General features: G+C 37.8%; 1 protein-coding gene across 4 annotated transcripts; it reads left to right on the top strand.

Annotated features, from left to right (window-relative positions):
- The first annotated feature begins 30038 nt into the window (after positions 1 to 30038).
- Positions 30039 to 60272, top strand: TSC22D2 (TSC22 domain family member 2). Of its 4 annotated transcripts, XR_011920278.1 has the most exons (5): positions 30039 to 32264; positions 38668 to 38736; positions 40015 to 40170; positions 55299 to 55350; positions 57070 to 57155. XR_011920278.1 is itself a non-coding variant. In XM_072407940.1 (4 exons), the coding sequence occupies exons 1-4, from the start codon at positions 30565 to 30567 to the stop codon at positions 57325 to 57327; spliced, it is 2079 nt and encodes a 692-aa protein (XP_072264041.1). In that variant the 5' UTR covers positions 30045 to 30564; the 3' UTR covers positions 57328 to 60272. The 4 variants fall into 4 exon arrangements, 2 of the variants coding, with proteins under 2 accessions (XP_072264041.1, XP_072264042.1); XR_011920279.1 differs by lacking the exon at positions 38668 to 38736; XM_072407940.1 differs by lacking the exon at positions 40015 to 40170 and having other exon boundaries at positions 30045 to 32264; positions 57070 to 60272.
- Positions 60273 to 71538: the final 11266 nt, after the last annotated feature.

Below are 71538 nucleotides of genomic sequence, written 5' to 3' on the forward strand. Positions count from 1 at the left end.
CCTAATGATATAACAGGTATTATGTCTAAGGGCACATATTACTTTTTCCAGTCTTCAGTGCCAACCTGTACACTTCCATTACAGTACACAACCCTGCATTTTTTAACTTAAGCACAGTTTTTAGAAAGGTGAAATTTGAACTTCCTGGAGCAGGGTGTTAGCCAAGGACTATCTTTTAGCCAAGACACAAGGGATCCTAGGCATGCCACATGCCACCTTCCAACTCCTACCTCTCTTCTCTTTCATTCACTAGTGGTGCCATCATAATGTAGTTCCCAACGTACTGATGACCATGATGGAGTATGCATTATAACTCCATGCATGATACAGTACCATTTGTCTCTATAGATACCTCCGACTACCATTGTATATAACACCAGATGGTTAATATGTTGTTTTTTTCGTGATCATTGTGAAGCAGAAATCGGGTCATTTCCTTTGTGTTATAGTATTGGCGCTGTGATCCATAGGGCCTGATTTATGAAATCTCTCCAAGGCTGGAGAGAATATACTTTCAGAAGTGAACTGGGTGATCAATAAAACATGGAATGGATTTTTAAAAATGATTTGCTATTTGCTAGCAAACATTTTGAATCCTGGACCAGATCCATTTTAAGTTTGCTGGATCACCCAGCTTCACAGATGAAAGTGTATTCTCTCCAGCCTTGGAGAGCTTTTATAAATCAGGATCATAATCTGTGTTGTTTTTTGAAAACTTTATTCAGAACATATCCAAACAAAATATTAGTTACAAATAAAAACAAAGTTTTATAAAACATAACAAACACTGATTAACCTTTTTTTACAAGTTTTATCATTTTCTTCTACATATCTAAAAAAATGCACATTTTATACTATGAACAACAACCAGGAAAGTAAAATTCAAAGGAACATTTTATACACTGTGTATTTACAGACACATTTTAATGATAGAGAATTCTTGATGCATGCCAAACTGATTTATATCTCACAGAAAGGAAGATGAAAACATAGATGTGTTACAAATCTTATGAACTAGTAGAGAGCTGCCAAGATAAAAAAAAAAAAAATCTTTATCTGGCGTATTCAGTAGTCACATGAATATAAAAGCATGAAGCATTCAGCTGAAAACAATAACATGTGAACATCAAAGAGACATGACATCACTGGACTTGGCTTTGGGTGCACAGAAAAGCATTGGCTTCTGAAGAATATGTTTTAGGAAGGACTTAGAGCTAAAGTGAAGGCTTAAGTCTAAAACCTTTAAGTCATTACCTTACAAATTTTTATGATTTGCCAGTATAGTCCACTCATGTTAAGTGGCCCCTTCCTGTCTCTAAACCTCCTTCTATATGTGTGTGAAAAATGTACCTGTAGTGAACAATGTTACAGTCATACTTACTGTACCTTAACCTTTCTTCCAGTCACAGAGCCTAGACAAGGATAAACCTTTCCATGTAAAGTCCAATGGAAAGAAAAGTATGAGAAATCTTGCAAGAATATGCTTTTGCCATGAACTGTTTTCTTATTATAAGAATTTGCCTGCTTTGCATTCCAAAATACTCAACTCAAACAAATGGTAATGGCTAGCCCAGCAGTGAAGAAAATAGGGGTGAGTTAAGTATAATCCTTTTTCTTTTACAGGTATGTTTTTTTACCTACTAGGTAATTTATCAGGGCCCAGCCAGTGCTAGTGGACATACTACTGTAATGTAAAATATGATTTAATTGCATTTTGGTAATTAACAGCACATAATCAATGTGTGGCTAATGAAGATGTGCTTGCATGCTATCTGCTGCAGGGAGTTACACAGAAGAGAGCATTCCCGCCCCTAAGGGCTAACATCCAAATGAAGCATTTCCCCCTATATACACCAGTAACCAATGAACACCAGCAACCAATGTGCTAATGTGCACAGGGGGAAGCATTTTTATGACTGATAGTTGCTAGTGGTGGGGATGCGCCCTGCTGTGAGACATGCTGTACATTACAGGCAGATAGAAAAAAATATGCCAGGACTTAAGCTGCATGGCAGCCAAGTGAAAGTAGGTATATTTTAGAAGATTTTGAAACGTGAGAGTATGATCTATTTATTTAACTGTTTTAAATTTTTTTATATTACAGGTAGTCCTCCAGTTACATATGAGATAGGCACTGTAGGTTTGTTCTTAAGTTGAATTTGTATGTAAGTTGGAACAGGTACATTTTTTTAATAAATGCAATTAGGACAGATGTTTGTCGCAACATATTATTAGGTGTGGTGTCAGTTACCGTATAAAACCCTCACTGTGAGCTAATCACAAACAAAGCAAAAAAAACTTTATGGAGCCTAGACATTCATTAACTTCTTGAGCAAGCTGTGCTTTGATTTGCAAAAATAAAACAACTGCAGAGTTTGTCTTGGTCATTAAAGAGTTCCAAGATGTTGAAGATTAGCTCAGGATCAGCGGCAACCTCAGCTGTGTTTAGCAAAAGATTTCTTTTGCAAGTCATGCAAACCGCCTTCACCCATCAAGCCTCCCTGCAAGCAGGGAAGCCCCGTTCGTATCTAGGAGTTGTCCGTATGTCGGTTGTCAAAAACATGGGGATTACCTGTAAGCATAATTCTGCTTTAAATTTAGAAAAAAAACATTTTACTTCTGTCTGTTGTCATCACAAGACAAAAAATAGAGATGTACTTTTTTGCACATGTAAAGCCTGCGGTAATGTGGTTGTTAACCCAAGGTGTAAAGAAGTCCAAAATGCGCAAAAGCATCACCCCAAAAATAACATTTGGTTTGCCATAAATTCACACAGGTGTAGACAATAGTAAAACATTAGTATATGATTTTCTTGATTCATTTATAATGCCAATTCTTTATTGTGTAGGGCAGGCCTATCATTACAGTTACTAACTAAATTTGGGTCCTAGTTTTAATAGCGCTGTATTTATAAAACAGAGAATCTGACATTCCTTCAAACATTCTTTTGTGGGGATGAGTTACTGCCATTCAAACACATGGACCTGAAAGATTCCGACAAGGAAATGTTTAAGGGAATCTCTTATTTCCTGTTTTGGGCACATGGCTATGTTGTGTTGTCACACACTGGATAAAAGGTCATTCCTACGTTATGATATTGGCATTTGAACTGATCATAGGAGTTAAGCAGTTTTTGTCTCAAAGCTGCAAATTAAACACTTAAGTCCTAACTCTGGGTACAATAATATTTGAAGTATTTAGGCAGGAAAATATTGTTATAATATAATAATATAATAGAACCTGCAGCTCTGCGAGTTTTGTCTGTCTCTCTCTTCTTCTGGCCATTCACAAAATGAGGCCTGGCACTCTGTGTTTTTGTGAATGGCCTAGAGGAGAGGGGGCATAGACAAGACCAAAGTACAGGGTTCTATGGGACCTGCAGCTCTTACATCTAAGTGGCTTGAAAATACAGTGGTAGTCCTACTATTTCCAACATGTGAACAAGCAAATTTGCAGGATGCAGTAACAAGCTTATATTACATAGGGTTGCTTCTGCATTAAAAATTGTTAGTAAAGTAAACTGCTTAAACTCTGATATGGTTATAGTATCCTGGGTTGAGTTTTACATTACCAAAACATCTAAGGTTTTTAGGTTATTTGGCTAATTTGGTTTAGTAGGTGACTTTTATGGATTCAACTATTGATTTATTGATTGATTCAACATGGATTACATCCATGTGGCCTCAAAAAGCTGAGCTTAGTTATTTCAAAGCCAATATTTCTATTTTTAGAAACTCTTTAGTCATTGGCAAGGTACCCATGGATTCGCGTAAGGCCAATGTGGTTCCTATCTTCAAAAAGTTGAAAAGGTCTTAGAGAGTTTGATAAATAACCATATATAGGAGTTTCTGCTAGAAAATGATATTATAAGTGATAGTCAGCATGGCTTCAAGAAAGACAGAAGTTGTCAAACAAATTTACTCTCTTTTTATGAGGAAGTAAGTAAACAGGTAGATAGTGGAATAGCAGTTGATATAGTGTACTTTGCTAAAGCATTTGACACTGTACCCCACAGACGGTTAATATGCAAGTTAGGGTCGATAGGTTTAGAAAAGTCAATCTGTAAATGGATAGAGAACCGGCTTAAAGATCTCATCCAGAGAGTTGTAATTAATGATTCATACTCTGAATGTTCTAAGGTTTTAAGTTGTGTACCCCAGGGTTCAGTGTTGGGACCTTTACTGTAGAGTTTGGGATTAAACGTACCATCTCTGTGTTTGCAGATGACACCAAACTATGTAATGGAATTAAGTCCATACTTATGTCTATAATCTACAAGCAGACCTGGATGTACTGTTTGATTGGGCAACCAAGTGGCAAATGACATTTAATATAGATAAATGTAAAGGTATGAGCTAACAACATGCATGCTTCATACTGTCTAGGGGAATAGATTTGGGGGAGTCAGAAATCAAAAAGGATCCGGGGGGTTCTGGTAGATCATAGACTTAATAAGATTGCTTTAAGAAAAAGCTGGATGTTTTTCTAGAAGCACAGAATATAACTGGGTATTAAGGCGTTAAAATAAAAATAACAGTAACTGTTGATCCAGGGAACATCTGATTGCCTCATGGAATCTGGAAGGAATTTCTTTCCCCTGTTGAAGCAAATTGTACCAGGGTTTTTTTGCCTTCCTCTGGACCAACTATGTCTTATAAGGTTTTATATCTGAGATATGTTTATGGGATATGTGGTTGAACTGTAAATGTAACTATGTAACTAATCAAAAAACCTGTACAATTCAGTATTTATAGTTGTGTCTTGGCAGCAGAAGTGGAAGTTATCAGGCATTTCTCCTAAATGTTCATGTCCCTGTTGGTTATCATTGTGGTAGGTGACCTTTATTACTATAGGGTCTTGATATGGTATCTTACAATGACTTGTAATATGGTTCACTTCTTAAACAGGGTAATGGAGGGGTGTAAAGGTATTCCAGGCTGTACTTTTATAGCACTGACAATTTTTTGTAAACACACATTTTAGTGGTTTTAGCCTAGACTTTATGTATACCTTCTTCTTTGATATATATTTTTTACTTCTTTATTTATTGTACATGGAAAAACTTGAATAAAAAACTATTGAATTAAACACACATTTTATATTACAGTATGTGCACTGAAGTGTTAAATCACTGCTTCCATCAACTTTAATTTGATTTGTACATTTTTTTAATGTACACACATTCTTTCTGTGGCTTACAATGAGAAAGTCAAACAGGAAATATGTAACACAGTGTTTTTATGGTGTCTATAAGTTTTATTGAATGAATAAATATTGCTAGACATGTTAAGTAATAGATGAGAAATCTTGTGTACTAAGTTAACACACAACACACTATTTACCTTGTTAGTAAAATACCATATAAATATTAGAGGCTACATGTATTTTGCTAAAAGCCTGAAAATAGTTTGGAGGTTGGTAGCAGTATCAGCACTGTGGATGGGAATATCTGACATATCTGACATTATGACAAGCAAGGATGATGCTGCAGGTGATGATGGCCATCCTAAAGAACTTAAGACTTAAGTGCACCCTGGCTATTGGCAATAAGGTTGTTTTGCAAATTGTTAACAGGTAAAGTTCAGTCTTCCACAACACAACTTTCTGCTCATTTAAAAGAGCACTCAAAACCCATTTTTTCGAAATTTGTCTACCCATCGTCTTCTGTCTTTTGAAACCATCCCTACTTCCCACCACTACATATCCCCCTTTTATTGTGTGTAAATTCCCCCACCTACTAGATTGTAAGCTCTTCGGGGCAGGGTCCTCTCCTCCTGTATCAATGTCTGTATTAGTCTGTCATTTGCAACCCCTATTTAATGTACAGCGCTGCATAATATGTTGGCGCTATATAAATCCTGTTTATTATTATTAATAATAATAATAACACAACACATCTTTAGAATGTTTAGTTGGGCACATATTATTTTAGGTTTAGTATCAGACATTTTTTTATGTCCACCACCCCTTTATTAGTCTTACCGGGTACTTACTTATGTCCACCACCCCTGTAATAGTCTTACTGGGTACTTACTGATAAAATAATGAGAATAGCATAGATGAAATCAGTAGATAAAATTAAGTTATGTTGATAAGGGGAGACAAACAGATTTACAGAAAGGCATGTTAGGGTAAAGGAAAGAGAAGAAGTGGGAAGAAAATGTGAAGAATGTAATAAAATATCAACATAAATCAGAGGTATTGAAGAAACAGATGCAGTACATATTAAATAGGATTATAGTACATTTGCAATATACAACTGGGATTACACTGAAGCACAGAAACATATTGTATACAGATATATAATATTTGCAACTGTTGTTTTTCCTAAGTCAGCCATTAGCACTCTTAAGCACATGTTTAAAGAATTATTTTTATAGTTTAACAATTTATATAAAACACATAACAATAGCCTGCAGGTCTAACTTAAATAGAACCTCTTTAAAGCATTATTTCAACTAATAGAGGTCCTTAGGATTCTAATAGTATAAATCTGAAAGAAGAGAACAAAGGATTGTTTCCAATACCCAGGCCAGACCAGTGGAGAAATGAAACAATTTGATAGCGTGTTTCCAAGGAGCTACTAATAGGAAAGCACACACAATCTGATTTTCAATAAAAGACATTTAGTGAGTCTCTATACATACCCTTGTTTATTTATTGTGCTCAAGAATACACACATTATTTCTTACCTCCTGTTGTTGTGGTTCACAGAGCTCAAGGACTAATATATTGTAGCCCTGTTATAGGGGGGGGTCATGTAAATGACTCCCACAAAACAGGCTATGGCGCTAACCTGTAGATAACAGGGAGGATCCTGAGCCTTCGCTATGTGGAAGAGTGAGGATAATAATAAAGTTGGCAGTGCCTCCACCCAGGACAGGGTCTCTGTTAGCAGAGGGGCTCCCTTCCTGGGACATTAACCAGAAATATTAACAGTAATATAAAACAGCATCCGAGGAACCACTACACCCATCATGCAACATTACCTATTGCAGGTAAATGAACACACAGGTTGGAGTATTTGTAAACTTTATATCTCAAAACAGTAATAACAATATATACAATCAATAAACATCAATGAATACATATATCAAGCACATAGAAGAGTCCTGAGGGGAATCGTGCACAGATATACCCGGGTATATATACAGTCTCTAACCACAAATACCTCCAGTAATGATCAGTGTCAGGATGAGTTGCAGAGGCCTCTGGAGTTGATTGTAGTAAAGATGTTCTGATGAGATGATCTTGAAAACAGCAGCAAGAAGATCCCCCAGCCGGCAATTGGGCTGTGTATGCTGTGATCCCGGATTGCAGGGATGCAGGCAAAGTCTCTGGAGTTCAGGAACAATCTATCTGCACTACCACTTAGACCCTAACAATCACTCTTATCTGCCAATGCAACCGGACCTCTGCTACCTATGGGCCATCGGATGCCTAACATATGCTAGATGTAACTAGACAGAGGGTGCAGATCAGCAAAGATAACTGAAAGGGCAGAGCACATATATATTTGTGTATATAGCAGAAACACTGACTGTAGGGATATCCCAAAGTTATCTCTGATAAGATATCACATATACCCCCATTAATACAGAGGGAATTATTATAATAATGCACTACACACAGACAAGGCAGTCAGTGTGTTCTGGGAGGGATGCAGGCACCTACCCCTGGCTGAGCACATGTTCTCATCTCTATCCCTGTACCTCCTGCATTTCTCTATATCCTGATGGGGGTTTCTCAGGCCAATATCAGGGGCAGGAAAAACTTCAACAACTTTATTTGCAATTTAAAAAGTTACAACTCAGCAAGCAGATAGAAAAAGGCAGTCCCCTACAATATTATTTTATATTATCTATTGTATATAATTTATTAAGTATTTATAGTTTAGTTTATTTTGAAATTCTATGTCATCTCTTGAAATTCTATGTCACCTGACTAAAGCTGCGTACACACTTGCAATTTTTGTCGTTGGAAAGGATCCTTTCCAACGACAAGGGAGTGCACGATGCATGAACGGTGCTGTACATACAGCACCGTTCATGCTCTATGGAGAGGGGAGGGGGGAGAGCGACGGAGCGGCACCCTGCTGAGCGCTCTCCCCTTCCCTTTCATTACGATCGGCTGTCGTCCATCGTCCGTGGATCCGGCAGGTCGGTCGTCCGGACGATGGACGACACCGACTGTACACACGGAAGATTTTCGCCCGATAATTGGCCGATGCCGATTATCGGGCGATAAAAATCTGCCGTGTGTACGTAGCTTTAGGCTACGTAAACCTGACAAAAGACTGAAAGATGCATGAACGAGCGCTGTACATACAGCACTGTTCTGTTCTATGGAGAGAGGAGGGAGAGAACGAACATGAGGTACCCTGCTGCGCTTTCTCCCCTTCACTTCCATTTTGGTCATTTGTCATTCGTGGATTCGCCAAGAAAGATCCATCAACGCTGTTCACATCTCAGATTCTGTTCCCATACTAGACCTGAGGCGATAATTGGACAAAAATCATATGACGTGTGTATGTAGCCTTAGACCTTTGCAAATCTTTCATAGTTGACTACTCAGTATAAGACAAAGTGGTTGCAAAGATGCAATACAACTGCTGCACAGATGTAATAAAATGAGAGATAGCCTTATTTGCATCCTAACCATGTCAATAATAATATTCAGTAAGAATATTGTACGGTACTTTAACTATATTTGTTTGTATCAGGATATATTCCCTTGCAATATTCACTAAGTCAGCTGTGTTCTCTGTATTCATATATCGGCTATCTTGTTACAAATGAACACAAGAAGTGTGGAAGATGTACAAGCAAATAGGAAGTGGCTTTCCTCCAAACTGCTGAGTGATTGCCTATTTTCCAGGTTCTGGAATGTAAAATATTACACAATGTAATAGTTTTGGCATGCAGTGATGGTTTATTTTTGTTTTATTTTCAGGTTACAAGAAGCAATAAAGTTACCTAATGCAACATTTATACAGGTTAGTGTCTCTGCTACAGTACTCACACAAAATTCTGAAAAAAGCATTTGTGCCACTAAATTTACATTGAAGCTGCTTTTACAGCTGATAGTAACACTATATCTACTGTGTAAATTTACCTAAACCACCTATTTATTCTAAGGTACAGTGTTAGAAAAAAATCATTTTGCAATACCGACTTGCAACTCTTGTTTTTCCACCAACACAAAATATGTGTTTTCTTTGCAATATGTGCTTTTCTTGCAATTTCTTAGGAAAGTTAATTCATACTTACAAAACACAAACCTATCTTTGGTCTTCGGTACTGTGGCATTGGATGTTTTAAAGTTACAAAAATCACCCACTCACTAAAAGTTCCACAGTACCTTTTTTGCTGATGTGTGTATAATAACATCATGACCAGTGAAGAGTTTCTGTTACTCAAAACCAATAGAAACAAGAAAGCCACACTACTCTGTGTGAATTGGTGAGGAGGTATTTACATGTGTAGCAACACGAAAGTTACACTACTCTGCTCTCATAGAGGCCTAATTAGATGGAAAACAACAAGAAAGACAAACTTCTCTGCTTTACCTGGTGGTGGATTATATACACAAATAACAACATGGAAGCCACACTGGTCTGCCTGAATTGCCATGATTCCTTTCTTTATTTAGCAGGGACTAATTACATGGATAACATCATGAAAGCCATTTGACTCTTATAGTACTGGTGGGGAGTATTTACCTGTATGAAAAATACAGGTTAGAAAAATGAAAAATGTTAGAACTGTGTGCTGTTTTTCAGGAAATTAGTTTAGTTAGTTAATGTTGTAAAGAAATTGTTTTTTTTTTTCCAGGCATCTCTAGCTTCATTTGCTTTTTAAATGTGAGACACCTGTGAAGTGTCTCTACTAAAAAAATTCCTTTGAACTGGCCCAGGTAAGAATTTTTGTTTTCACTGTCCCTCAAAACCTTCATCCATGCTGTCCCCACTACATCAAACCATTCTGCCATGTCCTCCTTCAACAATAGTGGAGTCACAATTGTTGGCCCTATCAGCTCTAACTTCTTTGTGCTTCTTTATTCCTCTATATTTATGTTTATTACCCCTAACAACTCTAAAAACCCAATACTTTGACCCCAAAACAGGTTTACCTGAACTTCTCCTAGTAATTACCTTTAAAAACCAAGCACCCTAGGAATGTAGATTAAACACTTATAAAACATAACCTAAGAATTTGCTTTGTATTGATCCTTGTAAGAATTTTGGCTTTAATTTTCCCTTACAACCTCCAGTCATGGTGTTCAACATCAAGCCCATGCAACCATTGCCGTTTTTTGGCTCTTCAACAGTTGTGGCCCAGTTTTGGCCACTTGAGTTTCAACAAAATGGGCCTGATTTATTAAAGCTCTCTAAGACTGGAGACAATTTACTATCATGGATGAACCTGTATGATCAAGAAAACCTAGAATAGATCCGCTTCAGAACTAAAAGCATTTGTCAATTTAACGTAAATTAATTTTAAAAAATCATTTCCATGTTTGCTGGATCATCCAGGTTTATCCATAATAGTCTGCCTTTTCATGTCTTGGAGAGCTTTTTTTTTTGAATCAGGTCCAATGCCTCTTTAACAATTCTTCAATGCTTAAATGTATTACCCCTAACAACTCTACCATCTCAAAAGTTTGACCCTCAAAACAGCTTAATATCCAATCTTCCTCCAGTAATTTATTTCAAACCCAGGCACTTAAGAACACAGGGTAAACATTTACAAAAAGAAAACAAAAAACTTCCATCTTATATTTGTTTACTCCTAACAACGCCACAAACCTAATACACTGACCACCAAAACAGGTTAACATCCAAAATTCCTCCAGTAATTTACCACTCTGAGAATGTAAACATATCCTGCAATATATAGCACTTAAACATTTAAATGTCTAATAAATATTAACATGTTCAGGGGGGGGGGGGTGTAAATAAAGCCGCAGGTTATGTGATAATAAGTAAAAGATGTAGTATGATTATTGTAAATTTGATTTCACAAAAAGACATTTCTTAGAATATATGAAAGTAAGTAAATTACCTTGTAATGTATATTACAAATGCTTTGCTTTTTCTGTTCTTCTTTGTTGTGTTAAAGATTTATAGTACAAAAGAGATTTACAAACACTCAATTACAAAAAATGTGTAGAAGTGATGGACAACAAAAGGTTTCTTGTGTGACTAATACATTTTATAAAAACTAACTGGCTACAAAAACTGGAAACAGTATATTGCAAGGTCCCTTGTTTATAGTTCATGTTGTAGTTTTAGTAATGCAATAAAAATCAGAATACCATGGTTAAAACAAATTCTTCAGAATACTTTTTTTAATGTATTTTTAATTTTTTTAATGTGCTTTTAATCCCTATTTAATGTACAGCACTGCGTAATATGTTGGCGCTGTAAAAATACTGTATAATAATAATAATTGCTTTTAATGTCACAGAGTGATGTGATACTAGTGTTCCTTTATTTTTAAGCTGAATGTGAAAAAAGTAGCAAAGCGATCTTTGTGAGAGGTCCATGAAGGGACAGATCCATATAGAGAGAGATCCATGTAGGGATTATAGGAGGACATAGATATTTTCTTACACAGTTGGGACAATATTGTGTATACATGAAAGTCTCTGAGAAAGTGAAACTCCATCACATCCTAAATCATACTACTTTCTTTAGCTCACCAACCATATAGCTTGTAATTCTTTGTTTAGAGGATGTTCTATTTTGAATGTTTTCAGAAGTCACATCGTAAAAAGAAGAATTTAGTGATAATTTTTCATACTTGCATCTTTCAGTTCCTCAGAGGTTATATAACGGAAGTTACTAGTATTAAGCCAATTTTAAAAACTTAAAGAGGGTAAGGTTAGATTCTCTGTCAGATTTTTGTTGTTATCCCTATTTAATGTACAGTGCTGCGTAATATGTTGGCGCTATATAAATCCTGTTTATTTAATCATAATAATAATAGTAATAATCTGTGGCTTCTCTCTGTACTTTTACCATAAGGAAAATGTATCATTTCCAATACAGCTGAAATCAAATGAAATCTTCCAAAGGAGACACTTGTTAAGAAGACAAGTATCATGTAGGGTTTTTTCCTGACTTTGGAGAAATGTTCTTTCATGCACTGTTGTGTCTGCAGAACAGGAAATCAAAAGAAAACTCACCAAAGGGTAAGGACAAATGTTAAATAAAAACCCAACAGTAGTTTAACCTTTACCTGTTCCTCAAAGAAATTTGGATTTTTTAAAAATCTCCTTTAAACTGTTTGGGGAATTCCAGGGATGAGCTTCTTGAACCTGAACATGGTTTAGACATGTAAAAGTCGAAGCAAATCCCAGGCCAGGAACCTACTGTAACTAATCCCATCTCTTGAACCCTCATAATCCATCAACAACATTACACCGCTGGTGTAAAAGAGTCCTAATAGGTTTTCTTGTGTAAAAGTTATGAAGAAAAATTGCACATCTATATCACCCTGTCAATGTACTGGGTGTCTAATGGACACCTTATTAATTGTGTTCAATCTAAGTTAAATTATTAGGCAATCGTGTCTATATCATCAATAAGCAGTCCACAAACCAAATCATATGTTGTATTGCAATGCCATTGATATACCTGTGCAGCAAGCCAAAATATGTGTTAAGAGCCAAAAGATATTTGGTCTGTGTCTTTCCCCAAGCAAACGGTTATATTTTTAAGTCCTTTTTGCTGTATTGGGACAAATACCTGGTGCATCAAGTAATGTTTATAGTTGAAGTTATAGTTTGTTGCTCGAGTGCAACACATTTTTTACAATCAATTTTTGTATTGGCAGCATTAGCTTTCTACGCGTACATATATAGATAATTTGTACTATTTTCAGCATAATACAAAAAAATAGGAAAAAAATAACAAAATATTTTGATACTCATACAGTGATATGATTTGCTTGTGAGTGCATGTGAGTGTGTCTGTCTCTAGTCAAAAGATAAGATATCTGAGAAAACAAGTACAACTGGAAGTGAATATCAGCTTTTCTCAGTGAATGAACAAAGGGATGGAATTCCAGGGTCATGCACTGTTCATAACACAGCACCCCTTATTAAATGCACTACAGGAAACTCCAATTTAGGTAATAATGTGTTGACTGACCTGAAACTTATTACTCTAGGTTGGCTCCTGTTTTACACTAGTTCTGAAACCCACACATCCTTGTAGGTATAGCTTAGTGTTTAGTATAAGAGAGGTCATGGATGAGCAAGGAGAGCTCAGAATAGATACAGAACAAAGCACTAATAAAAGCTAAGAAGACCACTTCTGCTTATCGGAGAGGAAAGCTTTTTAAAGGATTTTATGATGAGTTCATGGTTTACTTTCCCAGCACATGTAGAGCAAAGGTGCCTGATTGTAAAAGCTAGAACACAGGAAGCCATGGTGATGTCTATTCTAGCCAGTTCAATGTTATTTTTTTCTTTTTATAGTCCCTTTTGAAATGTCAGTTTAAATGCACTTTAAATCTAGAAACATCAAAACAAAAAGGTATGCAAAGGCTTCTCTTTTTCGCTTTCCTTCAAATTAGCTACAACCTGCAGATTCTGTCTCTTGCCAGCATGGTGTGGAGAAGGGCCTTTACTCTCTATAGGTAAGTGGTGATCTCTTTGTTCAGAATGACCCCTGATGAGTAAGATCTCCAATTAGCTCACAACTCTTCAATGTCACAACTCTTCAATTACACTACTGCTTCCCACTAAGAATGAGTGCAATTACCAAATTTCTCTCCAATAAAATGGAAAGACATATTATTCCATGGAATGTTTGCAGGGGAGAAAATGCATAGAGGTAAATTCATTTGAATATGTCACAAAAGAAATGGCCATCCAGCAGAATCTCAGCAGACCTTTAGAAAAAGTGCACTTTCCACCAGAGAATCAGTTCTACAGAAATAGGCCACTTCACCTTATTCCCTCACTCTGCAGCTGCTGGCAGGTGGTGATGGTGGCAGGTAAAAAAGTCCCACTGATAGTGGACAGACATCTCCAGGACAGAGAGTATATCTCCCTAATCAGCATACAGACTGCAATAAAAACTTACATTGCACAAAACCTGTAACACACCTTTCTTATACTGGCCTTTTATTGAACATACCTCTCCTGCACTAAAATATGTCTTACAATTCAGAGACTGATCATCTGCAGGTAGTACAGATCCTGGCTTTACGCAGCAGATACAATAAAAGCATTAAACTTTAGGTGCTACCCTGCCTAGCTCGGCAGAGCTTACTTAATAATGAGTGATACTCCGCATTCACAAGTGATGTTATATATCTTTTTGGTTGTTGGTATTGTATATGCTGGCCTTTTTCATGATTGTCACTCTTTGAACTGTTGATATGTCTCTTTTTTACTGGACACACCCACTTCAGCTTAGTTCAGATGTGTTCCAAAGTTCTCTGGAATGTACATAGGATGTGATGTGATTGTCAGAGAGCAATTAAAGCTGGGAAAAGTATTTGCCTTTTTGAACTCTTTATTACACATACTCACACACACTTATTTTGAAAAATATTTTTATTATTGCTCAGCCTTGTCGTTGGTGACCATGCAGAAAATTAGGGAAGTATTTCCAATGAAAATGGAACAACAATAAAAACCTGAACAACATTCTAACGTTTACCTCTCTCTCTGTCCAAGAAAAAAGTTTTGGCTGGAGTTATGTTTAATACCTAAAAGTTAATCTAATGACATTTTGCTTTCCAAGCTTCTCATTTCCACCCTCATCAAATTTCCAATGGTTGTTTGGTATACATCCCCTTCTCTGGTTGATTGGACTGGTCTATTTGGTTTTTTATGTAATGTTGAGATATAATTACTCTACTGAAAATTGAGACTGGTGATACTCTAATGTTACCCTAGCTTTAGGACTCTCTGCCAATCCGTAGTGGATATTTGTTTAACCAAGTTTCCCCAGGGGCCCCGGGCCCATGAACATACAGAACTCACTGGACATTTTAGATCTAAAGATGTTTCTTATATCTGCAATCTGATATCCTCTTGCGCAATATTTGGAAAACGTGCTCTGCATACCATTGCGTATTATTTTTCTAATTGTACTGTTAACATATTGTACGGGTTCTATACCTTGCCAATATTGCTTTATTGTTTTCTTTTCTTGCTCTGTACTTTTGATAGTATCCAGTGATATCCTAACTAGTTCTTTTCTTTCTTTGGTCTTTGCATCTGTCTCTAGATACAAGAAGTTCAAGTAGTATAAACATAAAGCTAAAAATGTGAGACATTCCTTTATAGAAAACAACACTCTGTATCTTCTATTTGAGTTGATGGCCTAATTATTAAAACTGTGTTAAAACAATTTAAACCATGCCCTTAACCAATTGACTGCCTGTATGTACTAGGGTTACATCAAAATCTATAAGGAAAAGTGCCAGTGGTTATTTTGGGGAAGGAAAAATAAAATAAACAAAAAAGGAACCCTAAATAGAGAAGTAACAGCTCTCCAAAATAGTCACATGAGATTTTACCAGACCTTGGTAAAAATGATGTGGGTCATACAAACCTTTAACATGAAATACAAACTGGGCATTGGTTCTCAGGATATCTTTTGAATTTGTATATTATTATTTCATGCATGAAAAAAATTGCTTTTTCTCATGCATATTAAATGTAATCTATCTCTGAAAGAGTGTCATTCTCATTCATTTATCAGTGAGCTTTTATGAAATACTTTAGTAGGGTTGAAGAATCACAGAAACAGTGTCTCCATTCCAGGCAGCATCAGCTACAAAATTATCCAAAAATATCAAAAGTACCACATCCAATAAGTCACCTTCATATTTTATGTGGTAAAGGCTTTTGTGCACATTTTTATAACTGAAACCAGAACCAATAGTTTCATCTAATGAAAAAAAAACTGTGATGTTGACCTTCAAATAGGAACTTAAAGGAACCTTTCTGACTTCTAATTTTGCAAATGCATAGTTGATCGTCTTGTGTCAATTTTTCGAGTCAACAATTCAGAAACAGTTGAGTAGAAACGGGGTACAGAAGTCTTGATTGGAACCAGGTCCCTTACCAGAGAGGGGCTAAAGGGGCCCTCCACATAGCCACTGTCTGGCCACTGACTGTTGTACACAGTTCCAACAAAGGAGGTCTTCTACCATTAGCTTCCACTTCCTGTCTCTGCATTTGATTATACCATCTGTCAGAACAGAGGAAGATAGTAGCAGATCTCCTCTTCTGGCTCTGTTTACAACAGTGAGTAGTCAGGATAATTATAATTGTGGGTGGGCTGCTGAGGGTCCATGCCAAAAGAGCTGCAGAGGCTCCTGAATGTAAATGTAGGATTCTGTAGAAGTAATGCAGTAACGCTGATGTAAAGAAGACTCATAATGTGATAAGGCACCCTGCTTTGAAAGAGAGCACCCTGACATGAAGGTGGGACTCTGATGTAAAGGGGGGCCAATGATGTAACATGGAATTTGGTGTGTCGCTGGGAAGACTCATTTGATGTGTCTAAAAGGGAGAACTTTGAGGTCTTCTGGATGTGAAGAAGCTTTCCCTAAATGCTAAGGACCTTCTCAAATATGACTGATAAGCATACGTGTTTCTGCATAGTAATTGCTAAAGGTCTTAAAGTTAGCAGTGACAGCTTCTCCTGTAGGAAAGGTTTACTTTAGCTCACGCAGTTTATGTAGAAGGCCATACATTTATAAATGTTTACATTTATAAATTTACATTTTACATCACTGGGTCATAAATGGAAGTAAAAATCCTAATTTCAACTATAATCTATTTTTAATCATTCTAAGCCCTGCTATGAATGAATCTGACACTTAACAGTCCAGTTCTTTTTTTTTTTTTTTTTTTATGATTTTACAATTAAGCAAACATGTGACGTGTAAGAAACACTAAAATCTCATCTTCATGGAGAACCTGCAAACACACAGAATATTTCATAACCTAACAAATGTGTTAAGTGCATTTAGCCTAAGAAATATGTAATACCTGCAGATATTGGGTAATTATTATTAATAGACAGTATTTATATAGCGCTGACATATTGCGCAGCACTGTACAAAGTCCATAGTCGTGTCACTAACTGTCCTTCAAAGGGGCTCACAATCTAATGTCCCTACCATAGTCATATGTCTTTAATACAGTCTAAGGTCAATTTTTCAGGGGCAAGCTAGTTATGAAAGACAGTGCATTACTTATTCCAGCAATGCATCACCTTCCACTAATTAGTTTTTAATATGCATCACAAAATCTAGTAGGGAAGAGATAAAACAGTACTCATGAATATGATTTCCTTTGTTCTTTCAAACACTACAAATCCTGTGACCCGCATAATCAGAGTCCACAAATAAACACACAATGTTAAACTTATAAATATTAATTTCTAGCTAATACTTTACAATATTGGTATGTCAATTACCTAATAAAATCACACGCATGCATAAGAAAAAATACAAACCCCAGCTTGTCGTGTCTGGCAGACTGTATATAAATAGTTAGAGAGCCAAGCTGGGGCCTTTAGTTTTAGGCAGCTGAGCATCTTATGGCGCCTAATTACTGTTCTATTTAAATTCAATTGTACTGTTATGTGTGCTTTACAGCACAAAAGTTTTACTTGCATTAATAATGTTTCTGTCACAGATTGGTAAACATAATCTAGCTCATAATCAGAACAAGAAGGACGGGTTGAGGGGGAATTTGTGTTTTGGCTTTTGCACCACAAAGTGTCAGGTTTAAGTAAATGCTCACCCCTCTCCTTTGCAAAATATACTGTCCTTCGTTTACTCTACAAGAACTCATTTAAAAAACAGCAATATGGCCAAACTGCAGCGATAACACTGCTATTAAAAAAAAAAAAATCAGAGCAGCACAGCAATGTACTTTACAAATTTGCTTTAAGCTCTGACTGCTTTTGTATTTTGAAGCTCATGGACTTCAATATAAATGGATGTGAGGAAAAAAAGCTTTGAGGAAAACCCGAAAATGTGACCTGTCAATGTTGTATAATCAGTTCTCCTTCGATCATGGTGCTCTCTCTACAGCAAACTGCAGAGAGAGAATTCTTTTGAATCTATCTGGTCCATACTGCAGCCTACATTTTATAAATGCAAGCTTTAGTTTTTGCATTCCTTAAGTGTCTATTGGATTCTGTCTTAAACAAGCTTCATGGTTTCATTTGCCTTGGAGTAAGAAGTGAAATATTTGTAAGTTTTGAATATGGAGAAACAGGTGACTCTCTCCTTTTCCTCCCACGATGCAGCACTGGAATATTGAGCAGCCAATTGCCATGTCCTTGGCACTGAGTAAGCCAAAACCAGGTTGATTTGGAGCAATGCACAATGATTCTTCTCCTTGCTTTCATGGGTAAGAAGGATACCAAAGGCAAGGTGAATGTAAAATAGGATTTCATATGTCTGTAGTTTTGGGGATGGGCAAAGCAAAAGTTTCTTTGTCTTTGGATCCGGAAAGCTGAATCACATGCTGCAAAGCTTCTTCACCAAGAGTTTCAGCACCACATAACTGTTATAGCCATCATAGGAAATAATGGTGCTAAATTCTTTCTGATGGATTCCACGAGATGTAAAAAAAACAAATAACTGTAAACCAGAAGAATGGATGTAATATGCAAATTATTGTGGGAACGTCTATTCACTAGAGTTTATAACAATAATAAAAAAGTAAAGAAAAAAATTCAACAAGTGTTTGCTGTCAAAATGTAAGTATCACTTTTACAAGGAAATCATCATTGATTATTCAATTATTGGGATCAATGGTAGTTTGGATAAATTTTAGCCCTTCCAATTCAATCTTCCAGCTGCTGTAAAATAAATATTATAATTCTAAGATACATTGATATAACTAATTGATGTAAATGTTTTTAATACATTTACAAAGATAAAAAAAAACATTTTGTGTGTATGTTTGAGAAGTGCAATTATTAGGCTCTATCAGAGCTAGGGCTAGGTATGTCACCATGCCAACTTCAGCTGTTCTATAATGCAAAGTTATTAAATACATAATTGAATATAATTACTTCATAATACCAAAACATTTTTTCTGTAATTAAAGGGCTTTATGGGAATTGGCATTGACAAGATCTCTCTTTTACAAGAAATCTGACATATACTGAACTAAATTGGATTTTGGATAAGTTACTGTAACTTTTACAGTACAGTTACAATTGCTACAACTCATGCTCCCTTTTAATCAAAGTAATTCATACTAACTACAGCATAGTCATTTCATTATGAAATAATATAACACATACAGCTGAAAGTCCACAGTTTATTGTCATTAACAACTACCTTATTATTTCAGTCAGCAGCCACTTTGATCTTCTAAAGCTGCTGGAAATTTGGCAAAACAAGGAAAGAACAGGGAGGATAGATTTGCAATAGGTATACTCAGATTTTAAATCTTGCTTTAAAGGGACATACAATAATGCCTAAAATTCCCATATAAACATATTACAATCCTGAAAAATTAAACCGGAGCATACATACATTATCAAAACTTGTTTTTATGGTTTAATATAGTTTTAATAGGAAAAGGCATAGAAAAATATAACATAAATTTTGTAAATTAATAAAATCCATACAAAAAATGTGAAAAAAAGGTTTCAAGTTAGCATAACAGTGCAAATATTGCAAACTTTAGGTTTAGGTTAGGTTAAAAATAAACATACAATAAACATACTGTAAACATAAAATCTGTATTGAGGGTGAACATCATTTGTTTGGAAGTAGAGTGAAAGTGTTCTAAGGTTTAGTAATTAAATGTCTGCAGAAGGAGAACCTAGCCTTAATTTCAACCTGGAGGAAGTGCTATAATGTTCCCAACAGGCCCAATGTGTGGTAAATTTATCCATACAATCTTTGTTGGGGGGAACTCATTTCTTCCATTCTCATAATTGCCTTGATCTTGGAAACCCATAAGGTGACCGCCATAGGGCTTTTTTTGAAGAGGGCAAAAGATCTGGCAATATAGAGAGTCCCATTTCTGGAGTAGTAGCCAAAGTAGTAGCATAGATATCTGAGCAAATTGCAAAGATGTCTTGCCAGTATGGCTGTAAACTGTGCAGGCCCACCAGATATGCAGGTCAAAAGTTGTTTTTAATGAAATCAGATGAAGAGTAGGTACAGTGGTGGACATCAGTGAGCCTCAGTGCAAAATTGACTTGGATTCCCCTGTCAAACAGACTTTGGGGCCCAGTGGGGGCCTCAATTGAATAAGCAGAGCTCAGGGCTCTTGTGGAATGGCCCACTTTGCACCTCCCTATGTCCATCTCTAAGTAGATACAGAAATATATTTAGTAAAGGTTATATACCTTACTTTTTCTGTAAACTACCTGTGACCACTCTGTTCCTTTCTACCTTTTAAACCCCATATTGGTCGGGGAGGCCCTCACATCATGAGCGGTTAAGATTTGCATGAAAAATTAGTTTTGTGTGTACTGATTATTTTTGCAAGCAGTTTTTTTTAATGAAGATAATCTCCACTCATTAAACGTTACGAACCTTTATATTTTTTCAACCTGAATAACTATGTAACTTATGCATTTCTCTTCATGTGCTTGGTTCTAAATGTGTAGGTTTGCAACATTCATTTTTTTTTCTTTCAAATAAACATAACTGTAAAAGGCATGGTATTACTATATATGCATAGGCTATGGGGGTTTGGGTATGAATATAACTGCCCCAAGTGATAAAACTGTGTATAAATAAAAAAGAAATTGAACTTTCAGAAGCTCATGGCTTCCTTTTTACTGCAATTAGAACAAGCAGCACATACTGTAAATAGAAAACATGTGGCTTTTTGTTCTAACCAGAAATAAGTCAGCAAATGTAAATGTTACAGAGGAATTTATGTTTCAATATAGCACCATCTAACCACTATCTATATAGGTGATGTCAAATAGAAGGTCAGTCTGTAAAAGAAATGATATTTGGGGCATGGATAGACTGTGGCAGGGTGGTATCTTACATCTCATAGGGATTTCACAGAGGGGATCTTTCTGACAGTGCCCCGGTCCACTCCTTCCTACTAATTTGGAAGGGTTTTCACTTTTCCAGTGGTGCTTTCCATAAAGTAAACTAAATAAAAAATCCAGCAGTGAGATTGAATTCCCCTTTGTGAGACCTTAGACGTTCACTACCAAAATCCCCAAGAGATTGTAAAGGTTAGTAAGGGATTTCTTTAGCATGTATGCTAACATGCATTGACAACAAACCACCGTCAATAGGCTGTATGTATATACAGGCTGATACTATTGATCTACTATTTTACAGGCTGATACTATTGATCTACTTTTTATTTAGCTACATGTTTTTAGGAGACCCTGTCAGTGTAGGAATCTTAAAAGCAGCTGGCACAGGTATAAAATACAGATGCTCACAGCTGTTCAGGGTCATCAGCTTTGCCCAAATGTCAAGACCCCTAACTGGGCAGGGCTAGGTATTGTTAAAGCTTACCATTACCACCCATCTCCAACACATTTGGTGTGGAGGGCCACGTAAGATTCGTCATAGAGAGGTTACTAAGAACTGAAAATTTCACTTCTGAGTGTCACCACTTTACTTTTAATACTCAATACTTGTCAATACTTTTCACCAGCTTTCAGTATTCCTGAAATATTTAAAGTTAATCATACATATTGCAGTCTAAATGTACAATGTCAATTAAACTTACTAACAAGGATATAGTGTGAAACCTGAATGAATAATTGCTTCTCTCTGGGGAGGTGAAGGAAATAGATTTTTTGAATGCCAGAATCCAAGGATCTCTGGGACCTTTTTCCTTTCCTACTGATTTAGCAGGCCACATAAATGCTATGTGCACACTACCATGCTGTGGTTAAATAGGGAATGGTATGTAAGGAACAAAAGGTTTAATATATTTTGCAAGACCCCCATCTGGTCACATGAATCCCTAAACAATAAGGACTCATTCACACCATAGTGCTTGCAGTAGTTTGTGCTAAAATGCATTAGTGGACAAAGAAGGGTACAATAGGCCGCAGAGATGTTTAAATTTAATGGTAGCCAAAGCATCTCCAGAATACTACAATCCAAGACGTTCCACGTTCAGGACAACATGTGTTGCAGTGTAAATAATGGAGCAGGAAAAACTAGGATCAGGAAAATACATTGCAGTAATCGTGTTCCCACAATGCAGTCAGGTGTAGAAATAATTGTTTTTACACAGCAAGGGTTAATATTTCCCTGAATCTCCATTGAAAACCTAAATAATATTTTCTTGAGTTCTGTTTTAAATATTTACCATGGTTAATCAGACAATCTTTTCTATCCATGTTGATATTAGAATGGAATTAGACCTGTATGGAATATTTGTATTTTACTGATTTAAGGAAGATTGGTGCATTCCTTTGTATAATGTAATCTACCTCAGTTGTGCTATGATTACCCTATTCTGAAGAATATCACCTTACTACACTACCATATGTTAACTCAGCTGAAACGTTATCCCATTCATTTTAATAACTTGCACATTTTTATCCAATTTCATATTGTCTAGAGAATTTTGCACAGTCTTAAATGTTATATGGGACCTTGCAGTAAGCATAAAACTTGCCAGTGCCTTTTCTTTCCTCTATTACTGAGATTTTAGAATTAAAACCTTTGCTAACAATATTGTGTAATTGTTAACTTCTTTATTTAAAGCTGACGTATTATCATTTACTAATTTGTAACACATATGCAGCTGGAGGACTATGTTGTAACAATTTGTTGCTAAAAAAAAAAAAGTTTTTTTTTTAATTGGAATAAATCAGATTATAGTGCTGCTGTATGAAAGCTACTTTGAACTTGATAGACTGGGGTACATTGAAAAGTTGAAATTTCTCGACGTTAGAGAGTGTTTCACAGAAATGGCCATAAATTGAACCTTGTCAAATTGCTCATCTCTATTGTAGCAATATTAGCCACTGCTTTGTGGTGCACACTCATGTGTTTTCTCATGCACACTGCAGGAAGAGGCTGCAGACCACAATAATGCTGTCAGCAGCAGATATGTAAAAAAAAAAAAAAAAAAAAAAAAAAAAAGCCCACAAAGCAGAGCCCTGCAGATAGCAGTGGCATGTACCTGTGGGACAGTAATGCCACATGAATTTGGAAAAAACTGCTCCCTTTAATGCTTAGAAAACTACCCTCAGCCAAAATCATTCATGCTGTTCTGTCTCTATCGTTCATGCCTCATCATTTATATCATCCTCAGTGATGGAGCCCACTTAACAGAAAGCTCCAGTTCATAGATCATCACTGTTTTTTGATGCCATTAGTGACTATGGTGAGATTTGCAGTAAGGAGGCATAACCTAGGTGGTATGACCCAATTATGGTGTTGTCCTGCAGAACCTCCCCACACCCTACATCCGCCACAAACAGAAGTGCATCCTCTTACGTTAAACTTGTCTGACATTTTTTTTTTTTTAAAAAGGGGATTGCCTGGATTTTTTGGCAACAATTATATTAGTTCAAATTGATATGCGATTTGTGGGTAAACTGCATACCCTGTAAAACTCAGGTCCTACCAAATTTACGACCATCAATGTGGTCCAATAGTATAGCCCAGGAGTGAGCATTGCCAAAGAAATTGCACCCCATAGAGACAAAATATATAGAGTTCTGCGGTGTTTCTGGTCCTTGGGTAGATGATCTAACGGTCCAATTGCATGGAAATAAAGAACATTGGATGACTGTATTAGGCTGTTAAACATATTGTTCTTTTTTTATAACATGAAATCTATTTCCTAACTATAGTTGGTGTACAAAGCAGTAAGTGCTAAAAAAAAAAAAAAACTTAAAACAATAATTAGCTGTTCTCTTTCAGTTTTGTGTATGCGACCAGCATTACTAATAGTATGTAATTTGTATTTATGTTGTACCAAAAGTTTTAGACATAGTGAATATTGCATTTATCTTAAAATACAACTTATTTCCTAGCAGTGTTTAATGTTTCTGAAATCTATAGATACGAAAAACATGTGCAAAAAACAGGTTCTGCTAATACTACACCTGAGTTATAATGAAGAACTTACAGGGCAAGGCAAGTAAATTGCATTCTCCCAATACTACGTACTACAATCTCCTCACTTTCAGTATCTGAACGAAGCAGAAGGAAATGAAGGGAAGGTGGTTATGCGCAGGTGAGGAATAGGGCAATTGAAATGGACAAATACTGAAAGATTGCCATTGCTGACCTGACTCTAAAAAAAAGTCTGCCTGTTTGGTTGGTGATCTCATCCTCTGTCCTTATTACTTTCTGAATCACTGACCCAGAATTAGCATACAGCTCATCTGTTCAGGTAATTGTCATATAGTTAACTGCATTCTTGTTTCAGTTGTGTGGCTGCAACTGGTGAAAACAAAAAGATCAGCTTTATATCCAGGCAATTAGCATTGATTAAAATGAGTTCAGTTCTGTGTAAGCTTACAGAGGGCAACTTCTCTTTACTGCTGGCAGCTGTGTAGCTAGGGAGGGCAATAGTTGTGAGGGCCTGGATGGCTGAAACCCATGTTCACTATAAACTGGATCTGTCTTTGTTCATGAAGAAGAAAACAGGTTCCCTTTAATCCAAACCTCTTCAGACACATAAACTTTTTTAAACCATTTAACCACTAAAAGGAAAACCTGTTGCAAACAAGTCATTGGAGTGATAGCTTACACAGAGCTATGGACAAGCCTGTGATAGTGCTAATGAGCTCTGAACCACCCCATAGATTAAATGACATTCTGCTCCATACCTGGATATATCTATCATTTCCTTGGATTTCGATGCTAAACAGAAAAGCGAGATAGAAAAGTGAGCAACTGCTGCTGGTGAAGGTAGGAATAATTGCAAAGCTGTTGTCTTGCCGTGAATAGCTAGTTTCAGTTACTTTATAGTAAATCCCAAAAGTGAAGATTTGCTATGTTATAGAAAACATTTTATATGGTTATTTTACTTAAGCAGAACCCAGAAAAATCTACTTTTTGTCTTGAATTTCTTCTGGAAAACAGTGGTCTGCTTAGTGCCTAATAGTGTGCCTAGGCTCCTCCTAGCAGTATACCTGCAGTGTGAGATCTATGGCACTTCCAGTCTCTACAGTGAGATGGTGATGGAACAACTGTTCTCTTTCATTGAGGTCTGACATCAGAAATAAATAACCCTACCTCTACCAATAGGACTGCTCACACAAAAACACAGTGCAGAAGGCATGGGGTGGTTTTAGACAAAATGGGTCCCTAAAAGTACAACATTCCAGTTCCCTGTACCCATACCTTTCTGTTCATTGGGGCCCTGTAGAAAAATATACACTCACACCATAAATTAGGCCTGGGCATGGCAAGTCATTTGTGGAGAAACAATCACATGCAAGGAGACCTCCAACAACACTGGTGACTGCTTATCTATTCAAAGTCACAAGATAGGCAAAAAAATTATTTTGGACAATAAACAACAATAATGTAACTGTTGCCCTGTATGTCTCCTCTATAGAGGATATGCACTGTGGAAGTTCTGTTCCAAAAGAGTTAAGCAGGGACAATGACTACTGCCTTCATACTCCCTTAAGTTGATATGTATTTCAGGGCCAACATGTTATGTCTAGTTTTACATTGTATCTTGATGATGAGGAGAGCTTTGCTTCTTCATGTCAAAGTTGCTCTCTCTGAAAACTGGTAGGGTAATGATCAAGGAGCAGCAAAAGAGGCAGAGGTAACAGAATTACACAGACCACATAATCACTGCAAATCTCACTGAAAAATCTTCAGAATAGCAGTCAGGAGCAGCAGTGCCCTAGATGATTTTGCACTGCAGATATACATATATGACTACTGTAACATGCTCCTCTCTTGTACTCCACTAACCCAACTCTCTCCTCTACAATCTATTATGCTGCAGCCAGACGTATCCATCCTTCCCACTGCTCTTATTCTGTTGCCTCTCTTTGTAGTGCTCTTCATTGGCTTCCATTTCACCTTAGAATCAATTTCAAGCTCATGTGCTTTGCCTTCAAATTAATCCACAGTTCTTGTCCAACTTACCTTTCTCACCTGGTAAAAAAATACTCACCTAGCCACACTCTCTGCTCCTCTAATGACCTAATAATGACTTCCTCACCTGCCCCAACTCTCTGGAATGGTCTTCCCCATCCTATTTGGCTTGCTCCTACTTTTTGCTCATTTAAAAGAGCACTCAAAACCCATTTTTTCAAACTTGCCTACACATCTTCTTCTGTCATATAAACCCTCACTACTTCCCACCACTACATAGCTCCCCTCCTATTGTGTGATACTTCCCCCACCTCCTACATTGTAAGCTCCTTGGGGCAGAGTCCTCTCCTCCTGTGTCACTTTCTGTATCATTTGCAACCGCTATTTAATGTACAGCGCTGCGTAATATGTTGGCGCTATATAAATCCTGTTTATTAATAATAATAATAATAATAATAATAATAATGAAGCTGTGCACAGGAGTGCCCAGACACAGCTACATGTCAGGAAGTGAAGTGTTAGTTTTCAAAAAAACATTATGTTAACATGTTAACAGTATTATCTTTTGTGTAAGAAAGCAACTCTTCACTTTGTGGAGCATTTAGGGCTAGATAATTGCATATCTCTTTTATCAATTAGCTCCACTCCCTAATGACTTTTTGTTTTTTGAGTTTCTATGCTGTAAAGGGAAAGTGTGGTGAAAGGAAGTGACTTACATCACTACCCAATTTCTTACCCATCACATCCAGCTGCCTGTACAGTTGTCCGGCATGGTCTGCCAACAATCAGATTGTTACCACATGTATGCAATCGTGCGCTATTCGGTCGCTCATTGAGAAAGTTCATACATCACTGATTGTTTTAAATGACTTGTCTGTACATAGCTTATTTTTAAGGGCATTTCTCATACACAAAATATGGTAAATTTTCCATGCTAAGCAAACAAGAAAGATTCACCCAATATTTATCCAAATTATACACATTGGGCATTATTAAAGTTCTCCATGGCTGGAGAGAATAAACTTTTTATCAGTGAAGCTGGGTGATCCAGCAAACCTGGAATGGATTCCCTAAAAGCAATTTGCTATTTGTTAGCAAATGTTTTTAATTCTGGACCAGATCCTTTACAGGTTTGCTGGATCACCCAGCTGCAGGGAATGTATCCTCTCCAGCCCTGGAAAGCTTTAATAAATAATTCAAAAACAAAATGTGTGCAACTTTCACTTATGATTTACACCATTTCTAATAGAATGCAATGTGAAAAATCTGTGAATTTCGGGTATAATTTGGATGAATTTCAGGAGAAAACATTTAGAACTACATGCCACGTTTATCCACAGGGATTTAAAATTAGGAAAACACTTTCTTTGTTACTATGTAACCAATTAATGACTGTTCTGAGTATGTGATTTTTTTCCCTTTAGCACAGTTATCTAGGTCTGTGGGTGTGTTTACAGGACAGTAGTATTTGCTGGGTTTAGGTTTGTTTTAGTAATAAAACAAATCAATAAAACATTGAAAACAGATAACAACAATGCTATCAGCTATTTAATGATAATGCAGCTTTTAAAGGCCCCATATACACTATAAATTCTTGTAGCTGGAAATGATATTTCATGATTCTTTCCAGTGAATCCAGAAAGTATGAGCTCTGTACAACCAGCCATGTTCATTCCTATGAACAGGGAGGATGAACATGAGGCACCCTGTTTTGTCCTCCCCATGGGATATTACAGCGGTCATGGAAATATGTGACAGGGGATCATTAAACAATATTGGGGGACCGTTGTACACATGCTAGATCTAATGATCTGCATATTAAAAGCATCTACACAATCTGCATTCTATCGACATGACATGACTATCGACTTTGTACAGCGCTGCATAACATGATGTTGCTAAATAAATACTGTGTAATAAAAAGTAAGAAGATGGTGGCACTGGCAACAGGACAGGTAAAAATATTTTAAAAATTTTTTGTGATCAGGCAGGTAAGGTTATTTTATTGTAGAAGGAACATCGCCTGTACCTTTTGCAATAAAGAATTTGCTTTTTTTTTTTAAAGGTTTGGTTCTGCATAATGTTTAAAGCAAGTGTTACATGGGCATCATGTAAAGATGGCTTCTACAGGGCTTGACACCCTCTGCATGGTCATGGGGCTCTCCCATTATTCCAGGAAGTCTCTAGAATAGGTATAAATTTTTCAGGATGGCCAGCAAAGGATAAATTCTGTTTAATTATGCTCCCTCTGGGGACTGTGGGCAATGGATAGCACATTGGACTTCTAGAAATGAGCAGACTGAACCTGTAAGCTTTCAGTGGTTCAAAGCAGTCATCTCTGACTACTGTGGTCAGGAAAAGAAGCATATTGAGCACAGTTTTTTGCCTTATCCCCTCGGTCTAAAGAGCCCCAAATTTCTCGTTAAAGAGAACCTGCCACAAGGTAAGCAAATTGGGTGGCTGACCTGTGCCTCCCAGCCAGCAAGGGTCCAATCTGCAGTGTGATGCACCTCCTCTGCTGGGAGACTTGGCCTGGGGGTTGGACAGTATTACTGCACCAGTGCACAGACTGCTCTCCCACTGTGCAACCCTCGGTCAGCTGTGGTTAGTGTAAAGTGGGGAAAATTACGCCCTGCACACAGACAACCGCAAATATGTGCAACTCATATTGTTATCCTTGTGCACGCCGGAATAGGAGGAATCATTTTAGGGACAAAATTTCGGCTTCGCTGGCCTGAGCAGGTTTATAGAATCACCTACGGACAATTTTCATTACCGAAGTGTTTCCCCTTTTGAGTGTACACATTAGGTGCAATATCTTATAGTACTTTTATGATGTCCTTACTTTGTATTTTCTTTAAAGTGGAACTAAAGTTCCAATTTATTAAAAAATCTCATGATCAGGCAGGTCTTTATTGCAGAAAGTGACAAGAAATCCCCCATCCGCAATAATCCTTCATCTCCTACCCGCTGATTGCTGCAAGGATCTGTAAACAAAACTGAGCTGCCATTATAGTCAGGAAGAGAAGAAAAAATAGGATGATGGTGCCCTGTGAATGAACAGGGACACAGTACTGTTTAACGTTTACATTTCAACAAAAAATTGGCGGGAATGCATTGAGAGGATAAAGAGGCATATTTTAGCAGAACTAAAGTTATTTTTATGGAAATAACGGATAGGCTTTTTTTTTATAACTGAGGATGTTGTGCATGTCAACTACCGGCCTGTCAGCTGAACATATGCAGCTCTGTATACAGTGCAGTGCAGGAGCTCCTTGGTGCATGCGCAGAAGGTACAGCTTCCTAACCTGACCAACCAGGAGGTACCCCTTCCTAACCTGACCAATCAGGAGGTACCCCTTCCTAACCAGACCAATCAGGAGGTACCGCTTCCTAACCTGACCAATCAGGAGGTACCACTTCCTAACCTGACCAATCAGGAGGTACCACTTCCTAACCTGAACAATCAGGGCTGATGAACCTAAACCTAGAAAAAGAAAATGTGATTTTGCAGTTTTAGATTTTTCTGTCATTTAGAAAATGTTTTTTTTTTTTTTTTGTTCCTGTTTTTTTTTATTCTTACATTAGACAAGCAGCTTGAACACCTCTGACATTGGGACTGACAGCCAGGCAACCAACATTTCTCAGGAGAGCTCTGCAATGACGTGTTGCCGCACAGAGACAGCAGGAAGTGTCAGGAATGTGAGCAGCCGAGCACAATGACTGTAAGGAGATGTCCGCAGCACTTCTCACACATCTTTCCTTCCATAGACTGAACTCTGCAGGGTTATTCCCGGCACTGAGCATACCTAGCTGCACCCCAGCGTCACCCCTAATATCCCCGGGGAATGGTTTCTTCTCAGAATCACTCCAGCACACACCCCTTTTGCCGCCCAACGCCCCGCCGCTTGACGTCACTCATCTCCACCAATAGAAGGTTGCCGTCCATGTCCCAAGCCCCACCCTCCTGAGATTTTTTCCCTCACAGTGCCCCTGGCGGCCATTTTGAGGAGGGGAGCAAAGAGTGAGGCGGAGTGGGGTTTTGAATTTCAGCGTAGAGGCGGTGGAAGCCGGGAGGGCGGAGTCGCGGCCCCCCAGTCGTCACTAACAGACATTCTCCTCCTTGTAGTTTCAGCCTCCTCAGCGTCTCTCACTTCCTCTGAGCGCAGTGTATAGTGAGACTTCCCAGCAGCGCCACAGCCTAATCCTGACATGTCATCTGCTGCGGACTACAGATAGGGGAGAGCCGGGGGAGCTGCGGCCTTTCCCCCCTCCATCCTCTCCTCAGGCTTCAAGCTTAGGCTGGAGCCGGCAGCGCCATCTGGGTGACAGCGGCCTGTTCTCCCCCAGCATCCCTGGACTCTGGTGACAAGAGTAGGCCGGGCCCGAAGGCCTGCACCGGAGGACTGAATACTACCAGAGCCGGGATGTCAGGCCTGCGTTAGCCGCGCTCTCTCCTTGTCAGCGATCAGAAGAAGCCGCCGCCGCTTGTGTGGGGAGGGGGAACGTGTCTGGGCTCTGCCCCCCTCGCAGCAACATGTCCAAGATGCCGGCTAAGAAGAAAAGCTGCTTCCAGATCACCAGTGTGACCACGGCCCAGGCCGCCAGCAGCATTACCGAGGACACAGAGAGCCTGGACGACCCCGACGAGTCCCGTACAGAGGACGTTTCGTCCGAGATCTTTGATGTCTCCCGGGCCACCGACTACGGGCCTGAGGAGGTGGTGGAAAGGAGCTCGTCAGAGGAGACCCTGAACAATGTGGGAGAGGCCGACACCCCCGGGACCATGTCACCCAACCTGGAGGGATCGCTGATCAGGATGGGCAGCCAGGCAGCCGGGCCTCCGCCTGCCACCGCTCCGCCTGTCACTGCTCAGCCTCCCGCCGCCCAGGTCGTCCCTCCGGCGGCCACTTGCAGCTCACGTTTCCGAGTGATCAAACTTGACCACAGCTCCGGGGAGCCGTATAGGAGGGGCCGCTGGACGTGCACGGAGTATTATGACAAGGACTCGGACAGCACTTTAATCTCCAGGACTGGGGACTCCATCAGACACACGAGCACCTACGATCAGTCTGCAGACAGGGACAGTGGGCTGGGGGCCACAGGGGGCTCGGTGGTGGTCTCTGTGCTGCACCTAGCAGCCGACTCTGACCCTTCACTTACTGCTGTGTCACAGCTGCTACAGCCGGACAAGGTGAACCAACCCCCCCAGCAGCAGCATTTTGTCATTGGACAGCAGTCCATAGGTGGAGCGGTATCCCAGGCTGCTGCGGTCACTTCCCAGCAGATGATCGGGCCACAAGGCCAGACCTATGTACCCGCACAGAACATGGTTTCAAGTGGCCCTCCAAATGTCTCCATAGCTCAGCCCATCAATCAGCAGGCCAATGTTTCTGCCAGTCAGCAGTTCACCTATTCCCAGTCACAAATACAGCCGGGGCATATGATGGTCACCCAGGCCTCCGAGTATGTACAGCATAGAACAGTTATTCAGTCACAAGGAACAAGTCAAAAACCCGCAACATCGCTGATTGCAGGTACTGGGCCTCCATCCAGTCTTCCAGGCCAGCACTTGCCAGCCGGCGGAGCTCAACTTATGGGTCTTCATTCTAAAACTAGTGACTCCGCCAGCCAAGGATCCGTGCAGAGTGGGCAAACCCCCCAGAGCCATCCAGTTCATATGCAACAAGCGGGAGGAGGTGTGGGGCAAGCAACTGTGACCCCCATTGGTGCTGTGCAACAAAAATCTATAAGTCAACAGCAAGTGAGTGGGGGTAGCATTGTGGGCAGCCACCATGCCATGACTCCTGGAGTGCAGAATGTCCCCGTGGCTGCTCCTAGTACAGGGGTTTCTGGACTATCAAGTAGTGTGCCTAGTGTGTCTGCTATTTCTGTTACTATGCCAATTCCTCCTGCTACATTTGTACAGTCCCCCCTGAGTAGCCATACTTCTGTCAGTCGGAGTAACAGCCTAATACCAACAGTTGGGCTTCCACCGTTGCAAGGAACAGCAAATGTACATACAAGTCTGCCACAGTCAAACGTTGGTCAATTTCAGACTCCGCTATTGGGCGGTCAGATTGAAGACAGAAGAAAATCGGAACCTCTACCTCAGCCGGCAATGCCCCTGATTTCAGAGAAGTCTTTTGTGAAGGTTCCTATCACGGACACTCTTACAAACCCTCTTCATTTACCCGTATTTGGTTTACCTATTCCTGTTGATGGTGAGGATGACAGGTATGAATGAAGCATTTCATATTTGTCCTAACACTGTAAATGAATTTATGTTTCCAGGGACTTGCCTGTAGTGTTTATGTACCAGGTAATGACACCCTTGAAGGACAGGTTTGTAAAGTGTTGAAGTTACAAATTCATTTAAAGTGGAGGTACAGAAATTCCACGTTTTACTGATCAGTGTGAAATATGAAGGCAATATTGGTATAACTTAGAAATGATAGATTTGCAACTCATGCTATGTGAACAAACTCCCTCCCCCACCTGGATCCTCTGTCACTTTTTATATTGTGTGTGTGGTAATCCTAGTGTCAGAGGATGTTCTTATATTTAGGAGTCCGATAAACTTGAACAATGGTTGGTATGTGTGTGTGTGTCTTATTTCCATTCTGTGTATGTGTGTGTTACACAGCAGCCATTCTCACATGACAGTTGTGCTCATTCATGGAGGAGGAGTGCCAAAGACATAGGAAACCTAGTGACCAAATTTATAACAGATGCGAGCTGGCAGGATATTCATAAAACGTATTGTGCAAACGTTTCCGGTAATGCCACCAATGTGTTTTTACACACACACATATTGTAATAACACTTCAATACTTTATTTCACTGCAAAGTTAGAAAATAATGGATATATTCTAAGACTTTATCTGTACATATGTGATCACCGCTGTATGGTAACGGAGGGTAAAGCACATCTTATGGGGGAGTTTCCATTACCTGTATACGGAGCCCAACTTCACCTCTGCTGTTTGCAGGGAACTCTGAACATGTAAAGTTTCTCCACAGCTTTATATGAAACACATTTTATTATTTTTTTGGCCTGGATATAAGCAATGAGGTAGCATTTTAAATTCTGAATGTTTGTGTGCCTTTTAATTTAGATTTGACCTTCGTTACCAACAATATAAAGGTGTTGGTTGTCTAATCATTACACTTCATGATACAAAGTAGCTAGCAAAAAATATCAAGAGCTGCAAACAAATACTGCATACCCACCCCACTACCTTTGCTGTTTTCTGCATTTCTTACAACTGTGAATACTTTAGTTTGGTCTTTAGCCTGGCCAAACTTTCCAATGTCTGAAAAAATAGTTACCGGCTAGTAAGGCTACTCCAGAGGCATGAAAACTAACCCAGATTTTCAGACTTCTATTATGTGATCATGACAAAACGCAAATTCTTTGTGTTTTGTGGAGTTAATTTGAAGATTTTTTTTTTTTCTTTTTGGAGAAGTTTTTTTCTGTTCACTTTTGAAGTTGAATTATCTATGCTTTATCATAACTTGTATTCTGAGTGAATAACTGTAAAACGAACAAGTATTTTATAGTTTTCAGATAGTCAGTTAGACCTAGAACGGAGCTCTGGAATTTGAATTGCATGGTGCACTTGTAGCCAGTTTTTTTGTTAAAGAAATGAAACAAAGCACATAGAAATATCCTGGCTTATAATGACACAAAAAATGTAAATAGGTTAAACTTGAATTGCTATTTATAATTTTAGGTCATTATAATGACCATATTACGACATGTATTAAATATCACTTTTGATATTTGGATTCCTGGGAACTAACAGATGAAATGTTCAGAGTTGGTTTGTGTTTATCCTACAAGTATAGATTTGTAGCACCGTGGGTCATACTCATCCTTTCGGCGTAACTGTTGAGTGCTGGTCGGTCCCTTTTGCTCTCTTTAAAGTGAACCTTTCATTGGGGATGTGTGAACAGTCATTGTTGTTCTTTGCTTTTGAAAATGCAGCTTGCCTGGTTGCTGAACTTTATGCTCAACAGAAACTTTGTTAAAAAAAAAAAAAAAAACAGTGGTCAGTTCCCTATCACTCTATAGCCCTTCTTTCTCTTCTTGGAGTGTCTTATTACCGGTCTACATATTTTATTTAAAGAAAGGTTAAGACAAAAACTACTTCAGGTTATTGACATCTTGGTCTCCCAGGGCTACTGACCTCACCTCTAAGGGCCCTTTCAGATCCGCTGTTTCCAATCGCAGAGCTGACAGCTCTTTGACAAAACGTGGTTCAGTTCCCAAAAGGGGGCAAATGTTGCTTTTTATGCGCATGGTTGCATGAAGGCAAGGCAACTGTGCAGGTAAAAGCAACATGTCACTTCTTATAACTGCTCCACAATCTGCTGCCACCATGTGGGGGGGTTTAAGGATCCCAACCTCTCAAACTCAGTTGGAAAAGGTTGAGCCTGTGGCAGAAATCTCCAGGTCTGTAATAATGGCCCTAATATGGCAGCAGTCTTGGGACATCTGGATGTCTACACAGGATAGGCTTTTGCAGGTAATAGCAGGTGAAAATATTTTTGTTAAAACTAGTGTTCTGGCTACCAGGTTTCGTCTGTATTTTATTGCCTTTCATAGCCTGAAAATAATACACAAAAGTTGAATGTTGCCTATTTTTCTTCGCTTCCACCACATCTTTGGGCCTATATATATATTTGTGTAGTAATGTGTGTATTTTCATACATATAGGTGAGCTGTGTTACAGTAGCCTAATTATGTTTGTTTGTAGTGCACAAAACACATCTACAAGTGCACTATTTCTCATAGAACTGTTCATCACAAATAGGCAGTATACCATTAAAAAATATTACTATACACACTTGCTATGGTGTGAATGAGAAGTGTAATGTATTAAAATGGGACAAGATAAGGAATTAAACTAGCTTTTATGGGTACTGTCTCTTACCTTCACCCCATTGAAGTGATGTGTCCTCGCCTTTAGAATCTTTAGCAATTGTTTGGTACTTATATCTCAATTTACACTTTGTGGTTTGATCTTTGTGCAATACCAGATGGGCACAAGACAAAGGACACCAACACTCCTGAGAGAGTCTTATAATAAAATAACTTTATCATTTTCATAAAGCAAAGTAAAGACTACACGTACCATTGTCACTAAATGGCAAGCCATTCATTATTCATTTATTTTTTTGGTTTCTCAATGCACATTTTTCACATACATTCTTGGCAATGACCATTGACTTTTCCATTGGTGCACTGCTTATTAATGCATGTGCTGTGATGTTAATAAACATTCAGATTTACTAATGTTCTTATTTCTTTCAAATTTATATTAACATACATTGGCCTCAGGTTTGGATGTTTGCCTTTTTTTGAATATCTCATTGTGGAGGTACAGCCAAAAATGTAGCTTTAAACAGAGAATGGAATGGTTAAAATCTATCAATTTGGTTACAGTTGCCACCAGATCAGTTCTTCCCATTGGGAGACATTCTCTCACCTCTTGATTTAAATAACTTTTTTTTTTTTTTTTTGTCTTGATGGTGGTTATTGGGACAAAAAGAGCACTGATCTCAATGGAGGAACAAAAACCTTCCCCACTCCAAAACTAAAAAATGCACTACATATGTGTCAAGTTATTTATTCCTAGGTTAATTAAATCTGTGAATGTCCCTTGTCTGCAATGGACTGACACCAAGTTTATATTGCTGTTGCCTATTTTATTCTATTGTCGCCTGTATACAAACAAAAAATGATTTTATTGATTTCTGGAACCACTTATTTTTGTGTTCACGATTATACCCAGTGTATTGGATTGTAACATCTTTTTCTGTTGCTGGTTGTGAAAAGAATTTATGGTACACATTACATTAACAGTTAGATAGATTTATTGCAAAATCTAATAATGCAAAAAGTTGGCTTGCATAGTAAAGCGTAAAAGATTAATGATATACAAGAAGACATTTGTGATTTCAAATTTCTGTGCTGTCATTTTATTTCCTCTGTAACTTCCGCTCGACACTGCTGGTTTCTTACTCTATTGGTTGGTTTTGAGACAATGCTTTCATTATACAGTGAGTGGGAAAAGAATCGATGCTTTGACCCAGCACATATTTTCTGTATATACTTTTTTAATGTTTTAATTCAGACTCAGAATGGGAATGGTGATTGCTCAAATAAATGGCTAGCATCGAATCATGTCTACAACAGTTTATCTGCTGGTGGAGGTGATAATAGTATTAGTAGCAATAATATGTATCTCAATTTTTGCTTTTTTTAATATGAAAACTAATATTTAGTGACAGTCTTACTTACACTGATGCATATTTATTATTTACTATAGTTGTGTTCTTAATTGCTTTTGCAGACTAGGCATTAGTTCTCCCTAAATCTTACACAGATACAAGGGGAAATAATGTCTCCCTACTCTCTAAACCCCTGCCAGGTTCTTCTGCAGGATGGGTGTTTAAAGCTGAACCCCCACTAAAATAAGAATAATATCCTTACAGTAGGTCAACTACAATACGGAACTAGACCCAGCAAGAGTGAGTGAGTGAATCCATTTACGTAAAAAAACCTACCTTTTATGGAACACGCTGCGTTTCTAATGTTAGCAATTAGTACAAATCCAATTTTATTTTTTAGTTGTGTCCTAGCACACACAGCTAGACAGCTCAGTGACTGCTCATTTTAAAGTTGTTTTAGTGCTGTAAATCTGTGTACACGTCAAATTTTTGCCTGAGATGGAATGGTCATGCTCGTCTTGGGCAAAAACCTGACAGCAGTCCCCCCAACATCGCTCATTGATCCATCTATGCTTATCACTAGAGGAGAGAGTGGGGAAATTTATATGTCTAGGTAATAAAATGGCTATACCCTACCCCGAGTACCATGGAGGCCTAAGGAGCTGTTTTTTAACCACACAGCTTCGTAGATTCCAATGTTTTCTATCCGAAGAAAGTATATTTGAAATCTAGTTGTTGCATGTATGGGATAAAATTCCTTGAAAAGTCCTCTACTTGGCACCAAGGTAGAATACGACTGTGTTGGAATAAGAACAGAGCACAGCTCATTTTCCATAGATAGCTGACCAGTATGAACTGCACAGGCTGCATTCCAGGAACTCTAATGAATGGCTGTGATTGTGAACTGTCAGCTACAGCAGTTAACCAGCTGAAACCCTAATTGTAAGGCCCTTGATTTTAGGTGCCTGTTACTTCATTTGCTTAAAGAGCTGCTTGTGCACTGTTAATTGTAGCTGATAAATTGTACCATTATCGGATATGGACATCAAAATACTCATTTTAGTCAGATGTTGCGCAGATTGACTTTACAAAGTGCCATGCTGTTGGCTTGATATGTTTAGGAAAGCGCAGCGGAGCCTCTGGTTTGGTTGACAAAGTTTCCTGTCAATTTTCTGCCAACTGTCTTCAAACTTACAAAGTCAATTGAAATGTGAACTATTCAGGTCATGGGGGAGAATGTGAATGCTTTGAATTTTCAGGCTTTTGCCAGTTCATAGGCACATGTATGTCAAGTAAAAGACAAAAGGTGGCCGCTATTCAGTATGTAGTGAGGAGTAAAGTCAAGATGGTGTAAAGATGTAAAACCTACGTAAATTTTGTTCCTGGCTTTTATTTCTTGTAAAACAGTAGCCAGTGGCCAAAGAAAACGATCATAGCTGTGCAATACATCTATTGAGAATTGGTTATCTGTTGGATATCTGTAGTGATCTTTTGGTGCATATAGATTTTCAAATTGTTGCGCATTGGTTTAAAAAAAAAAATCAAGACTTAATTATTTAGGACAGTCTTTTTCAACTTTAACATTGAAAAAACTTTAAGGTTTTTGGGAACCCCCTGTGGAAAATGACTGTATCCCTAGCATGTGGAACATTAGCATGAAGAGTCATTTGAGACCCTTATTGGTGATCAGTGAAATTCTCACATTGATGGCCATTAGGGCCAGGCTTCCCTAGATTGTTAGTCAGAAGGTAAAGGACCCCATTACAGTTGTGGTCGGTGTGAAAAATGCTCCATTACATTGGTGGTTAGCAAAAACTGTTTTATAGGTTGTCAGTGGAACGAATGCTTCGTGTACCGATGGCTGAACAGAGAACCTGTCTCAGAGGTGTTTATCTAATGGTCAGAAAGTACTCCTTGCTCCACTAACCCCAAGCATCTTATAAAGAAATAAAGGATTTCATGGAGTGGCTGGTTTATACCGACTGATGACATCAAGCCTAGTTTTAGTAGTGTTTAACAGATCTTCCTCTGCCTACCAATACTCCTTAATTTTTATTGTAATTATAGTAATTGCATTTATATTGCAGTATGTGCCGCCTGGACCTAAATTACTACCAAATATTGATGTGAAGAAGTCTATTAATACATGTTTTCACACAATCTTTAACTTGTTAGTGCGGGTAAAAGCAGAGATCTAAGCCACTCAAATGAATTCGGGTGCAAGCCCTTAAATTGACAAGATATGTTGGTAAATCTCCATTTTGTTTTAGGAAACCATTTTCTCAAAACCTGCTTACTTCTGTCTTATAGGGCTGTTTTGCTTTATTATTATTTGATCTCCACACTGCATACACTTTAAATGTTTACGTTTTGTTTTTCATTTGGTTCTTGGGTCTCGCAGGAATCCTTCCTCAGCTTTCTATGAAGCATTTCAAGTGAAGTTCCATGGTTCAAAGAAAATGGGTGATAGGTATGACTAAAATGACCACAGGCAGATATTTGCATGGACAGCTTGCAGTGAGCTTGATTCTTGCATTAACCAAATGGAAATGGTGCTATATAAATGATACAGCTTGTGCAGACCAACGTCTCCATTGGGGTGTGGGCAGCTTGGGATGTGAATCATTTTGATTTAAAATTAAGTAACCAATTTTTATTCCTCAGGATTTTCCTGCTCCCTTCAATGCTCAAATCCAGTTCAAGTCTTCCAGATGTGTGCCTTTTTATATTTTATTTTACATATTTTTTGCATATTTAGCGTTTCAAGATTTTTTTTTCCAGTTAACTGGTCTCCTTTGCCAGTTCACCCTTATTGCAGTACAGAACTCTATTTTACCAGCACATGCTTATGAAACGCCTGTAAAAAAAAAAAAAACTACACCATGAAATCAAGGTAAAGGGCTTGCTGGAATTCACACAGAAATGCCTTTTTCTTTCTCACCAACTAAAAAATTTTTGAAAGCATCAAAGGTGGGTGGCAGAGTCTAATTTACCCCCCCCCCCCCCCAAATTGGTGGATTGCCCTTTAATTTACCTTTTGGTTTCTCTGCAAACTTTTGGCTTTACACATTTTAGCATCGATGGAAAAGGTTTGCAAATTATAAGCATTGTAAGAGTAATTTGACATATTATTTATCCCCAACCATCAACTTTCTTTACAGCTGCCTTAAACGCAGAAACACATGACCTAATTCAGGTTGAGCAAAGATGTGTATTTCCTGAACCTAATTCTTGAATAGTCTAGGAGGCAATAGGATTCATTTGTAAAAGCTGTGTAAACAGATGAGGCTAATTCTTTGACCTTCTCACCCGTTTTTTTTATACCCTTATGTATATCCCATACACAAAATTTTGGTAATGCTAGCATCCAATGCTGTTGATGCTTTGACAGGTATGATAATGGCTGTTTTACAGGTTACTTTTAAATATAAATCTTATCACCCCTCTGACATAAACGCACATGTTTGTCTGAAGGAAGATGGTACAGGAAGCCCCTGTCTTATCTAGACAGCCTTTTCCAAAGCATATTTTATATATTCTTAGAAAAGTAAATATTCTATAAATACTTGCCCCACCCGTATTGTATTAGAGTAGTTGGGCCTGATCATTTTATATTCACCATGTTTTAATTCGGTTTACTGAGAAAGAATGTATCTCCACTCCGCTCCAGAATCCTCAGTTCCTAAATCCTTGATGTATGCTGGGGGAGCTCCTTAAAATCTAATTTTGTACAACTTTTTTTCTTTAGTCTTTTTAGATCTACAGTATTTCTATTTTGCTTTGGAAGATCCTGGAACTGAATTATAGCAGTCAAGGGAGCAGGGGATACCGTAAACGAGAAATAAGGTTGTGAACACCGCCTGATTTAGCACCCTTTTCTTTGTCCCAAACAGAAAAAGTGAAGGTAAGAGTCATTTCCCTTGCTCAAATAGGTCCTCTATTCAGCTCCATGAAATACAGGATTTAGAACAAAGCTCTCTGTTTAATCATATGTATTGCACAGTGGAACACTGTGCTTATACTCTGTATACCAAGAGGTGTATCTCCTTCTCCCTGAGCATGCATGTACCACTGACGGTGGTGGTTGCACAGTGAATGATGCAATTCATTGCTTCCCAGCTCCAATTCTAGGAATAACAGCTATGTAGTTACCATGCCACTGCAAAGGGAGCAGAGAGCCAAGTGCCGAACTTAATCCTGTAGTGAGGATCTATTCCCCTTCCCCATTTAAGTGTATTTAAACTCATGTGCTTCTCTAGTAGGGTTTAATGAGAAATTAAATAAATGTTACATAGTATCCACTCTGAAAACATGATTTTTTTTAAAACTCGGAGATGCTGTTAATCAAAATGAAAATGCAGTGCCATCGTCAAAGCACCTTTGTTTTATTGCATCATTGGGTGTATATGTATATATTTTTATAATTCTTAATATCATAATCTGAAATATGCCTTACTAACTTTGTGGTGCAAAACAGGTGGGCTTGTGCTTTAGAGGAATGGGCTGTTGTGTGTTGCATAATTTTTAACTTTTTTGTTACTAGATTCTTGCATGTAGAAATTCATATACTGCAATCATACTGTCATTTTTCTTGCTGATGAAACTGTGTTAAGTTTGTATTCAAAGTTTTAATTTTGTCGGTATTTAAAGTTTTATATTACAGACATTTTCCTACTGCACAAACAGAGTATTTTTTTGTTCCTCAGGGAAGCATTTATTTTAAGCCTTGCCATTAAGGTTGCTATGTGACTTTTCCCTAGAGCTTGAGACCAAAGCCACAAAATCAGCAGGCGTTAACAAGCCAGAGTCTGTTTAGCACATATTCTTGTTTTTGGTTTATGCTCAAATGTATCCTGGTGGAAGTATCAGCATGACAAACTGTTTTCTGCTAGTTCTAAAATTCTACACTACTTTGCCAGTGCCTAGGTAAGCCTCTTTGGTGAGAATTGCACTCAAGCATCTTTCCCACAATGTGCACCTACCTATATTTTCCCCCACAGTTCCATTCTTTCCACATAGGAGGGAATAGGGCTGATCTATGCTGGGAGACTTGCTGCAGGGAAAGGTAAAATGCCAGGTGGTAGCCTTTTGGATCTCTAAGTTTGCTTCGGACAGGGGCAGTGTGGGTTATGTTAGTGTAAAGGTAATCTACTTCAACTTCAGCCCTAAGATGTAATGGCTGCTTCCTCCTATCATTTTCTATAAAATTTGGAATCAATTCATTGTCTGAATATAGTCCTCCCATGATCTCTTCATATTTTACACAGGCTGCATTAAGGTTTTTTCCATCAGAGTATCTATTTGTCTCACGACACACGTCTTATCTTTAGGGGTTGTTGTTGTCAATACTGTGCTGCACTATGCACTGTTTTTACTTGCACTGTTTTGCCAAACATTGCATTTCTTTTAACACTCTAAAAGCTCAGTTCTGGTCCACTTGACTTCTGCTTGTTCACTCTGGCAAACTGTAGGTGAGGTTGCTTATATTTTGCATCACTCTAAAGATGTGAAAACATCAGTTACTCTTTCAGAATTGTCATAGGTATTTTGTTTTTTGGAGATTTACAGCTGTGCCATACTCTTTGCAATTCTTAATTGACTTAAAAGTACCTCAGTAAATTGGATATTGATTTCATGTATTCATCCTCTAATATTTTGTCTTCAAAGTGTACTAGTTTATGCTAAGATACTAACTTAACAGAAATCGGAACATCCAGATAAACGTGCATTCATACTACAATCATGTCAAACCCTCCCATCTCTATTACTTTGGGAAGAAGTTTTGTGCGCTGTTGGTGATTTATGTATGCCATATTAAAGCTGGGGTGTAGTCAGTTTTTTTTTTTTTTTTTTTTTTTTTTTTTTTTTTTAACCATTGTAAATAATTTAATCACTTTGCAGAGATCTTTATTTACTGTGATTACTATGATTGGATGTACTGTTACAACAAAACATGTAAAATTCCAAAGGGGAGAATACTTTTTTGAATATTGAATTTTTTTATGTGTAATGATAGGTTTACATTGTAAATGATGTCTTCAAAGTTTCCCACCCAAACTTTTTTTTTCTCTCTGTTATGGGTAGAGTAGAACTTCCTTTGGAATAAAAGTTGTCATGAATAATATGCAGTGTTTATGCCACAACTGCTCACTAAGGTTCTTCATCTTTATGCTGCAATGTGCAAAATACGTTTAGTGCAAAGAAAAGCTTGTTCTCCTTTTACAAGACACAGCAGCACATAAAAAATGGTGCCAAAGCATTTTCTAGCTAAATCTTGTTAAGCACCCTAATTTTTTTTTTGGGGTACAATTGGACAATTTTCATTCCTGTCCCAGAAACAAATCAGGAAGTCAGATGCAATTTTGCAAAGTGGGGGAATTCCCCTGTTAGATTTTTCCCTAGTACAAGTTTCCCTATTGAAAGATTTCCCTGATCCATTCTTCTAGGGACAGACATTCTTTCTAGACAGCGGTTACCAGTGCACATTGGGGGGAGTGGGTCTGTCTGATGGAGACACAGACAACAATAAAAACTTGGCACAGTCCAACCTTTCCCTATTTTTTATCCAAAACTAAAAGAAAAAAAAGTGTTTTCCTGGGGACAAACCTTTATTCTGACAAGCTGTAAAAAAAAAAGTAATAAAACCATTGGTTATGTTGGCTTGGGTGAAGGAAGAGCATTGACTCCATTGAACATCAATCTTTTAAGTTACTTCAGTTAAAATTCTGACTATTTACTCACATGGCCAACAGATTCCAGAGAACGTTGGGGCAGAGGGTAAAGGGGAGTTATTCGCTAGTTTGAGTCCTTTTACCTTTAATTGGCTAACACTATAGCATTTTCTAATGTTGAGTGTGCTTGTTTTGTTTTTGCGTTTTTCTTTTCTTACTGTTTTATATGAACATGAGTTTAAAAAAATTTTTTATCCCAATATATAATTTCTACATTGGGACATTTATTACTTAATCTTCATGGAATTTACTAACTTTATATGACAACAAAATTTTGTCAAATCTTGCCAAGCAAAAAGTGGTTTTATTAGTATGGATTTCAGCTAATATGTTATGCAGTCTGACTTCATACATAATTTAATTCTGGATTATTCTTTTACCATCACTGAATGTGTTACATTATATAAAAAGGTTATCTTTTTTGTTTTGGTTTACGCTCCTTCCCTTCTGTCGTGGTGGTAAAGGCTGAGTGGGAGCGCAGAGTTCCCTCGGATACCTATGTCACTTATCCCAGGAAGCTTGTATGTTACGTGTTTCCAATCAATTTACAAAATGTATAATTAGTACAGTAAAAATAAGAGTTGGAATTTTTAAGTTTGACAACCATTGCCACGATAGCATCACACAATTACTGCAGATTTGTCGGCTGTACAACCTTTATGCAAATTTTCAATTCCACTATATCCCAAAAATAATCTATTGTATTGAGGGCTGTAGGGGCCATTTGAGTAGAGGGAACTCAACAGGGAAATTGTTTAAAACAGTGTGTTGTCTGGAAGTAGTCATCAGAAGATGGTATTAAGGGGCCAGAGTGTACCAAGAAAATATCCCCTACAATTACTCTACAAGCCTGAACGATTGATTTAAGGCACCATGAACCATGCTTTTATGTTTCTTCTGACCCTAGCTGAATGTTGCAGCAAAATAGAGTTTGGGAGAAGCCTTAGGTACCTGTTTTTAGCTGTTGAGAGGTACCCAGTGTGGACTACTGTAACCCATCTGCTTCAAATTTTGATGTGTGGTGCTACTTTCTCCAACCTCTGGCCTCAACGGGAACTTCTGCTCTGGGGATGTTTTTCTTTTTTCGGACAATTCTCTCTAAGATTTAAAAAAATCCCTGGTGCTATAAAATGTTTACGGTACTTGCCTTCTAGTGCTTGCACAGTGCAACCCAAAACAATACATGGGTTGTGCCTTTCAAGGACGCTCTGTAATGAGGACCAAAGACTCCAGCTCTGAAAGATGGTGGTAATGGAGTCACACGGAGGAGCTTTTATTCCATTTTTACAAGTGTCCTTGGCATTCCAGAAACCCCTGACAAAATGAATACATCTCACAGCACATTCACCTCTTCAGTTAGGTCTTAGATATAATTGGTATAGATATATTATGGGATTCATGGGGTATTCAAATCCCATGCTAAATAACTTTTTGGGCCTCACTGTGTTGCTGGCCGGTAGTAGATTATCCCCTTACATTGGTGGTCTTTGGGAAATATACTACCCTTGGTGACGACCACAAAGATGATTTTCAATTGTTATATGAAATAGGCACAGACGCCACTGACTGAGTGATGTTGGGCATCATATACAGGCAACCTCTGGAGAAACCTTAGGACTCCATAGATCCTGTGTGAGGATGGTTGATCTATAACAACAAAAGTTCTTCTTAGCATATTTAAAGGTTTAAAAACCTTAACACATGGAGCTTATCTTGAACAAAGATATATAAAAGACCACCTCTTGATATGCCTTAGAATACTTGTTTACTTCCATTTCTTTTAACCTTTTTATTGAACAGCTTGGTTTAATAAGGAGATAAATACAACAGGATCACTTTCATACAAACTGACTGAAATCATGTCATTGTGAAAGTTACTGTACCTTTTTCTTCTTAATAGCTTATGTACTGTAAAATGACTATACATATTTATACACTGTATTTAAACAACCAGTTCAATAAACCATTCTGTTTTCATATATTCATTTTATTTTTTAATGTTTTATGCTCGAGTGCCACCTAGTGGTCATGGTAGAGTATGGTGTCACTATAAAAAAGAGCACATATTAAACATTACATTACCATGAATGTTTTTGCCCACTTCTTGGGCAAATGCTGTGACTGTGAGGTGCACATGAGCCTTTTTCGCAACTGAGCTCTGACAGTGTTCGACGTGCATAACATCAGACTGGTAGCCGTCACTTCTACCAGGCGTGTGTGACTCCTAAGGAATGACCCTGTCGGTGAAGGTTCTTATTTGTGTGATTTATTTTATTTCTAGAAATAGTTACACATTCAACTGTTGTTGATGTTTTGCAGCTCTCCAAGCTGCTTCATTGGTTTTACCAGTGTAAGTAATACTCCAGAAGTTATATGCACACAGCACTAACACCTTAATGCAACCACAATGAAAGATGTTTATAAAAGTTGTGATTGCCCTGTAAGCAGGAAATGCTTATATTGGCTATTATGAAGCCTGATTTAAAATTGGTGCCATGAACCTAATGTTATATATAACATGTACATGTATATTTTCATAGTTTGCCATGTGTAAGTGACTTTGTTCTATGATAAGACATTTTATTTTGCATCCAAACTACAGGAACAATGTACGGCATTTATAACCATATGGGTACCACCTGGCATTCTGTTCTTGGACTTTATATCACGTGATGTGATTCTGGGAATAAATTTGTTGTGTTATGGTGCAGTTCTGCTCCAGTTATTGTTCTAGTTTGGTATAGTGTTAGAAAGGGTTCAACACTTTTTTCCTGATAACCTCCAGGTAAAAGCAATGAGTGATGAAGCAGACACAAAGATGTACCTTGATTACTTGTAAGAGTTTAGATGTGTCTACATGCTTTGAGAACAGGGTCATTTATAAAGTATACTTGCACTCCTAATGTCTTCTATTTCCTGTTATAAAGATGGTGCATGTTGACTGAAGTATGTATACATACCTCTTGTGGGATCACAATATCAGCATTAGGGGCTACCAGGTCAGTACCTGTCTGCTAGCCATGGAGGTAGGTATCGGTTACTGAGATACCTTCTGGTTATATTTCTATTTCATTGGTGTTTACATGTTGTGTAATATCTCTCCACCATTCAGTAATATGTATGTCATTTTTTTTCCTTACCCCAAATTTGACCATGCCTCCAAAATGTTGCTGCAGCCCTCCATGTCCATGAAATGGAACAGGCTGATATAGCTTTTCAGTCACACACCTTTCAGGGTAGGAGCAGACTGCAGGCAGTGAAATGGTGTTTCTCCTTTTGTTTACATTTGGCTCCTTGTCATGTAGGATATCTCTGGAGTGATTGACAATGTAATTACACAGGAGGGAGCGGGCAGGTACAGATAGCTGGTTACTGCTGTTCAATGTGCCATCCAGAGTTCAGGATTACACATTTACCTGTAGATAGTAAGTAGAGGTGGGACCATTGTTAACTTGTAGCGGAAAAGTTGTGCTATATATATGTAACTTATGTGCCTAGGTTTTTTTTTTTCACCCTCTTGTCATTTTGATATATGGTTTGCTGTAAAAGAAAATTTTGTTTTTATAATATATGCCAGGAAATGTCCAGGTTTGGGATAGGTTTACTTTGAACTGGTTTGAGTAATTTGTAATAACAAGTGGACAAGATTAAGCTATGTCACACTGAGTCAACATAAATGTACCGGACAGCCAAAGGGTTTACATATCCAAACTTTCTAGGTCAGCTCTATTGTTGAAAGGAAGAAAAATCAGTGACTAATGCAATTGTTTTCAAATCTTGTGACACTTGCCTGGGTAAACATTGCTTTCAAATTAGATTGTGGCTGCACCTTTGAGAGAACAAGAAAGTCCTAAGGAAATGAATAATATAACTGTTCTTTGAACTTTTCTTGCGATTTGCTACTTACTACCCTCTATTATAAAGTCCAAACTGTATTATGAGTGAGAAATTTAAAAAATACACCTTAAAACAAATGTATTACAGAGGTGACTGGTTACTACAGATGTGACTGTACTATTTTTTTTTCCACAGATAGATAACACTTAGGCTGCACTGCAAATTTATCTGCCTTTGTTCATCTTCAAAAGGTGTAGTGGTTTGCAGTAGAGAGAATACTCTTCACAAATAATGAGAAAGGCATTCCCCCCCTAAAAACATATACTTCTGGTGTTTATGAGAAATAGATGGAGTCGTCTCACATCTAACTTTGCCTCTTTTCCTTCTTCCTTGGCAACCACATAGGTTGTTGATGTGTGCGCCCAGAAAGTACCGAACGCTTTAATAATCCCACTTCCATTTTGTTTCCTCCCCTTCCAGCATAGACAATTGTCCATGCCTTAGCCGTCCTACAGTACACAGTTGATGTCAAAACCTCTAGCCATGCTCATTTCTGTAACCTTACCTATTTCTCATACAAACCGTCTGGTCTGTTGTGGTAGGGTAAATGGGTCTGGGGAAAACAGTGCTACATATCTGACACACAATTCAATTGCATTACATATTTTGGTGTGATACAATGCCATTCATCCTTAACGACATACAAACATGTACCGCACAGTGTGTAGCATTGGCATTTGCTGCTAAAATTGTTACGCACTCTTGTTTTTTTTAATTCTTGCATGCATAAATAAATGCAGGGAATGGAAGAACAAGTTGTGCAGGACCATATCATATACTTCATGCGGAATCCCCAGGGGTGTGATGCTGGGATGGGCTTCAGTGTGTAAAGCTTTACACATAGCATCCTCAGAGTGTGTAGATTGTAGCTCCTGCAAACTGCTGGGTGGCTGTAAAAATATGTTGGGCACTGTGCCTGGCTTGAACAGCCTTGGGAAAATGCTGCACAAGGGCACAGCCTTTCTGGCAAGATCAACAAGGTATTCTGCTTTGATTATTTCTCATGAAACATTTCCAAATCGTGCAAAGGAATGCAGATTCACTTTGGTAAAAGAACTGATCTTTTTCCTGCATGTGTACATTCTAGTTAAGGGTTCAGACTTTTACTGAAAATTAACTTATGTACACCAATGCCATTTCTATGCATATGTTTAAGCATCTTTAGTTTTGTCTTAATCACAGGTCCAGGCCAGACTGAACAATAGTGGGGTGTCCTTCTCCCTTTGTACACTGGGTGTTGCTGTGTTCATTCACAATAAGTTGTTAAAATTGCACCTAGTGGACCTGGTGAAAATTACATTCTCGCTTAAACCAATGTATCCAAGGTTAGGTTTGTACCTATTTTTTCCTGTCTTGTTTAAAACCTAAGTTTCATGTAGTAAGTTTGATTCAGAGTTCTCTGTATGTGAAGCCTTTTATTTAAAAAAAAAAATTGTGGTGTCTGACTACTTTTGATTACTTAATCAAACCAGGATGACTAGATTCCATTTGACTAAAGAAAAAAAAATGCTGTTTAATGGTTTACATAATCTGATGTACCCTCCCCTAGTACTAGTAATTTATCTAATGGGATGGCAGACATTAACACACCCATTGTTGATAAAGCTTTAAAGCTCTGCTGCAAGTCTTCTGGTGACACATCAATCCCTTGCACAAGTCCATACAAACTTTGTACGTGCTGAGGAAAGGTTGTAAGGATCGCATTCCTGTGCATTTTTTATCTCCTTTGTCTAAAACTGAATGGACATTTTTATGTAGAAGACAAAATGGCATGCAGGCGTTCATACATAAACCCCTCGTTCCCACACTCTCGTCCTCGCCTGAGAGCGTGCTGGTGAGTGTTAACTTTTTATAAATGATACATTCTTCCCTTTTCAACTGTGTGTGTGTGTGTGTGTGTGTGTGTGTGTGTTTGTCTGTCATGCCTCCAGTTGCACATGGTACATTATTTAGGTTGATACAGGTCTGAAGCTCATTGTACCAAGTTTTGTGAAGGTTTCCTTTGCTGGCTTCTGTTAATGGTTATTTTCTGCTGCTCATGGGTTGGTATATTTAGATGGGCGCAGCTACTGAAAATGAAAACTTATTCTAATTTTATTGCTAATACAAAGGACACAGAAAGCCACAAGCCTCCTGGTTTAGGTTGAATTTTAGTTTCTAAATGTATAGTTAAAGGAAGTTGTTACATTTAACTCTTTCCCTACCAATGATGTATTGCATATAATGTCATTGGAGGGAGCAAAACAAGCTTGTGGCTGCAATCTGGGCTTTCCTGTAGGTGTTTTCTGTGCCCCCACCCCTTCATAATTCCCAGGCTCTCCTACTCCTCTACTCTAGGTGGTTCTAACAGAAAAGAAGAACTTGGATTGATCTTGGGGTCAAAGCAGTCTCTTGACCGCCAGAAAATTATTTGTGAATCGCATATCTAGCATAAGAAAAATGATCTGTTAAGACTCCTGATGTCTCCCCTATACTTGATCCTAATAGATCCCCAATGTCTGCATACATATAACCTGTTTACCCCCTGCTAAAGTAAAAAATAAAACGGAAATTTCAAGTATTTGCCATTTTCTAGTCTACATATCTATCAAAGGTGTGTTATGCATGTGTCTTCTGCAACAAGCCCTTTGATGCTTCTGTGGGATGTGAATCTGGTGCTGCTAGTATTTGACCGTAACCTTCCTTTTACCTCTGTTTAGATAATTACAGAATTACTGCTTTGTCTTGCAAGCCCCTTCTTTGGTTCTAAATAAAGACAAAGTGGTTCATTTGAGACTTGACTAGAGCAGTGAATACATTGGGGGCATTTTGACATCCGGCATGTGTCTCAAGGTTGGCATGGAAGTCCCTTAGTTGTGTTTCAACTCTTCTATAAAATGAATATTGTTTCATCCTCTGATGCTTGTTTTAGACATAAATTTCTACACACGCTTCAGTTATAATTCCTGTAGAAGATCCTCCATGCAATTGTCAGCATATCTATTGTTACCTGAATGCAGTTTAGTTACTACTACATCTATTCTGTTCACTCATGCTTTATCAGAGCTTGTTTACATCAAGTTTTTTTTTTTTTTTTTTTCATTTTTTCACAGCTTTAACAATTTACAGTAACTGATACCACGCTGCACTTAGTTTAGAAAGCTTAAGTATATATCTTAATTCAAATCTTTGTTTCGAATCACAACAAATATTTTTTGCACATTGTTGTATTATAGAAGGCTCTGGTAACAAAAGAGTCTTTGCCATTCTAATCTTGGATATCTGAAGTGTCTTGACATGAAATTCTATTGCGAAAGGACTATTCTTGTATAAATGTAAAAATCAAGAAAGAATCTATCTGTTCCCTGGCTGAATGAGTTTAGCGTCCATACACTCTAATTTTCGTTGCCTGAAACAATCGTGAAGTGACGTACAATGGCAAAACTCTAGATCTGGGCTGTCAAACTCAAAATACACAGTGGGCCAAAATTAAAAACGTAGACGAAGTCGCAGGCCATACTTGAAACTGAAATAACACCGCTACTACAATTCCCTGCGTCTATAAAGCAGTCCAATGCGGGGCCACACATAGGCAGAGAGGTGGCTGGTCTATAGACGCCATTGATGACGGGCATTGTAGTTGCAGCGCCATTTCAATGCAGCAGTAGGTCAGCTGCAATTCATATTTAAAATTTTGGGGTCAAAAAAGACGTTGCGGGCCAGATTATTGACACCCCTGCTCTAGAAAATGTACAGGTATGCCATGAAGTCTTTAAAGAGGTTCTGCTCTGTTGTATCACTAACTATAAGCCTATGACTGCTATGCAGTGAAGATCATGACTGTAACTACTTACCCCTGAAACAATCATTTGTGACCATTTTTAGTGACTGTTTAGGAACAATGGCTTCATATAGATGGGCTGCTGGCTCTTTCGCCTAAGATGCAGCTTTTGAATTGTGAAGCAGGCCATCAGGATTGTGTGGGTATTTAGGGTATAATATGGTATGTTATTATTATCCTATTATTCTGGGCCTTAACGTCTGCTTTGATGGCAGTGGGTTGAATCGATCACCTTTTTTTTTGTATCTCAGGGAAACTGTTAAGGCCCCAAAGCTTACAGAGAACTCTCCCTGCTAGAGCTGTTGTGAAATGTATTACACCTCAGAGTTCAATGTAAATTTCTTGGTATAGAACGGCGTAGTGAGATGTAGGTGTGTGTCAGCTTGGTGGTAAATATATTGGTGAAGGGGGTTGTGGTAGATAGGTGACATTGGTTATCTCTTTCAGCATGCCTGTGATGTCTCAGCAGCAGTACATCCTTTCTGTGGAGTGACTGCCGAGACTTTGCAAGAAAAACATTGACTTTGCAAATAAAATCCACCCTTGCTGATATTATGGTCTTGAGTGTTCTTTCTGCTCAGAATTAAAGAATCTCACAAATGTTTTATGTCTTATAATTTCATTATATTATTTGTATCCTTACTTTCTGTAATTGTAATGTGCGTCAGTAGATCATACTTTATTTTTTATGTAGTGCGTTATATAAGGCTGACAAAAGATCTTTTGTCCTTTGTCAAATTCTATGATTCCATTTTACTACTTCATTAAAATACAGTAAAACATCCTAAAAGGTTATTTATATTCCTCCAGAGAGTGTTTTGTGAAAAGTTATATATTTCTAATTAAATCTAGATCTCCTACAGTAGCATGGTAAGCGTGGGTGAAGGTATGCACATATTTTTCTATGGTTTTTTTATAACATACAAGCCATGTAAAAAGGCAACTACAGATAAAGATCAGTACTTTCATATATTCTTCCTGCGAATGGATTTATTTAGATGTCAAAAGTTCAGGCTCTTCATGGCAGTTTCAGTGGTATAGGATTATAGAGAATCTAGCAAAGTTAGAACAAATTCTGTTCACTCATGCTTTATCAGAGCTTGTTTCAATTAATTTTTTTTTTTTTTTTTTTTTACAATTTCGCAGCTTTAACCAGTTTTATTGAAGCATTTAAGGCACCACTTAGTTTAGAAAGCTTAAGTATATATCTTAATTCAAATCTTTGTTTCGAATCACAACAAATATTTTTTGCACATTGTTGTATTATAGAAGGCTCTGGTAACAAAAGAGTCTTTGCCATTCTAATCTTGGATATCTGAAGTGTCTTGACATGAAATTCTATTGCGAAAGGACTATTCTTGTATAAATGTAAAAATCAAGAAAGAATCTATCTGTTCCCTGGCTGAATGAGTTTAGCGTCCATACACTCTAATTTTCGTTGCCTGAAACAATCGTGAAGTGACGTACAATGGCAAAACTCTAGATCTGGGCTGTCAAACTCAAAATACACAGTGGGCCAAAATTAAAAACGTAGACGAAGTCGCAGGCCATACTTGAAACTGAAATAACACCGCTACTACAATTCCCTGCGTCTATAAAGCAGTCCAATGCGGGGCCACACATAGGCAGAGAGGTGGCTGGTCTATAGACGCCATTGATGACGGGCATTGTAGTTGCAGCGCCATTTCAATGCAGCAGTAGGTCAGCTGCAATTCATATTTAAAATTTTGGGGTCAAAAAAGACGTTGCGGGCCAGATTATTGACACCCCTGCTCTAGAAAATGTACAGGTATGCCATGAAGTCTTTAAAGAGGTTCTGCTCTGTTGTATCACTAACTATAAGCCTATGACTGCTATGCAGTGAAGATCATGACTGTAACTACTTACCCCTGAAACAATCATTTGTGACCATTTTTAGTGACTGTTTAGGAACAATGGCTTCATATAGATGGGCTGCTGGCTCTTTCGCCTAAGATGCAGCTTTTGAATTGTGAAGCAGGCCATCAGGATTGTGTGGGTATTTAGGGTATAATATGGTATGTTATTATTATCCTATTATTCTGGGCCTTAACGTCTGCTTTGATGGCAGTGGGTTGAATCGATCACCTTTTTTTTTTGTATCTCAGGGAAACTGTTAAGGCCCCAAAGCTTACAGAGAACTCTCCCTGCTAGAGCTGTTGTGAAATGTATTACACCTCAGAGTTCAATGTAAATTTCTTGGTATAGAACGGCGTAGTGAGATGTAGGTGTGTGTCAGCTTGGTGGTAAATATATTGGTGAAGGGGGTTGTGGTAGATAGGTGACATTGGTTATCTCTTTCAGCATGCCTGTGATGTCTCAGCAGCAGTACATCCTTTCTGTGGAGTGACTGCCGAGACTTTGCAAGAAAAACATTGACTTTGCAAATAAAATCCACCCTTGCTGATATTATGGTCTTGAGTGTTCTTTCTGCTCAGAATTAAAGAATCTCACAAATGTTTTATGTCTTATAATTTCATTATATTATTTGTATCCTTACTTTCTGTAATTGTAATGTGCGTCAGTAGATCATACTTTATTTTTTATGTAGTGCGTTATATAAGGCTGACAAAAGATCTTTTGTCCTTTGTCAAATTCTATGATTCCATTTTACTACTTCATTAAAATACAGTAAAACATCCTAAAAGGTTATTTATATTCCTCCAGAGAGTGTTTTGTGAAAAGTTATATATTTCTAATTAAATCTAGATCTCCTACAGTAGCATGGTAAGTGTGGGTGAAGGTATGCACATATTTTTCTATGGTTTTTTTTATAACATACAAGCCATGTAAAAAGGCAACTACAGATAAAGATCAGTACTTTCATATATTCTTCCTGCGAATGGATTTATTTAGATGTCAAAAGTTCAGGCTCTTCATGGCAGTTTCAGTGGTATAGGATTATAGAGAATCTAGCAAAGTTAGAACAATCTAAGCTGAGTTTTTATAGATTGCCTTCAAAGTTGCACAGAAACTTTCTGTACAGAAATTGCTTACCCTGATTTCAATGCATGTTGCACATTTTCTAATATGTGCATTAGAAGCTGCAACAAGTCAGTACAACTCGTTTCCTGGCTGGAGGACCCCTTCATCAGATTTATTTTTAATAATAAATGCTCAGCGTGGCCATTGATATTGTAAACCGAGGGCTGCATACAACTAGAGCCTGCCTAGAAATGTCTGTGCTGCTCCAGTCTGAAATTTAGCAATCAAGGCGGGTGGGTTTTTGACAAGTTCCCCCAAAGAGCCAGGCCACTGCATAGGTGCTAAGGGCTTTTTTAGAAGGTCCTGTGAAGTCTTATGAAATTGAATTAATTACACCTGATGACCTCTTTGAGGAGCTAACAAACCAAAAAGTACATCTCACTGTGAAGTGTTTGGTACACAATAGGACATAGGCTATGTGTACGTACCACAGATGTAACACTTTAATTAGTTCTGCTTTACAACATAACTAATGTCACATCCTCAAAGAATTGATTTGCTTTCCTCATTTGTTTGATATATTTGCTAGGTGGACAAAGTGCTAAAAGGACTAAATTTAGGGCTAAAAATCATAAATGTAATTCTATATTACGGGTAGGTCTAATTGTTAGTGCTGTATTCATGAAGTATTAGTGTTCCAATCAAATAGCTCTGTTTTAGAGAAAAGTAGTACTCTTGGTACTGGGAAATTTTATGGCTGAACCTTACAGGCAAGGGAAAAGTACAGAATTTAATTGTCCTGTATATAGTTACATGAAATTGGATGTTACAGATACGTTACCTGTATCTAGGCCACAGTTTCCCAAACCTGATCATTGACGCATCAGCTGTGCCAGTGTCATTAATGAGAGAGCTGGGTGTTTCCAAATGATTGTTCATGACCTTGTTCTGGAGATGAATTTGATTAAATAGAACTTGTTTAATGTTGGATGCGACATGGGTAGAAATTATTTGATGACTGAATTTAATGCAATATTTTCACTGTTTATGTACATTCACAAAGGACCATATTTTGAAAAAAAAAAATGTAAGCAACATTTCACCGTTTTTATACAGAAGGGACCAAATTTTTGTCCTCAAAATTCCAGTAGCTTTTAAATATTCAATCTCATTTCAGTAGTTACCTAACTGCAATTTTTTTTTCTTTTTACCATTTTATACATACTTGCCAACCAGACTGTTACAGGAATTGTTCTCTAATTCCTATTGGCTCATCCACTAAAAACTGTTCAATTTTAGGGTTAAGCTTTATTTTTATCCTGCTGAGGGAAACTTGTACTCAGTATTTTGCCTGCCATTGTTGGTCTTTACATCGAAGTTTTTTGCTTGTCTTGAGCATTCAGTAGCTTCTATTTTCCTTTGATACAGAACACTTACTCAGAATAATTTGGTAAAATAATAATTACACATAGGGATGGCAGCATCCAGAATACCTTCAGCACTGGCTTCCTTTAGGCTCTGCGGTGTGATTAAGCCATGAATCTGCTTTACTAGCTTTGAGTAAATTTTTTTTTTCTTGTGTCCATAAATTGCAATTATATCATATTAAAACTTATCTTCATCTGTTTTTCTTATCTATAGTTCATCAAGTGCAAATGTGGTAGCCATTGACAACAAGATCGAACAGGCGATGGTAAGTAAAGTCTTGACCCCTGAAATATGCCAGCATGTTTTTTAGCATATATATTTTTTAATCTATCTCAATAATTGCTTTATTCTGTTTAGAATAGCCAGTTTTAGATTTGCAGTGATGCTTTTAAGGTCTAAGGTTCTTGACCTCTCTTGTAATTTTACCTTATGTTCAGACTAGCAGTGGGGATGTGGTGCAGCTACCTATTCCTCATACCAGTGAACGTGTATCTTGTGGGAGACATAAAGTGTCCAAATATAACTAAAAAGGAAGCTGAGCAGCTGCCGCCTGCATTGAGGCAAGAGCAAAAAATGTGTGGAAATGAACTAATGGACTCACTCATCATACTGTGGAAGTACTTTACAAGGCATGAAGTGAATGTACATTACATAAAGACAGAACAATTATTTGAACAATCTTTGTTTTGTTTGTCCTGTATTTTTTAAAATAGAATAATTTAAAGTGAAAGGTAACTACTCCAGAAAAAAAATGTGTAAGCGTCATGGTTTCAGATAAATCCATCAGGGGACATATATTTTTATAACTTCTGCTTTGTGTGTGTTAATAGCAGTATTATTTAAGTATATCTTAGCACATCAAAGGTATCTGCAGTTAAAGTGAATTGCTTGTTTTATTATGTATAAAGGACAGGATGTTCTTCTCAGCACAAGACCTGACTGAAAAAAAAGGAAGTGTCAAATTGTATGAACCATACGTGCAGCTATCTACACATGAAGCTTGCATATCACTGATGAAAGCACATAATCTTGAAACATCACCTGATTATGTCAGTCATACCTTATGTCATGGTTTTCCCACATTAGTTCACTTGCTCAGTGTGTGGAAATAATTTAGTCATGTCCTCCCACTGGCAAATGACACAAGTCACTGAATACCTGGCCCTGTTATTATGCAAGAGATTTGGGTTTTATTACATTTTTTTTTATATTCCTTGGATATTGGCAAGTGGCATACCAGAAGTCTACATTTAAATCTTATACTACCTGATAAGTGTCAGACTTTTTTTTTTTTTTTTTTTTTTTTTTTTGTTTTTTCATTTTTCATTCCTTTCCCTATGGAGGCATAGGGAAGATCCCCTAGTAGTAGAACGCTTCATATGTATTGACCTTAAAGATGCTTAGAGGTCTGCCCACTTTTTCCTCCCAGTACAGGTATGGGTTAAGATGTTCACTAGAAAAGTGGGTGTCCTGCTTCTTATTTCTTTCTTGGAGTACCATAAATCATTCCAAAGCCTTGAGAGCTCCACCTGTTGGTGGGTGTATAATTCCATGAAATATTCAATGCTGCATTTTTTGCATATATTGGTTGCTTGCCCTGCACTGTTAAATGTCACACATGAGCTACTTAATTTAAAGATAAATCTTAAACAGGACAGTCCCATTTATCACTCAAATAAAAAAAAATAGACTTATGACATGCATTATCCAAATATCAAGTTTTCTATTGGTCAGAAATTTTGTAATATAAATAGTGTGTGTATGTGTGTGTGTGTGTGTGTGTGTTTTTTTTTTTTTTTCTAGCCATTAATGTGTGAACTGCATAAAGAAGATAGGTCCTTTAAATAAATAGCCTTATTGTGTACTGCATAAAGAAGATAGGTCCTTTAAATAAATAGCCTTATTGTGTACTGCATAAAGAAGATAGGTCCTTTAAATAAATACCCTTATTGTGTTTTAATTTTTATTGTATTTTATTTTTTAGGACCTAGTCAAAAGCCATCTGATGTACGCTGTAAGAGAAGAGGTGGAAGTCCTGAAGGAACAAATAAAGGAATTAATAGAGAAAAACTCGACACTTGAACGTGAGAATGCACTGTTAAAATCCCTTTCTAACAGCGATCAGCTGTCACAACTGTCGACCCCAGGCCTCGGCCAACAACAGCCTCCAGTGACTACAGCTCCTCTGACTGCTCCGCAGACCGCACACCCTCCACAACAACCGAATGTCTCTTCTGCATAAACTGTACAAACTGCTTTCTTGCCTTGTTCAGCTAACTGAAAGCAATCTGTCCTTGTGTGCCACTGCTGATCTTTCCACTTCAAAAATGAAAAAACGAAAAAAGAGCAAGTAGCCATGCTTCATTTTGTGTGTTTGGCCTTTTCAGTATTAGACAATCGTACTCCCTGATCTCTCATTGTAAGAGAGGTGATACCTATTGCATTGTGTATCGGGTATTAACATAGTTGGGAAAAGTTATATTAATGTGCTCCTAGTGTATGTATATTCTTTATGGGCATACACACATTAATTGCACATGCTCACAGAATCCTTGCTTTAAGAACAGTGAATCCATAAATGCTGGCAATATCTGCTAACCTGTGTGACCCTAGTAAAAAGAACACAAGCAGCATTTTATGTCATAGAAACCCTCTGGAGAACAAGGGAATGGACTTGCATGTAGAATTTACCTTATATTGTTAGGAGACCAGACCATGTATTGTCACACAAATCATGCATGCAAGATAACATTTTGGGTGTCGGATTATTATAGTCCTTAATAGTGAACATTGAATGTTCTCTGCTTATAATGTACTGAAGAAAAAAAAAGTACTACTAGTAGGCCATTTGGAAGATGCTTTTACTGCCCTTAGTTCCCATTTTTGTCATTGCTGGTTTGCCATGCGGATGGATGTGAACAGTATTCCATGTACAGAATGTAGGTTTGGATAAAACAATGCAGGCAATATCACTGTACCTGTATACAGTGTCTGAAGTTAGTGAGCCTATTCAGGCCGGCATAACATTAGTATTCTCCCCAGCCCCCTTTTTTTTTTTTTTTTGAGAGCACCAGCCGGATTTTTTTTAGTAACCACGCAGCTGTTTTTTGGGTGGTATTGAAAAGTTGGATCTTAATCCAGGTCCCTCCATCTGTCTACAGCTTTCTCCCACCCAGTTTCAAACAATTCTGGGGAGAAAACTGTAATACCTTTAAGTTCAGCATGACATTAGAGTAGTTTTTTTCTTTTTTACAACACTCTGTGGTTTAGAGAAGTACATTATAAGTGTATATCCGATTGTTAAACACAACTACTGTGTACATCTGCATGTGTTTTGGTGCCTATTTACTATGCTGAAATGCTTGTGTTGAGACAATTGTTTGCACCTTATAAACCAACATAAATTATAAACAAGCAGCAGCTATATTAATGAATCTAGCAAAAAGCTAATGATAATGCAGAGTAAATCTGCTTTGAAATGGGTTTTCTATAACATAAAATCTTGCTACAAACTGCAGTTATTCTGATATTCGGCAAGAGGTCTTATGGAGCTGTTGTGGCTCTTCCAGGGAGCGTTTCCTTTAGATCATATTCTGAGCCATGTTTTGTCAGTTATTTGTAAGCAAATCTAATCATTGCATTTGTAGTAAGAGCCACCATTCTTTAAGTATAAGTAATATTTGTTTGCCTTTTTATTAGTTCATTTAAGTTTGTGTTTTATTTATTACAGGGCTGCTATTTTCATAATGTGTATGAACAATGTCACAGACACTCTATTTTATTTTATTTCCTTATCTAGAAAATAAATGTAAATCTATCATAAATTGTAAGGGGGAGGGGGGATTGCATTTAGTAGAGAAAACATTTTGGCAATAACGGAGCATACGTATCCTGGCATATATAAGTATATATCTAACACTAACCGCAATCTACATTTCTGGTATTTATTTTACAGTAGAGCAATGATCCAATTTGAATGTACATTTTGTAAAGAGTGTAAGTATGGATCCATAATGCACCTGTACAGGAGAGCAACAGTTGTGATATAAAAAAAATAAATGATAGATTAGCTATTTTGATGAAGAATTTTTTTTTGTTTTGTTCATTTCTCTTTTCTGCGATAGAGAAAATTGCCATGATTCCTATGCTTTTTAGACAATTTCTGTGAATTATAATTTTTAGGGTGGGATTTAAAAAACTGTGAAATTGTTCAACCTACTTTGTAACCAAAGAAGCAAAGATGTGTATTTTTTTTTTTTTATTTTGTTATGCACATTTTCTGTATTTTTATTCAGTGTTCTCTCATCACATTTTTCTTTCTTTTTTTTTTTTCCCCTTTTCAACCCACCCTGCTGTTTAGCATGATCTGCATGACCTGTAATCTCTGAACCACTTTTGTACCTCAAGTTTGTGTTTTTTTTTTTTTTTTTTTTTTTTTTTTTTTTTTTTTTTTTTTTTTTTTTTTTTTTTTTTTTGTCCAGCACTCTTATTGTACTTATTGTAATCTGTGAAGCGCGTCCAATAAACTGAGCAAACAGCTGATGTTAGTGGAGGTGAACTAGTGCTACGCACACTAGTTGTCATATGGAGATCGTGACATGAAGTGAGCCATGTTTTGTTCATTTTAAAATGGTGTTATAAATTTCATATGCAGAAAACAAAGTTTTGTTACATTGCAGAATTTTAATGTATTGAATAAATTCAACATGCAGATTACTCGGTGTATAAAGAGTATTTCCATTTTAAACTGAATTGTACATTTCAGAAATACATTTGTGGGAGCTTATTTTTGTGTGTGTAGCATCACAAAGTCTGTCAAATTATTGTAAAAAGAATATATATATATTTTCATTTTTTTCAGAAATGATTAAATTTTAGTTTTGCTGAAATAAGTGGCTCAACAATATCTTGTAGTCTGGATAAAAGCGGTCACTTCAGATATAGGAGGAGGTGATAATATGCAAAGTGGCCTAAGTTACCAACATATTGTAAGGTTTGTGCAAAAACCATACCCAAATATCCAGTGTAATGAAAGGACAAAACATCTAACAAACATACAAAATATTTTCTAATGTCAGTCACAAAAATGTTTGGCTTTCTGGCATCAAACACAGGCACTTGTCAAATGAAGAAGAAAACACTCAGAAACTGCACTGACATGGTTTAAGTAAAATAACTTGAAACGACTGTCAAATGTGTTTTTAAATAGTAAAAAGGAACCTCCTTCAAAACAAGGTGAATACTTGCTTTTTTTTATTTTTTTTTTTCAAATATTTGCAGATGTCAGAATCTTCATATCCATCACTTTTAGGAGTGAGCCCATATTATTTCTGTATCCTGTAGTGAAACAAAGATCTGCAGGGTAACTGCTGCAGTGGCCACAAGAATCCAACGCTTGTAGAATTGTCAGATGTGAAGAGGCCATAGCTTTGCTAGAGAGCCTAGGCTAGCGTTAGGTGCAGTAGGATGAGCAAGTCTAATAAACCTTTCTTTGGCAGCTTTTGCTCTACTAGAAATCCCTGAATTGTGAGGTGTACCACCCACCAACTTAGGCTGCATACACATACACATCAATAATTGTAGTTGAAAAGGATCTTTCATGATTCTTTCAATAACAAAAGACAAAGATGCGTGAATGAACGCTGTACATACAGCGCCGTTCTGCTCTCTATGGAGAGCTCTCCCCTTCACTTCTATTACAACCGTTAGTGGATCCGTCAGGACGAATTCATGAACGACTTGCGCTGTACACATGCCAGATTCTCGCTCTGAGGCGATTATCAGGTGAGAATCATCTGACCTGTGTAGGTAGCCTTAGTGTCCCAAACCTTGTTGATGGTCACCAGGACAATCAGAGGGGGCAACTACCATAAAGGGAAACTCCTTTTGGTATGTGGCAGAGAAAAGCCCCTTCTGAGTGGTCACTACAATGCAAGGGGTTTTAGAAACTTTGTAGTTTTCGTGCTCTTTTCTGATTTTCGAAAAAAGACACTGTTACCATGTACTTTGCAAAATAATGTATTTGTTTTACTCTAATGAGGAAAGCTGCATCTCTTCAGGAGTACTAAAATCTTAGTTATCAGCAGAATTAAAATAGATTTTGCCGGGTGTCCTGATCCTACCCTGTCTTATTTTCTTACTTGAACACTTCTACAGACTTCTTGAAATCAGTGAGGTATTTACACAAGTTGTCAATTACTGGTCACATTTCTGTATACCAGCAATGTACAGAATAGCTCCAGACTGCCAAATTGGACAACATTTGTTTCTAGATCACAGTGGCTGCAGACTGATCATGAGTTATAACCCTACATTACAAAAATCTATAGGCTATATAATTTGATACACTATTATTAATGATAGTGGAGTTTCCCTACAAGAAGACCGTTCATACTGGCAATTTTAGCATTTTCTTTTGTCCAATTTGGAGGGATTTTATAGGGAATTACCGTCAATGTGTTTAGAGATTACCTGGTTGTTTTTCCAGACAGAAGGGGTATAGTGTGTAACAATAAAAAAGGCTGCGATTTGTTTTCACAGCCACAGTTCTGCTAAAATATTTCAAGCGGCTGGAGGTTGGAGTGCTTGTGAAGAAAAATATATTTGTAGTCTGGGCTCGCTTCACATTCAAGTGATCAGCACACATTCCCCCCTTAATTATGGATGGGGTGGGTCACCCCTGCCATCAATTCTTCCAGAGCCACATTTTTGTCCTAGCTCACTCACTTTTTACAGTATGTGTAGAAGATCAACTAAATCATTATATAATAAGCGTTTACAGCTTTAGGACACTTTTCCATCCCCATAATATATGTTGGAGGTGGTCTCTGGTCCTAACTTCCTAGTAACTTTAAGATAAAACTACACTGTTTACAGGCAACAAGACAGCACTAGATGAATGGCAGGATTAAAAAAAAATTTCTGTACAGATACAGTAAAACACGTTCAATGGCATATTTACCCAAAATAGAGCAAAAATGATATATTTACAGTTGGGGTTCACATATATTTTATTGTCTTGTTGCTGATCTCGCTGACTGTTGGGTAGAGCTGATGAAGTGGTCACACATCTTAATGTAGTAACAAGATTACCCTATTTGCGCACATAATCTTATCCATTTGTTGGTCCAATCGATGGTAATCTGAAATGCTTATCCTAATCCTCCTAGATCTACTGTAAATGGCAAAGTCAACTTGAGCAAGACACCTGGTCATTGTCACCCATTTAGAGATCTTCAAATAAAATTGGTAGGATGGAAGGTTAAGCTTTATGTTATGATAAGAGTAATCAATCAAGACATTTTGGTGCATAATCCTGAAGTTTGGTGTGGCATAATCCAGATTTAAAAAATGTTGCCACATCTAAAATGTATATCGCAGCCAACATGGGTGAAAATAAGTTATTACAGTTGGTATAGAAAATCTCCCATTTCTAATAAAATAACAAAGAGTGTACTTCACCACTAATAGTCTGGTCAGTCAGAAACGGGGAAAAATAATATTTAATACACAACTTCAAAAGACCTAATAGAATCCATGGGAACCTTTCTATACACCAGCTTAACCTGACCTTACCCCCATGGATCTAATCCTGGTGCATGTTCTACAATAGGCATGACCAAACTTAGACACTATTGGGCTTTTGTTCCAAGGTCATTTCAACTGTAAAGCAGAGTATTCCCACAACATTCCTGATTTCCTATCGATGTGCCTGGGTAATATATTAGATAACCGTTATGGTGGTAGTATTGCACATCCATGATGAATAGGTGAGGCATCTACTTAAAATACAATAAATAGTAGCTGAGTGTTAAAAGTGCTTATATCCTCATTATTTCTAAAGAATAATCACTGGGTTCTGTGGAACCTTCCTCTGGAGCTTGCTAGGGGTTTCTTGAGTAATTGAAGTGATTTATGCCTCTCAGGTCAGTTACCACTGGCACCAATGATCTTTTTGGCTGTCATTATTCCCATTGAGCACCACACTAATGTACTGTGAGTTGTGGACATAGTAATTATAGAAGGGGTTCCCCATGTTGTTGAGAAAAACTGTAAAACTCCAATCATGATCAGAGATCCCAATAATATTACTGGATCCAGTAAACAGTTCAAGTGAATACAAAAAATATAAAAATTAAACCATTGCAACAGTACACTGATCCCTGTTCCAGCCATCACAAAGGATACAAAATAGGAAGTTTACAAACTTACTGTAAATGACTTCTTTCCTGGTCCGTTCCTCATTCCATCCCTGACAGATACATATTTTATGTGTTTTTGTTCATTTTTATAATTTTCTCTCCACAAGCTGGTCACATTGTACTGCATGGCCCTCTTCTCCAGGCTGGAGAGTTTTTACAGATGTAGAAAGCAGCACCGGGGCAAGTGTTTGCTTTTTCACAATCATTACATTTTAACTGGGAAAGAACATTATTTCAATTCTTTGGTTACAGCTTTTTGACACACAAAAAAAAAAATGACAAAAACAAAACAAAATGACCCAAAGTCCAATAAGAGAAATGATGTAGGCATTGATTACTTAGTTGCAGATGTAAGAAATAAAAATGACTCCATCATGGCTAGAAAGTAGTGTATCCATATTCTTAATGATAATGTAAATAAAGCTGCATGTAAAGTGAAAAAACACCATAAATAAAGATATTTTGATGGTTAACAGTTGCAGTTCTGTCCTATTTTGTTATCCTGAGTGTTCTCAATATGAATAAAAAATGTCTGTTGTTTGGAGGTTCTGAGGTATCTATTCTGAAGGGTATATTCTTTGTATAAGCTGGTTAAAATTAGGGTCACCAAGCCAGCCACCCCCCATAATTATCAAAGATTCACAAGCTACCCCTGAAAGTGTAAGTGGTGTCATTGCTACCTTGATAGTGAGCTAGAAAGTAAATAAAATACATTGTGTATGGTACGTTCAGCTGGCTAATAAGGACAGGACCGAGCTGAAGATCTTTGTAAAAACAAAAAAAAAAAAGATCTGCAAAGCACTTTGTTTGCAGTTGTTGAAATTATTTACTGGTGTCATTCAGACATGAGTTTGACAAAAAAATGATTAAAGCTTTTCCCCATAAGACAGAACAAAACATGTTCTAGAAAGGGCAAGGTTTGATATTACACATTAAATTGGAAAACTGTTTGTGGTTAAGGTGTGAAGACCAGGGAGGATGGTCTACATGGATGGGTTAATGTGGATGTAGGGGATTGAATTGTAAACCATGAAGGGGGAGGGGCCAGAAATGTTAATGGAGGGATGTTCAGGAGATTGTTGGCATAGTGGTAGGCATCAGCATCAGTGGGACCATAGAGATGTGGCTGACATGGTGCTCAGTAGTGGGGGACAAGTGGGGCTTATATTCAGAAAGTGTTAAGAGGAAAGCGTGCAGGGAAAAGGTGGATGATGTAGTGTTAGATGACATTTTTGGGATGTGTGTGAGAAGATGGAAGTACAACTATGGAAAGTGCTGTGGAGGAGGGTATACAACTGAAGCAGAAGTGTTCAGAAGAAAGGAGCAGTTTTTGCTCGTGTATGCTCTGAAATCACTCTTGAAGGTGAACTTTCCCATTGGTAGCTCATTGTAAGGCATGATCGCCAAGGGAAAACAAAAGTGAAGAAGGTAAACAGCTTTAATATCATATATCCTACAAGGAGGTATATGTGGTATATCTGTGGTATTTAGGAATTGGCTTTATATGGTACCTTGTAAAATTAAGAGTGATATTGTATATGATTTGGGAGAGCACCAGATTCCAAAGATGAGAAAGACAGGGACTTTAAATGCGCTCCAACAGAGGCAACTGAGAAATTTCAGGAGAGTTGTTACTGAGCACTTTATAACCTAAAACCATTACATACATTTTGACCCAGCCATTTGTGTAGAATGGTAAGGAAGCATAGAAAATTGCCCGGCTCCGAACATGGGTCCATGCCAGCAAATAAAGCTAGCAGGTATTTGCTAAATTAATTTTCAAAAAATGGAACCCTTCCCTACAACTATGAATAATATTAAGCACTTACCTTAAAATCTATCCAATAGGCAGGGAGAGGATCCTCACGCTACCAATGGACAAACCTCGAGCAGAAAACACCTATAAAAGAAGAGAAAAACCGCTAGCAAAGGACATCTGCAGAAGATACTCACCAAAAAAGTAACCCCCTCTCCCCCTTTTTTGTCATGGCCTGAAGTCAATGGATTTAAGTCCCCTTCTTTGGAAGAGGACATGAGTGAGAGATTTATTGATTTAAAAATGTGGGGCTTTTGAGGCACTTTTGCTGCATCGAAGGAGAGTGTCACTCTTACCAAATGGATTGTATATTCAGGAACACCTGCTGAATATTTATTCCTGTTGATGTGTTGGGAATAAACACCAATCGATAATTTTTTTAGATAAATAAACGCTAAATATTTAGCAAGAATTCATTATCAGTAGGAAGCAACAAAATGGGACAGTTGGAGACTGGATTGAGTGTGTCCATGTTAGATTTTGAAATTACTAAGATTATATATAGCCTCATATATAAATATTAGAAAGGTGTCAATGCAAAAGAAAAACCTCAAATGTGCGTGGGAAATGCAGAAGCAGAATACATTATTTTGTAAAGTTCTGCTGAAATACGAAGTCTAGGGTAAAAATCTAATATGTGTATGCTGCTGGATTCTGCTCACTTGTCGTCCTTTCCCTCGAAGAAAAGAACCACACTGTGTAAAGCACTCATTTGTTCATCAGTCTCTGGATGTCCATCAGACATCTGATTGGACAAATCCAAATATAATAAATCCCCATGAAAATCATAGGTAGGATCCTAAGTACACACCAGAATTCCTTGCAAGGAGAGGATTATAGGTACAGCATTACCCAAGTTGATAGAATTATTAAAACAAGTCAAAAAACAAACTTGATGCACTTGTATATTAATAATATCATAATACTAACAACATTGCTTCCTCTTTGCTATTTCTTCAGCCCTATGAAACACAGCCTTTGCTGTCTATGATGTGTTGCAGCCTTGAATTAGGTCAGTGGAAACCCAGTCTGCAATTTGACAGGCTGGAACAGGCTTTTCATTAAAGAAGACTGAGGCTATAGTGTTCATTCACAATTATATCTTGAAAGATTTATTATTTATATTATTATTATTATAATATTACAAAATTGTCCCAGCTAATAATTTGCTTTAGGTTTTGGTGTCTTCTTTCCAGTCTCCATCATCCCTAATTCCAATGTCCCTTTCTTCAGAATGTGCACTATCCCCACCTCCATTATCCTGGAATATCTAGTAATAATTTTGGTGGGTCTATTTAGCTTGGATACTGCTTTTGACCTTTGTGACTCCATTGTGAAATCTTTTGTTTTGCCCTACAGTTTGCTGCTGTACAATTAGTAATTTATGTAAAGATAGTGGGTAGACAGTAAATGATGGGGTGCACTTGTCCATCCCTGTTACTTACCTCTATGGCTATGACCATATCCATTGTTACTATGAAAAGTTCAGCACCTATATTGCCCTTATATATCCCTTCTACACCCCTTTGATGCACACACTACCCCCCAACAAATCTTCCACACTTCTGACCTACACATACTCAAACACATACGAGGGGGTGCTGAGAAGTTCCTGGCTTTGCCCCCTTCCAGCTGAAATAGAAAAATGAGTGTTGGGGCATATGACAGCCTAATATCTTAGTATGTAACTGCAAATATCAGGTCTTTGCGGCCAAAAAAGTTCCAAACCCAGAAATAGGCCAAAAAAGTCATGGCGTTCGTTTTCTGGGACAAAGACGTTATTCTGTTGGTGGACTACCTACCTGAAGGCTCTAGTATCAATGGACAGTATTATGCTAACCTCCTGAATCAGCTGAAGGAGGCAATTAAGATGAAACGCCGTGGAAAGTTGACCAAAGGGATCCTTTTTTTGCAGGACAATGCACCTGCGCACTCGTCCAACATTGTGGCTGCCAAATTGAACACCCTGGGTTTCCAATTGGTCCACCATCCCCCCTACTCACCTGACCTGGCCCCTTCGGACTATTGTCTGTTCCCGAATTTGAAGAAACACCTGAAGGGGCAACGTTTTGAAGACATTTCTGACGTCAAAGATGTTGCTGAGAGCTGGTTTGTGGCCAAAGGAGTTTTATTTGAACGGTCTAGAAAAGCTGCAACTACACTGTACCAAATGCATCAGTCTCAGGGGGGAATATGTTGAATAAATGTGTTATTTCCTAACTCTGGCTCTCTTCTTTCTGGGCAAAGCCAGGAACTTCTCAGCACCCCCTCGTCTGCCGTCATGCTACTTCATGCTCTCTCTTTAGCATTGCCTCTAATATCCCTTACCTTGCCTGTCCTGGAATTGGCACGTTTGCAATAATAAAAAGAACACACAAGATATGAGAAAATACATGTGACTGAGGTATTGGTACCTCTTCATTTAGAAATAGGAACCCAAAAGTATTTGGCCCCCATTATTGTTTAATTCAGAACATTTTATATATTAACACAAAAAATGGTATTGGCAACAGTGATGGGACCCTTAAATTTTGTTGCACAATGTTTAGCAGCAATCACTGAAAACAAGTGATTCCTGTAGCTCTTGATGACACTATGGCACTTGTCAACAGGTGGTGTATGCCACTCTTCCTGAGCAAACTGCTCTGTGAGCTTTGAAGATTACCATTTTCCAGATTGCATGTTTCAGTTTTTTTCTATAGATGTGTGATAAGATTAAAATCATGGCTCATAGAAGACCACTTTAGAATAGTCCAATCGTTTATTCCTAGCCATTCTTGGGTGTGTTTATCTCTATGTTTTGGTTCATTTTTCTGTTGGAGAATCCATGATTCAGAGCTTCTGATACTGGGCAGTACAAATGGCAAATGCAGCAAAACCGCTCCAAAATATATCTGACCCATCAAGACATGGAGCTGATCTGACCAAACCTAAAGCCCACTGTCACTACAAAAGCAATATATGCTGCAATCACACACTGATGGGCACTGAGTTCAGACTTTATCACTTTGAATTTTCCTATTGTGTTTGCCTCCAGTGAGATTGGCTACAGTCCCATAGACATGACCTTTCTTGGAGGAGTTCTTATAGCTTTTGCCTTTATATTTGTGTGGGATATACAATGATACCAAACTTCTTATTTTATAAAGCTAAATGACTGCACACTTGGAGATGTGTGATACCAATTAAAAGGTCTAGTTTTCTTGACCATGAAAATTACTATGGGGATTCAGTGGTTTCTATGTCTAACTTACTGACAATTGTGCAGATTTAAAGATCTGACTTCCCATTAATGTATTTTCTAATGTAAACATTTGTTCCAATCAGTGTCTCAAAGCAGTGGTCGTCAACCAATGGCCCATGAGAAAATTTTGGTGGTCCACAGAAAAATTTGGAGATTATTTAAAATATTTATGTTTTATTAATAATAAACAAAAATAATATTCCAATAAATTCTGAATGACAATTTTTGTTCCTATGATGCACTAAATTCACAAACTGTATAAGAGAAGGAAAAACACGGGAAGCGCCTTGTGACGTCAGTGTAGTCTTAAGTTGTATGAGACAACTGTTGCAGAGCCGTATGCTTCAGTATCCATGAATACTGATTCTTATCTGATTGTTTTATTTTTTTGTTTATTTCTCAGATGCTCTTTTAGGAAAGTATGACCTTAACTGTGTATTTTCTAAACTGTTTTACAGTTGACAATTGAAAATCTGGCCATCGATAATTCGGTTCCTTCAGTTTTACGGCATGAATTTGGGATCACATTTTCAATACAGGGAAAAAAGTCATGGCGTCCGTTTTCTGGGACAAGGAGGGTATTTTGTTGGTGGACTACCTACTTTGGGGCTCTAGTATCACCGGACAGTATTATGCTAACCTCCTGGACCAGCTGAAGGAGCCAATTAGGTCGAAACGCAGTGGAAAGTTGACCAAAGGGATCTTTGTTTTGCAGGACAATGCACCTGCGTACTCGTCCAACATTGTGGCTGCAAAATTGAACACCCTGGGTTTCCAATTGGTCCACCATCCCTCCTACTCACCTGACCTGGCCCCTTCGGACTATTATCTGTTCCCAAATTTGAAGAAACACCTCAAGGGGCAACATTTTGAAGTTATTTCTGATGTCAAAGATGCTGCTGAGAGCTGGTTTGCGGCCCAACCAAACGACTTTTATTTGAACGGTCTAGAAAAGCTTCAACTACTCTGTACCAAGTGCATCAGTCTCAGGGGGGAATATGTTGAATAAAAGAGTTATTTCATAACTCTGTCTCTCTTCTTTCTGGGCAAAACCAGGAACTTCTCACCACCTCCTAGTACTGCAGTGCAAAAGAATGGACATTCAATATCTTTATATGAGAAGAGAGCTGAAAAGACAAATGTCTTTTAAAAAATACAAATTTGGTAAATAGTTGCCATATATGCATTTAGCTGTTCTTTTGTAGGTGGTTGACCAGAGTTCAATTTTTAATCTTGATAAATGTGTACATTGGGGAGGCAGCTGGTGTTGTGCAATGTAGCAGGTTTAACAAGTGCTCTTTCCCAGAACTTCTAATAAAGCTGACTACGTGCAGGCAGAGCTGTCACCTCCTTCATCAGAGAGGGGGAAGATAAATGTTTACATGACACTTAAGTCTCTTTGCACAGAGTAAATGGGGAGGGGGGATTCCATTCTATTGTCTCCAATGGACATAAGATAATTCTCTTTAGACGTGTGGCCAATTGTTCAGCTGAAGAGAGTTTCATGTAAATATTAGAAATGAACAGTCCATAAAAAAATCAGTGTTATCTATTAAGATAATAATATAATTAAAAGCATACATTAACAAAATGCATTATGTGGTATCAGGGTATTAAAGTGATGTTTCTAGCAATATGAAATGTGTTTATGCTGTAGTGTGTGATCCGTCATCATAGGATGACGAAGTTTAAAAGGTTTCAGTTGATGGAAATTGGCAAAGAATCTATCTATCTATCTAGTGAACTCACTAGATATAAAAGGTCTCTCTTTCTCTTTTGAAAACTTCTAACATTTGTACCTGTTTTTACGACTCTTATCTTAATATGACCTTTACTATTGTAAAATGGGAACTGCTTTTTGACTGCTACCATCCATCAGGAAGAAGGTAGCACTGGATCCTGTATTCATGTCAGTCATGGTGTCCATAAAGATCCAGTCCTGCTCCCAAAGCAGTACTTAGTAAAAAATTGTGCTAATCATTGGGCCAAAAATGCTCAATATTTTGACTGAATAATGAATATCATAAGAGGCACTTATTAATGCCCACACACATAGCTTGAAGGAAAATATATTTGTGGCCAATCTGGTTCTCCCTTCTTCTTAATGACCCCTCATGTGTGCCACTTAAGTCTGCCAATATGATGCACAATAAACTATGGCAGCAATCCCCGCACAACAGGGAACCTGCACATGTATCCTTACCCAGTATGCTCAGGAAAATATCTACCTGTCTATGACTGGTTTCAATAAAGTATGAGCAGATTTTCAGATGTTCTTAAATAGGTTATTTTCCACTATTCACCATCAATCCAGGACACAATGTTTGAAACTAAACTTAACTAAAGCATTTTTTTATTGTGCCCAAGCCATATTAAATCCAAAAAGCAGCTTTGGCTGCAATATTTGCCTCCTCTGCTGCATTGGCCCCAACTCAGCCAGCATGTGTCCTCTGTGCTGTGCATTGGTCAACCCAGAATGCTGAGGACATAATGCAAGTTCAGGACATGATGATTCTGGCATCACCATAAGGACATGGGCCTTCAGAACCTTTCTTTCGAAGGACTGGCCCTCGGTCAAGAGAAGGTCTAGACCAGTGTTTCTGGTTTCCTTTTAAACACAAAGTAACTTTTAAGAAGGTAACTTTCAGCTTTTAGAGAACCCCTAACTATATTTACAGTATATTATTGTGGTGGTCAGTTGAAGGAATCCCTCTTACATTTGGGGGAAGAATGGGAAGAATGTCATCCTCACAGATAGCCAAAATGTCATAGCCAAAATGAGAAGTACAAATTGCTCATTTCTCAGGGAACCCCTAGCAACGTCTGGAGGAACTCTAGGGTTCCTTAGAACCCTGATTGAGAAACACTGGTCTAGACAATATTGATGATTGAAAAAGTTTTTGAATGGGGGTGCCATCTACTCTCTCAGACCACAAAAAAGACAAGCCTCCTCTGGAGTGTGCCACAATCCACTTCCATAACCTTGTAGGCTTCCACAATAGCCTAACAAATCCATTTGGCAATGAAATTCCAATACTGCTGGAATGCACAAGTCTAGGCTTTAACCCCAGAACCAGGAAACAAGAACACATTTTCCTGTATATAGCCTAAAGCTACGTACACACGTCAGATTTTTATCGCCCGATAATCGGCATCGGCCAATTATCGGGCGAAAATCTGCCGTGTGTACAG

This window comes from Pyxicephalus adspersus, chromosome 4 (assembly GCF_032062135.1).
Source record: "Pyxicephalus adspersus chromosome 4, UCB_Pads_2.0, whole genome shotgun sequence".
NCBI classification, from domain to species: domain Eukaryota; kingdom Metazoa; phylum Chordata; class Amphibia; order Anura; family Pyxicephalidae; genus Pyxicephalus; species Pyxicephalus adspersus.

Coding starts and splice junctions, on each gene's coding strand:
- TSC22D2 (XM_072407940.1), top strand. CDS start 30,565: ATGTCCAAGATGCCGGCTAAGAAGAAAAGCTGCTTCCAGATCACCAGT. Junction 38,737..55,298: donor TCAAAGAAAATGGGTGATAG/GTATGACTAAAA, acceptor TCTTATCTATAG/TTCATCAAGTGCAAATGTGG. Junction 55,351..57,069: donor ACAAGATCGAACAGGCGATG/GTAAGTAAAGTC, acceptor TTTATTTTTTAG/GACCTAGTCAAAAGCCATCT.